Below are 72089 nucleotides of genomic sequence, written 5' to 3'. Positions count from 1 at the left end.
ACTCATGTGGATCCCGGCCCCACCCACCCATTAAAAATCATGAGCGGGTAATTTTTTTCGATTGAATATTTCAGATTAACTGCAATACACCCGTCCTCGGACGGGCTATAGGCTTATTTTATCATAATTTAGAAGCAAAAATTTGACTTACCTTTTGTTTCAAGTGCTGAAGAAATAAATAAAGACACCAAATACACTTTGTTGCTGCGTAGACAATATTGATTTGATTACATTTCAATAAACAACCGTCAAATTTACAGACAATTTGCGTACATATTTTTACATTTCCGATCGACCTGCGGGAGTGTAAAAATCCACCCGCGGGGGGGGGGGGGCATGTCGAGTGACGCCACGCGCATTACACACATTTCTGGGCAATTATAGTAGTAATATGATGTAGTTATTATTCGACAATACAATCTAGGGGCAGAAAGGATTGACGTGACTATGTATGCATGCGGTCCGGGTTAAGCATGCGATACGTGATGATAACGGAATTATGGGAGCTTGTGTTGAAGTGTTGAACCTAAGGATCATTGTGTACAACAATAGCTATCTTATCTATAAAAGTATTTTTTGTCTGTATGTCTGTGCGTATGTTTGTCTGCTTGTAATGCGTTTAACAAATACAATCAACGAAGCTTCCAGATACACATTAGCAATTTTTTTAGTCCTTAGTGAAATCTAAAGTAGGAAAATCAAACGTTTTAGAATGTATGCTGATCGGCGTAATGATACATTAGAGTCGTGAGCACATCTGCGCATGCGCGGAACTCCGACTTGTGGTTGCTCCTAGCAACCCAAAAAACGCTTGCTTAGCGATGGAAGTTTCTTTCACATTAAATAGAGTGGCACTGTGGTGCACAAAAACAGTGGAGCAGCAGCTCAGGGTTGCGATTTGCGCACCAATTTCCGCAAACATGCTGTTTTCGACCGCATTTCGCGGTAGTTTCTGTGACCCTCTTCCGCACAAATTTCCGCAATTTGCGGTGATTCCTGGGAAGACTTCCGCAAATCGTGACTTCGATTCCCGCCTATACCGGTGCCGTACTCGCGCGGTTGGCGCACATATCTCGCGTCTACCCACTTGCCTCTGCCGTAGCTACTCTATACCTCCTGCAAATAAATACACTTTACTGCTAACGATAATAGCTCATAACATCACACACAGATTCAAAAATGAGCAGCACCCCCACCACCAAGAGCAAGCCTATCGTCCTCGAGCGCTGGTTCCTCGGCCGCCTGTGGCTCATGTACGACGAGGAGAAAAGCGCCTTCTTCTGCACCACGTGCTCTGCCACCGGGCCGAGGTCGTGCATATTCCACAAGGACAACAAGGGATATACCCCGGGCGTCTCGGGCAAGTTTTCCCTCGACCGCATCGTCGACCACGGCGACAGCGTCGGCCACCTCAAGGCCGCCGAGACGCTCCGAGCCAAGTCGGCCTTGGAGTTGGCCTTCCAGCGCAGCGGCGAGCAGGAGCAGAAGAGCATGGGCGCGGCGGCCGGCGAGTCGGGCGCCGCCGACTACACGCTCTGGCATTCGCACACGCTGCGGTGCGGCTACTTCATTGCCAAGCACAGTCTGCCCTACTCGATGATGGAGCACATCTGCGGCCTCGTGCAGACCAGCATCAACTCGTATGCGGGCAAGCAGGCCTTCTCCACTGCCAGCGGTACCTACGGCTCATACTGCTCGCGCGACAGCGCAGTCGACATGGTGGAGATCTGCAGCACGTCCATCTTGGAGAAGACCGTGCACGAGATGCGCGAGGCCAAGTTCTTCTCGATCAGCTGCGACGAGAGCACGGACGTGGCATCTAGCAAGAACGCCGTCGTCATGGGCCGCTACGTATACTGCAACGCCATTTGCATCCGCATGCTCGGCGTCGTCTCCCTCTCAAGCGGCAGCGCCAAGGCCGTCTTCGACGCCATCATTGAGCTGCTCGATGGCCGCGGCCTCGACATCGAGGACCTCATCGGCTTCGCGAGCGACGGTGCGTCCGTCATGACGGGCTGCAACACGGGCGTCGCCGCCCGCCTCAAGTTAGTAGTTCCACGTTTGGTTTCGGCACATTGCCCAGCGCACCATGCTGCTCTTGCGGCAGAAGACGCTGAGAGCGAGTACGAGGAGGAGCGCATGCTCGTCGTCGCGGGCATCTACAACTACTTCAAGAGGTCGCTCCCGCGCCAGGAGCTGCTCAGCGCGGCCATGGACAAGCTCGGGGCCCCGCACCTCAAGCTGCTCCTCGGCGGGTTCACGCGCTGGCTCTCGCGCGGGCAGTCATTGCACAACATGCACCGCCTCGCCCAGTCCGTGGCCGAGGTCCTCGCGGACGACACGAGCTCCGTCGCCGCCGCCAAGTACTACAGCTACTTGCGCTGCGTGGCCTACCACGTCTGGATCGCGCTCATGTCGGACGTGAGCGGCATCCTCAACATGCTCAGCACGGCGCTGCAGGCCGACGACATGCACATCGTGAGCGTTGAAGGCATCGTCGCCGCGACCGTCCAGCAGCTGCGCTACACCTTCTTAACCACTTTGACGCTCGACACCGTCTCGACACCGGCGCTCCTCGAGCTCAACGAGCGCCTCGGGGGCAACGTGCAGTCCGAGGACGAGGACGAGGTGGCGGCGACCTTTCGCGCCGGGGGTGAATACGTACAGCGCCTTGTTGCTCATCTCGAAGAGCGCTTCCCAGAAGAGACGCACTCCACGGTACGGGCGCTCGCCATGCTGTACCCAGACGAGATCGCCAAGGCGGCGCACATCCAGACCTTTGGCGTGCACGAGATCGTCGCGCTCGGCAAGACCTACCTGCCGGACGCCTCCTCCTCCGAGCTCGTGACGGAGTACAACCACTACAAGTACTTTGCCATCGGCAGCTTCCGCGGCGTCGGCGCGACGGAGATCCTCAAGGTCGTGTGCAGCAACTCGCACATGCAAAAGTCCCACCCCAAGATCCTCACGCTCATCAAGATCGCTGCGACTTTGGCGCACGGGTCTGTCGACTGCGAGAGGGCCTTCTCTCTGCAAAACAACATCAAGACCGATGAGCGGTCGCTCCTCACGTGCAAGCAGTTGAACGCACTTATGGTTTGCGCCCGCGACGGACCAAAACTCAGCAACTTTGATGCCGAAGACAACATGAAGCGCTGGAAGAATGCGAAGAAGAGAAAGTACATTTGCTCGTAATCACGCTCTGCCTTTGAATAAAGTACATTTGCTCGTAATCACGGCTCTGCATTTGAATAAAGTATATGGTTCTTGTGCGGAAATGCGGAAATCATATATTCATTGCAATCAGTAGCTCAAAGCCCTGCGTGATGTTGGGCCTTGCATATATCCTTTCCAATAGAACGCATTAACGTGTTATTAAAAGCGCACGGTCACAGGAGTAGTCTTTCCACCGTTTGCGGTTGACATTAGCAGAAATGCGGGAAAAATTGAACCCTCCTTCCGCATTTTCCATGCCGAAATCGCAACCCTGCAGCAGCTGTCGCAAACAGCAAACACATAACGAATGCAACTCGGCAGCACGGGCTGAGGAAACTCCTGAACAGCGTGCATGGAGACAATCCAGATACTGCACAGCCAATGCAGCAGCACGTTCTAAGGAAACACTTTTTCATACCATTCCACGTGAACTACTGTTAGCCAAAATAACTGTTCATCGGATGTAGGAATTATCTATATATATAAAAAGGAAATTTGTGATTATGTGTGTCTGTTCAAAATATTTAGCGTATTTCCCGACATGCAACAAACTTGAAATTTGACATTTGGGTACTTTCCAGACTGTACACCATGCTAAAATTATTAAAATAGACTTTTGTATATATTTTTTGGGGGGGCGCAATAATGTATATATTTTGCACGGCAAGTAAGCTGTGACGTCGCATCTGTCATGTGATCCGCGCATGTGAAATCGTAACGCATTGTAGTGTAGTTGTAGTGACAGAGAAAGGTCACTACTGTGTCGGCCCGTACGAAGGCTGGGGGCCCCAAGGGGGTGCCTGGGGGGTCACGTGGTGGAGGGATCCGGACCCTCCCAGAGGTGGGGGAAGTGAGGCGTGTCCTGGGAAGGGAGGCGTGGCCTGATGAGAGCCAGCCACGCTGGGGCGGAGCCAGCCACGCCAAACCAAATATAAGCGTGGTGTGAACGCAGAGCGAGGCTGCTGTTGTACTGTACTCCAAGGTGAAGACATCTTCGGTCGTCAAGTCCCGAGTCGTCGTCCTGGGCCAGGCAGGCCGTTGCCTGCCTGGTCCAGTCTGTGTCGTGTTCCAGAGTGTTAGTGAGTTGAGGAAGGTGGTCACCACCTCATGTAGAGTGTTATATTATTTACCGTTTAATAAATAGTGTTGCCTCCAAGTTGCGTGTGTGTGCACCTAATTCGGTCTTACTACATTTGGTGTAGAAGTGGTCATCGAACTTTCGCTGATTAATTTGAAGAAGCTGTACCCTTCGCTGCCATGGTGTAAAAGCTGGCAGCGAAGTGCAAGACCCAACCGGAGGTGCGGATGGACGGTGTGGGTTGCACCTGGCCTCTCCCTGCGACGACCACGGAGTCTGGGGCCTCGGTGATGTGCCCGGGGGATGGGCGACTGCAGCCTGCATGGGAGGAGGCTGCGAGCCCGGGCTGGTCGCCATCGACGGCGAGTTGGAGCGACGTCGCTCGTCAACTCGACCAGCTGCTGGTGGCAAGGGAGTGGCCGGGTGTTGGTGAGTGGCGAAATTGCAAGATGACGCAGCTGTGGCGTTCGCGCCGTTTCGGCAAGGCCGGCGTTCCTGCATTTCACTGCGGCGGCGTTCCCGCCATTTGCACCATGCCGGGGGTTTCCCGCCACTTCAACGTGGCGGCGTTCCCGCCATTTCAACGTGTGGGCGTTCCCGCACTTCCCACAGCGGCGTTCCCGCCATTTTCACCGCGGCAGTGTTTTCGCGATGGCGGCGTTCCCGCCTTTTGCGCCTTGTGTGCTGCGCCGGCCTGGCGGCGCGCCGCTGCAGCCCTGTGATTACGGGCCTCCCTCCCCACATTGAAGTAAGAAGAGCGGGGGAGGGCATCGGTGGTGAAAGCGAGAGGGGCCCGTGATTGAAGAGAGGGTTTCGACGTTGGAGACACTGCTGGGAGGGACTTTTTCAGTTTGACTCCGGTTTTGTGTTCCTCGCGGACGGTTTTTCCCTCTGTTCTTTTTGCATTTTGGCTTGTGCGAGTGTTATGTGGTGTTATATTGTTATTGTGTATACTGTATGGAGTTTCGCTCGTGATTGTCACGTGTAACTGTCAGAAACTTTGATCGTCATTGTTGCCAATGTACAGACCGTATGGAGCTTTGCTTGGAATTGTTAACAGTGTATGGAATGTTGGCTACTTGCTTGTGATTGTTTACTATGTACGGATTGTCTGGAGTATTGATTGTGTGTGTTGCCATGTGGGGACTGGATGGAGCATTGCGCCAAACGATTTACTGTACGAACTTCGTATACTGCATATACTGTATTAATCAATTCGGCGATTCTTGGGGTTTGTGTATAGTTTTTTTGCTCTCAAAATTCGAATGCCCTGAGTCCCATGGTTAATGTTGAAGGGGATTTAGAAATGACAGGTTCGGTTTGTTTCAAACTCGCTGGTTGGTTCCTGTCCGTTGTTGCACAGATGATGTCTTTTGTGCGGGAATGCTCCTTGTGTTCTATATGGATCGGGGGTGCGTTTCCGTTAATTGCCGTCAAATTGCGTTGCTCTCTCCACTCGGTTGGTACAGCTGCATGCTGCAATGCGAGTCTCGGAGATGATGTGTATGAATACGGGATGTGAGGTGTATTGTTGTGACCATTGAATATTCGGGATCGTCACAAATTGTGCGTACCTGTTCAGCATTGGATCAGTTCGGTGGGGGATCATAATTCAAATTGTATGTGTTGTGATGGTGTTAAATTGCGATGGTGACATGCTGCCAGGAATTTGTAATTGTGCTGCTGGCTGTCACCTATCTTGGGGCGCAGGTCCTGACCAGGATGGCCCAGTGAGTGTTGCGTGTCTAACATGAACGTTGTGGTCCCGTCATGCTGTCTGACAGCTTGACCTGACAGCCCGGAGATCGAGACACTGCGTGGCTTGTCTAGCCAAGTGGGCTGTGCGCTCACATGGCTCAGAGAGTGTGGTCCCATCATGCTGTGTCTGATGGCTTGACCTGACGGCCCGGAGAGTGAGACACTCAGAGGTGCGTTGAAACAGTGGGCTGGAGATTCGTAAGGTTCAGGTGGAGTTGTCCTGTTACGTTGGGACTGTATCCCTCAGTTGTTAGGGTGCATGTTGTGCAATGAGTGAACGATGGGTTGTCTTAGCTCGGTCGGTACAGTTATATGCTGCGATGCGAGTCTTCGAGAGAGACCGGCTCGTCTCAGCTCGGTCGGTACAGCTATATGCTGCGATGCGAGTCTTGGAGAGAGACCGGCTCGTCTCAGCTCGGTCGGTACAGCTATATGCTGCGATGCGAGTCTTGGAGAGAGACTGGGTCGTCTCAGCTCGGTCGGTACAGCTATATGCTGCGATGCGAGTCTTGGAGAGAGACTGGGTTAAAATCCCACCGATATGGCCGACGTGTGCTACTGGTTGTGACGCCACGTCGGAAAGGCGGTGGGGTGGTAACATGGAAATTCCCCCCCCCGATATGGCCGACGCGTGCTACTGGTTGTGACGCCGCGTCGGAAAGGCGGTGGGGTGGTAACATGGAAATTCCCCCCCCCGATATGGCCGACGCGTGCTACTAGTTGTGACGCCACGTCGGAAAGGTGGGGGGGGGTGCTAACGGGTGACTGTCATTGCATGCGTGATTCTAACGGGTGGGGGGGCTGTGCTGGAGCGTAAGTGGGTTAGCCAGTTTTCATGTATAATTGTTGTTAATTCCCCGTTTTCTATGCGGTTCCCTTTTACCCTCGTCGATTCTGTATATATTACGTGATTGTATTTCTTATCGGTCGCCGGTCATTTATTGATGTTGTTGGTTCGGAGGCACACCTTTTCGATGTTTCACAGTTGTGTTACAGCCGGGGACGGCTGTGTGTTTATACAGGGGGGGGTGATGTAGTGACAGAGAAAGGTCACTACTGTGTCGGCCCGTACGAAGGCTGGGGGCCCCAAGGGGGTGCCTGGGGGGTCACGTGGTGGAGGGATCCGGACCCTCCCAGAGGTGGGGGAAGTGAGGCGTGTCCTGGGAAGGGAGGCGTGGCCTGAAGAGAGCCAGCCACGCCGGGGCGGAGCCAGCCACGCCAAACCAAATATAAGCGTGGTGTGAACGCAGAGCGAGGCTGCTGTTGTACTGTACTCCAAGGTGAAGACATCTTCGGTCGTCAAGTCCCGAGTCGTCGTCCTGGGCCAGGCAGGCCGTTGCCTGCCTGGTCCAGTCTGTGTCGTGTTCCAGAGTGTTAGTGAGTTGAGGAAGGTGGTCACCACCTCATGTAGAGTGTTATATTATTTACCGTTTAATAAATAGTGTTGCCTCCAAGTTGCGTGTGTGTGCACCTAATTCGGTCTTACTACATAGTGATTCGCGCGCTGCGCTACGAACCCGGCGACCCGAGTTCGATTCCTGTTCACAGCCACCACCGGTGACGATTATTTGAACTGGTCCTGGGCCTCCCATAGGTCGACTCAGCCTCAAACGAGTAACTGCTGTGATGTGTGAACATCGCCACTGGGGAGACAAATGCGGCCGGGCGTGGTGAATCCAAGTCCCGGGCGAAGCCCGGTAGTAAAGCTAGTACATTATAAGCGTTAATCCGTTACCAAAACGATCGGAAGTTGACTTTTTGACCAGAAAAACATAGTTTATAACATTTAATCGCCCAATGTTAACACATAAAAATGATAAGAACATGTTAAAGGATGAATGTAAATGTAACCGGCTTGCCCTATCCCTCACCTCCTGTGATCATAACAAGGGGACAGGCCGGTTAATTAAAGACAACAATAAAAGACGAATTCAGGAGATGATGAGTGGATACTCTGTGTTGTGTTCTACCCTCCTCTTGAGGATCAGATGCCTCCACCACCGAGGGACACCAGAGGGTTGTGGAGCAGCAACTTTTTATTTCGGAGTGTTCTTCTGAGGAGCATCGTGTATCTGTACAGCATACATTCGAATCTGAATAGCTGCCCTGTACCCTGAATTGATTACTCCACTGGTGGGCGTGGCCTACTTTGCAGTCACGTGACTTTATGGGTCCTTGGTCATCATTAACTATTCATAATTATACGTGTGATTTATTACATTAAGCCCTTACTGGCTACATAAACGAAACCAATTGAGGTCTAAACCCGCTCATAAATGGGACGTTGCTGAATGGATGAGGACGTGGCTCAGCCTCACTTACGAGCACGCAAACATGCTTTGATAATATTTTTTGCATTGTCTTTGAAACGGATTGGTCTACACCAGAAACAGCCTTCCTTCGGGTCTCGTCTCACCAAAGTCAGGCCAGAGAACGCTAAAAGGCTGTTTCTGGTGTAGAAGACTGTCTCTAGTGTAGACGAATCCGTTTCAAAGACAATGCCTATATTATCAGAGAATGTACTATTTGGTTCTTTCGGTAAAGTCACGTAGGTATAAAATAAAATGAATCACAACGTTTCGGTCGCAACACAAGCGTCCATCATCACCTGATTTTGGACGCTTGTGTTGCGCCCGAAACGTCGTAATTAATTTCATTTTATTTTATACTTACGTGACTTTACCGAAAGAACCAAAGAGTATGGATTCTTGCAGTCACGAAAGCTTCAAATCAAGATTAATGCATACTCATACCCAGTGGCGGCTCCTGCAAAATCTCTCAGGGGGGGCAAATGTCTGGATGATTGATGTAAAGGCAACTTCACTTCTTTAATATTAATGAAAAATAAAGTGACTCTTACAATACATCTTGTTTGTTTCTATACTCACTATTAAAACAAACCACTCAAGTTTCTTTTATTAAAGATTCCACTAGGTCGCGACAAATTATATTGTTGGATGAAACGTGCTTACGTATGATGACGCAAGCACGTATGATGACGTAAGCACGTTAGGGCGAGCCCTCCCGGAAGCCATAGAGAATGCATTGCAGCGCCCCCGTTCGAAAAAAAACATCTTTGAATGTAAGTCTATGGGACCACTCGGGGCGATTCTCAGCTGGAGGGAAATCGCCCAAAAAGAGGCGGTACTCCACAGAACGTAGCATGACGCTGATTGGACTATATCCAGAGGCACAGTGACGGCTAGCGTGACTCTGTGGTTGAATGACATTGGTGGTGCGTCGCCCAATCGCCCTAATGAAGAAACCGCCCCTGCTCATACTCTACATATCATAACCTTTGAATAATAACGCAACAACATTCAGTGTGATGGCTGACTGATCCTCTAAAACACACGTCTATGGAATATAAACATTTACCTAATTTAATAGAATCTCCTAATTTCCAGATATCTTGCAAGCCTGGAAGAGTAGGCGTAAATGTGGAGGGATTGTCTAAAAGTCCATCAAGCTGAGCAGGCCCTTCTGTCAAGCAGTGGCTTGAGCAACACATTTGCAGGGCTCCACCTTGGCCCTCTTATTTAAGGCCGTCCAGATTCTCCATATATATCGAGGACGTGGCCGCGTGCACGCAGCAATGTTGAGCCCCCGTTGGCGGCGGTCTTTAACATCGACACGCCGGCCCGGGCACTTCGCTTTGAGCCACGAGGCATTCCATTCGTGTCATGGAAACATGGAGCTCGGGTGCGAAGCACTGGCTGACGTACAAGACGCGACGTAGGAAAGTACCCGCGCCAACAACGCTGGAAACACGTTGAGGTGAGCGGGGGGGCGGGGGGGCTACCTCGAGACGAGGGCAAGCGCTGCATAAACTCAATGTCAAACAGCTCATTACAGTTAACTAAACTACTAAACTATATTGTTTATATTACCAGGTAAGGCCCACTGACCTATGTAACTGTATTTCAGAAGCGACCTGGCTATCACAAATGATACTCAACGGGGAGTGGCTTTGTCAAGTAGAATTTTATAGCAGCCAAACACGCACGCGGATTCTAAATATGGAGGGCAAAAACTGGAGGACCCGAAATATGTTTTTATCAACGCGACCACGGCGAGAATACGCAAACTCTAAATATACAACGGGCGCTGGGCTCAAACCCACCATCTCCTGTTTATCAGGCAAGTGAATTAACATCTCCGCTCAGTCGAGCGGAGGCGGATTGGGGGGGGGGGTCACAACATTTCCAACTTTTTAAACAGGGCTCCCTACATGACTAACAAATGTATTCATTTAAAAGCCACGTATTCATTCTTTTTTTGGGAAAACTTCACCAAAACACATTCACGGGCTGTCACACGCACCTGCTGTCCCCACCTTCGACCGACCACCCACCGTGACGTTGGGCTCGGTTAGTACGTGGGTGTGGGATAGGCTGTACAGAGATCATGGTAAGGTGCTGTGGGGGGACTCTGATTGCTTATCTAAACACGGTCGATCCTGGTGAACTACGTGACCAGCTGATACTGGACATCGACTCGCCCGTGCTGGACATCTGTGCAAAAGAGCTTCATAGCTCATCGGATTCCTCCAGTCTCAAAGGAAAAACAACTATTGTTGCTTCACTGACCACATGTAATTCTTTTTAAATATGATGATGTGTATGAATTCACCAAGAAGAAATAATCATTCAATTATTCAGCCAGGATTATGCACACTCAGACCATATTTAGATACATTCCAAAGCATGCATGTACAAAAAAGGCCCAACTTGAATGCACGTGATATTTTATGTTTTCACAAAGTAGCAATTTCATAAATGAGCTTCACAGCAGCGGTAGCTGTTGAGCGTGGAGCAGGCGCTGGGACTGCACTTGGCCCCACTGGCTTCACTGCCCAGTAGCTAGGCTGCCCACTGGCTAGACTGCCCACTAGCTAGAATGCCCACTGGCTAGACTAGCTCAAGAGCCGGAGGGCTCCAGGTACTGGGCTACAAGATGTGAAGGGGGGGTGGGGACTCATTTAATTTCTTGCACCACAGCCGCATGCCAACCACGCTATGCCCAACGTTTAAAAATTGGTTGATATGACGTTTGGCGGGCGTGCACGTCTGTCATCGTGCGTGCCACCCTGTCAATAATGTTATTGACTCTCACAAGCAGTAATCCGTGTGTTTTTGTGTGTGTCCGTCTGTGTGTGCGTGCTCGCTAATGTCGCAGGAGCCCAAGAGCACCAAGCTGTCTGTGATGAGCAAGATTTGTTTCGGGATTGGTGGCGCCCCTTACCAGATGACCGGCAGCGCCATCGGATTTTTCTTTCAAATATTCCTTCTTGACGTGGCGCAGGTAACGGAGCACGCACGGTGCGGTTCGGCCGCCGTTCACAAAGCAGACATTTACACACACGTGCGCACACATGCGCACAATGCACGCACGCACTGACGAATGCAAAGATCCCCTGTGTAGCCACACCAGGCTGTTTGGGACAAGTGCTGTTAGCGAACACCATCGCGCGCACGCATGCGCGGACATGCACGGTAGCGCTACCAATAACGCGCAACAGGTGCATCGTTAAATGCTCGTTAATGGAGTTGGTCAAACATCCCGATGTAGGATCGCAGAGCTTGGACGATCGTTGGCGTCGCGGTTCTGGCCGCCTTCCCTCTTCGTCTGTGGTTTCCCGCGCCCAATTGCGACAATGTCGGCGTCACAAATTGTACGGGTTCCGATCTGCGATTTGCATGAGCGAGGAAGTATACAAATATCACATTATGTTATTGATGTAAAAAAATCAAAAGTGGCTTTACCCCCCTTCTGGCAGTAATGGAGGAGGCATTGAGATGTTCCAACGCCAAATGGACACCTATCACTACAAGGCATCAAGTCTGCATTAATCGCACATAACTGTGGTAAAGCACGCAAACAAACGTGCTTTGGTAATGTACTCATTGTCCTTGAAGCTGATGGGCCCACACCAGGTGTGTATTTGGTGTTTGAACATCTTCAAAACTCCGTGTCTTACTGTCAGACATTGGGCATCTTGACAGTGGCAAAGAGGGTTCCGTAGACATTCTTATGATTATTATTAATATAAATCCTCCATTCTGTGGTCTTGCCTGAAAATCGTAGAGCTGTAACCAGAAGCGTACTTCCGGAAATACATTCAGGACAATTCTAAAAGGATGTGACTCATGAATGATGGAGGGATTTGCGTAGGTGTGAGCTGGCTTATCCGTATCTACGGGTAGAGCTGTCTCAACACTCAGCAGGGTAAACTGCGCTGACAGGGGGACGATATAATTGAGAGAGGAGAGCGAGACTAATACAAAGACAAAGATCCCCCGTATAGCCTTAAAAGACTGTTGGGGAAAGTGCTGTTAGCGAGCACCTATGAAGGCCGGCACGGCACACCAAGTACAACATTTTTTTTTAACCGCTGATCTAGGGGCATTAAGCACTGCGTCACCGCTCCATGCCCCGGAGGTTTACCGGTGATGTACGTAAAAAAGATCACAAATATCCAGCCGCTGCCCCACCACCTGCCAACCCAAAGATGTATACCTCTGAAGATTTTTGCCACTTTTAAAGTTCATCTCAGCAGAACTGCATTTGTGGTTACATTTCCACATTTGATCTTCCAAATAAACTTATTTAAACAATTTCCATATATTTCTGGTTAATATCAGTTTATTAGGCTAAAGTTACACAGCATCGAATATATTACGCATAGCCGACGCAAATACCAATCTCATGTAAATTTTACAATGAGTAACGCACCCTGAGGCTAATTAGAATGCACAATACGCACAAACCAAGGTGGAAACCATAAGATTACGAAGGAGACTCATTACGAAGGAGACTTCGTTTCTTGGCGCCACGGTGGCGAAATGTTAACTACGTCGCCTGGTATGCAGGAGGACAATGGGTTCACTCCCGACGCTGATGCCTGCTGTATATTTGGAGTTTGCATGTTCTCCCTGTGGTCATGTGGATTTTTCTCAGGGTCCTCCTGTTTTTTCCTCCACATTTAGAGACGTGCGTTTATAATATTTGGCTGCTATACATTTCCACACGATAAGCCACTTTGGTGAGCTTTCATTTGTGGCCAGGTCGCTTCTGAAAAAGAGCTATACAGCTCAGTGGGCCTTACTTGGTAAAACAAAATTTTATTTAAAATAAATGTTTTTTTTATGAAAGAATATTGTATTGTCATCAGTATGAAATAACTATACCAAGTTTGCAGTCCATGCCAAATTGGGAAGTGGGTAACATTTGAGTTACAAGATTTGAGGATACGACAACAGACAGAGTGAGTTAAATAAAAGCATGTCAAAATATTAATTTAAAAGATACGTTTTTTAATTTTTTGCTGATAGAATATAGTATTGTCATCAGTATGACATAACTATACCAAGTTTGCAGTCGATATCACATTGGGAAGTGGGTAAAAATTGAGTTACAAGATTTGAGGATACGACAACAACAGACAGAGTGAGTTAAATATTAAAGCGTGTCAAAAGATTAATTTAAAATGTTTTTTTTTTTGCTGATATAATATAGTATTGTCATCAGTATGACATAAGTATACCAAGTTTTCAGTCGATACCACATTGGGAAGTGGGTAAAAATTGAGTTACAAGATTTGAGGATACGACAACAGACAGAGTGAGTTAATTAAAAGCGTGTAAATAAGTAATATTTAAAATACTTTTTTTTAAACACGCTTTAATGAAATGTACGGTAGGAGTAATGGAAGAACTCCACGACTCCAGGAAGTGGCCCGACGCTTGCCATAACATAAGGGACTGTGGTGATTTACAGCCAACGTGAGTTGAGTGTGGACAATTAGACCCAAGCCGAAATATAAGATGTAAAAAAGATTGCTTAAAAATACATATTTTTATTTTTAATGATAGAATATAGTATTGTCACCAGTATGACATGCAAGTTTTGAGGATACGACAACAACAACAGCGTGAGTTGAATAAAAGCGTGTAAAAAAGCGTGTAAAATAATGTTTTAAAATGTATGTTTTTTTAATTTTTAATTTTATGTCTTCCTTTATTCGATCCATCCATCGCTTCTTCGGACGTCCGTGTGGACGGCGGCCCTCTGGTTCAATACGCATGGCAGTCTTGGCTACTGATGACTCTTCACTTCGCATCACATGGCCGTACCACCGAAGCCTTGCCTCAAGCATCTTGTCCGCAATGGGGGCCACACCAAGTCGCTTCCGAACGTCTTCGTTCATGACACGATCCCATCGAGTGAGTCCGAGGCTCCATCTGAGCATCCTCATCTCCATGGTGTGGAGAGCTTGTTCGTGTACAGTTGTGGCTGGCCAGCACTCGGATCCATAGAGTGCCACCGGTCGGACGATGGTCTTGTAAATTTTTCCCTTCAGCCTATCCGGCATTTTCCGATCACAGAGGACTCCGGTGACTTGCCTCCACTTCATCCATGCCGCATTGACTCGTGACCTCACATCAGTCGTGATGCTATCATCTGAGCTGATGGTGGAGCCCAGGTACTTAAAGTCCGTCACTTTCTTCAGATCTTCTCCGTCAATGCTGATGGTGCCGTCGGTTTGGGGGCCACACTCCATATACTCCGTCTTTTTGATGTTGAATCTCATCCCGTTTTCGTCCAAACGTTCCTTCCACAGGCGCGTTTGTCTTTCCACTTCTCCTCTCTCTTCATCTGAGAGGAGGACGTCATCCGCGTAGAGAATTGACCATGGCAGGGGCGTGTGCAGGTCGGCAGTGATCGTGTCCATGCACAGGATAAACAGGAGTGGTGACAGGGCCGATCCTTGGTGCACTCCAACGCTGATGGGAAATGGCGGTGATATGCCCACTGCACACCTGACTGCACTGGTGACGTTCTTGTATAGGAGTTGCACCCAATGCACGTAGGTTCAGGGACTCCATGGGATCGAAGCGAGTGCCAGATGAGGTCGTGGGGGACCCTGTCAAATGCCTTTTCAAGGTCGAGGAACGACACGTGCACAGCTTTGTTCTTCTCTCTGTGCCTCTCCAGCAGGAACCTGCTTTGTTTGATCAAATCTATGTATATATAAAAAATAACGATTTCGAACCAAAGGGGTACAAGGCTGCAGTAAAGGTTACGAAACACTGCTCTAGCCAATGGTAAAGGTTAAGAACTACTGGTTTATAGGAAGATGGTCGTAATCATGAAAACAATGTAAAGGTTACAATGCTCGCGATTAAATTATCATGCGTCTTGCTTTCATGCCTGTCCCATCGGGTGGAGGATCGCGCCACGTTATGCTACTCTATTGAAATGATAGCCACAGATGCTTGGTTCATGGTAGACCGCAGGTAATTTTTTTACAAATACCTTAAAAAATTATATCTTAACATTTTTTTGGACTGTAACTGTTTATCTTGTTTATTCGGGTTACCCCTTGTGGCATGACGCTGCCATACTTACTCACCACACCCCCATCATAATTGTACCTATTCACCTTGGAATATATACGCTGATAGATTAGGAACATAACATTTTGGACACTCGTGAGTGATCACCGCCGCCGCCGCCAGCCAGCCCTCCCGTGAAGGTCTCCTGGCTTGTGTGCGACGTTGGCATTGTGGTCTGGATTGTAAGACTTCATTAATTCAATTCTCTATTGTGGTCACTTTTTTGTTTGTTTGTTGCCTTTTGTTTTGATGCACTATTTTTCTGTTTTCTGTTTATTATTAACTTACTTGCTAGTTGCTATAAAGGAGGAATGCTTTCCCTCTTGGTATAATTAATGTACAGTGTTGTGTGATTTATTTGTTATGAATGACGCAGTATGAAATATGACGCAGTATGAAATATCGCAAGTAGAGGCGTCTCTGTATTACTACCTATACCGGAGGCACAATAATGCTCGGGGTATGTGGCAGCGTTATATAACACATTGGGGCCCATTCGGCCCCAGTGGGTCCCGAATCAACGGATGAAAACCAGTACAAAAATGTAAAGATTAAATTATATAAAAAAATATATATATAAGAACAATAATACACAGTAGTTCCTCCGTTAACGTTTTGAATCAGTTCCACGAAAACGAATGATAACCGAAATAACTCTTGATCAAATATAGGAATTATACATTAAAATAATTAATCCGTTTACTGCCAAAAACAGAAAAGGTATAATGTTAAACAAAGCCAATCCAAGGTCGAAACCCGCTCATAAATGGGCGGCACTGATTGGCCGAGGGCAAGGCTCAGTCAGACTTATGAGTGCTCTGATTGGCCGATATTAGCGGCACTGCGTGCGCTTATCATAAAAACGTCCCCATCAGTCAACATTTTTTAATGTTCTGGCGAAACCATGGGGTCACTATGGGAGAAGAAACGTTAGCCACAAAAACGCGTTAACCAATATCACTTAACCGACAGACTACTGTTAAAACATATATAGTTATAGTATACGTATTACTGGATATGGATTTAAAAACCATCTATGGCCATTTCAGTAAAAGTGAGTCGGGAGAAAGGAGAGAGGCCCACAGTCGTATCTTGCATACCCACCCCCGTGTTAGAAAAAGGTTGTTGCGCCCCTGAACTATACACTGGCTCGCCTGACAAGGAACCAATGGACACACATAAATACATTCTAAGGAATTATACTGGGGGAGGTAGCTTCCTCAAAGCATTATATCACTGTGATCAGTACCCTCTCAGTGAGAATTACAGACAGCCATTGACTTACGAACGGGTCTCGGGAACGAATTATGTTTGTAAGTCAAAGACTGCCTTTACAAACAGCAGCAGCATCATCACAATACTTATGCCGGTAACTTGGCAGAACCCTTCTGGATAGGAACATTCAAGACTCAGCGAGGCATTCCTGGGTTTAAGAAGTAAAGTAAACATTTTACTGCTACCGTGTGCCGCACCTCCATTGCAAAACTAGTGTTGGAGTAGAAAGTCAAGAGGTCAATCACGCATACCGTACGCCCCTTTTAATTACCTAAATTTTTTGCGTTGTTGTGGGTGCCAAGAGTGCCGAGGGGCAGATTAAAAGTGTCCAAAAAGCACTCGGTGGGGGGAGGGGCCTGCTTAGTTGGACTTATGAACAAATCAACTTAAAAACAGACCACTGTAACCTAACTTGTTTGTAAGTAGAGGAGTCCTTGTACTGTTTTTTTCACAATTTCTAGCTTATTTAATTACATTCCCAAAGGCACATCAAAGCCTAAAGCTCCTCCCACTTTCACGCCCCTCAAGCATCCATCGGGTCAGCCTCAGGTGATCTTTGGTTCTGGCTCACAGATATCCTGGCACCTGATGCAATCTCTGAATGTTCGACGGCTTGTGCACCAGATCTTATTTATTCATGATGTTCTTACAAAAAAATCCGCAGATTACCTGCTGGATCTCCTCTCTGATTCAAAGAACAAATTTGACCTCAGGTCTACACTCATTTACCAGCTTCACATTCCCTATTGCAGTACAAATACTGGAGGAAGGGCCTTTGCTATTGATGCCCCCAGGGTCTGGAATGCTGTTGCCAATAAATTGAAACTTGAGTCACTACCTATGAGATCTTCACTCAAAACTGCTCTAGAGGAGTTGTACACCCCTAGCTGCCAGTGCTATTCAGTGGCCTAAAATAAAATGTTTCGCTCCGGATGATCGCTGCAAAGTATGACCTGTGTTTTGATTTAGTGTTCTGATCTTAAAGGTGCATTGAAAAATTACAATACTCCGATTGATGCTCCTGCTGTTGTGGAGTGACTCATGCAGCCAGCTATGACTGCAGGGTTTTGGTAGTACATGTTGTTTATGTCATTTATTGTGAAAATTCCGTCACAGTTCCTATGATCACTGTTTCATTGCTTTCATGGCTTTATTTTGGTGATTTCGAAAAGTGTATTGGTTTAGCCATGTTTGTTTGTTGTGGTACAGAGTTAGACTGATAGCCTTAATCTAAGTTGTCTTGTTGTTGTTTGACTTGCATCCCACTGGGATTTTTGCACACAGCGTTGGTGTACGGTGTTTTTTCTGCAATATTTTGCTGTCTTTTGTAGGATGTTCTGTTTGCACTCAGTCACATATTCACTTTACGATGGCTCACAGGGCTATACCTAATAAATGAACTTGAACTACATCCTAACATACTCCCTTCCTCCGGAGGTCATCCCAAGACTTGTGTAAACACAGAGCTACTTTATGTTTCTGTAGCAATGTGTTTAAGTGTGAAACGGCATTCCTCCCTCTGGGTGTTCGTGTATCGGCGTGTCCCTTTTATTGAGCCTTTTTTGCCGAGTTCAAGTCCCACTCACAATCAACACGGTGGCGATTGTCTGAACTTGTCCGAATTAATCCACTGGGAAGACAAAGGCTTTCGGGCGTGGCTCTGACTATACACCTTGAATACATATAATTTTTGGTTGTGCAGAATTGACAATTAGAATATATATAAACACATGTTATTGTCCTGAGTGATCCTTAGGTTCATTACTTCAAAATGATCTTCCATAATTACATTATTATCAAGTTTCACATACTTAACTCAAACCGTATGTTATAACGGTGATCATTAATAAACACATGCAAATAAGTCATTTTAAAACCCTCCTGACCCTGCTGTATTGTCATGTAATAATGCATCCTATTATGATATCATGTAGGACCACGATCTTTAAGATTATTCATATGCAGATGGTGGTCAATTTGAACATTTCAACTTTCCAGATACCAGGCTTCGTGAATTTAAACAGTCGTTTAAATGGCAAGGGACATTCTTGTCTTTTTGCCCTGTATTTGTCCTCGGTTGGTCAGTGAGTTTATGGTGTTTGCCACAGATCATCACTTTCGCATACTGTTGTGCTCAGTTATTTGGAGACACTGATGCCATTACAACGTCCGTAAATTTATCTCTCAGAAATATCCCTGGGTCACTCCTGGCTCTCATGCCAATTGGTCCTCGCTCTTATGGTTTTTTTATGCTCAGGATGCACTGAATGCACATATTTGTCTGCAAGTAGCTATGATAATAAAAATAGACAATGTCACAATTAATATTAATGTTTGGCAAATATACAACATTGCCTCTCTCCCTGTGCTTGCGTGGATGTCCTCCGGTTTTTCACCTCCACATTTAGAAACGTGCGTAGACTACTTCGCTACTTCTAGAAGTTTCACCTGATAAGCCACTTCGTTGAGCTATCATTTGTGCTGGCAATGTTGCTTCTGAAAAACAAGCTAATAGCTCCGTGGACCTTTCCTGGAAAAATGTCATAGTTTTTAGTTTAGTTAATATAAAAAACGCAATCTGGTTTGGTGCACGTGAACAACAGAGCCACAGGGCGATGCGAAAAAAATTCCATTTGCCGGATGTCACAGCCACAACTGGAAGATGTGCTCATGAATCTGTCATGCTGGACTCGATAACATTATCGGAGCTGTTACAATATACTACATATAGAATGCACAGCAACAAGTAATGTATGCTGAATGGCAGTTATATCGTCCTTCTGCATTATCTATTACTCAAGCAAAAACGACTACATCATCATATATTCAAATAGCAGTGATTGGTATATGTCGCTGTTATCGCCCCCTCCCCCCATGTGCCAGATTAATGTAACTTTCATGAACATCAATGAACCTGAAGGTCATTATTATCAGGCAAAATATATATTTTGATTAAAAAATAATAATAATCTATCGTCTACCCTTCAAACCGGTTAACCTCACTCTTCATGAGAATGAGGTTTGAGCTTCACAGCCAGATGATAAACAGGGCAACGCAGAGGCTAGGGGATGTTAGCTACCTCGTTTGGTATGCAGAGGTCGTGGGTTCGATCCCTACCCTGACGCCTGCTATATACAGGGGGGTGTTTCAACAAAATACTGACACTTATATGGGACTACCGTTTTTGATGGAAAAATTACGGATAATACACTGTAACATGATAACAAATGTATGTTAATAGCTTCAAAAATTCAAAGATTCTCGACTTGTCTGCCATCATTGTCCACACATTCCTGGAATCTTCCTTAGGTTGTCCCCAGAGCCCGGAATCACATTTATTGCGGTATTGTTGCAAATTCTCAGAAGTGTTAAACATTTTTGAAGCACCCTGTATATTTGGAGTTTGTGTGTCTCTCTCTCTCTCTGAGATTTTAACTACTTTGCCTGATATGCAGGGGGTCATTGGTTCTATTCCGACCACGACGACTACTGTGTATTTGGAATTTGCGTCTCTCTCTCGATGGTCGTGCGGATTTCTTTCCGTGCCCTTTGGTTTACACATCCACATTTAGAATGAACATCACGCGTTCAGAATTATTTGGCTGCTGCTATAAATGTCCACATGATGATGGGCCCGCTTCGTTGAGCTATAATATGTGGTCAGGTCGCTTCTGAAAAAAAGCCACATAGCTCAGTGTGTCTTACCCTGGTGAAATGAAAACAATTTGTATAGTTATATCTATGAGAGGTGGGTTGAGCCAGCACTACGACCGGCCACCTTTGTCTCTCCCAGTTGATACGCTTACACACCCGCACCAGGTAACTAATTTAAGGTTGAGTCGACCTAAGGGGAGAGGCTCAATACCGGTTCGGATAATCGCTATCACCGTTGTTAGTTGCCGTGAGCTGGGAATCGAACTTGGGTCTTGGCCGCTGCATTGTAGCGCAGCGTAACGCTAACCGCTGCACCACCGCTCATCCCCAAGAAAGACAAAGATCCCCTGTATAGCTTGGAACAGGCTGTAGGGGCAAGTGTTGTTTGTAGCGAATAGTGCGCACAAAGGCCGGCACTATGACACACAAAGGGATGGGTGACCAACACCAAGGCCGCACGGCCGCCTTTGTATCCCCAGCGCTCGACCTAGTTACAGCCTGGGCCCCATTGTTTCCACGATGTAGCCTAAGACGACTATGATATATATGTGGCGTTCGGGACTAAACCGCCACATGGAAATATCCTGTCACAGGAGTGTCCCTGAAATCGTTGTTATTTGAATAACACACATACCACCTTTGTCTGCCGGCCCAGTCGCCCTCGGCAAAGATCGCCAGTTGATGGGACTGGCGACTAAAATTGGGCCCAGGAATTTGTGAAATGCACCCAACCTCAAAATGGGGCTGTGGAGTAGCTCGATGTCGAGACTGAGATGTACCGTGCTGGCGTTTGATTTGTTTGCCGTGTCATCTCATTTGGTGCCATTTGCGGCTTGGGTTCGAAAAGAGAAGAGAAATGCGGCCAGCAGTGAGGAAGACTCATTTGGTTGCGGCCGAATTCCACGGTAGACTTTTAATGCCGATCCAGAGGGTGTAAGTAAGTAAATAAAGCACACAACATTCGAGATACTAAAAACGGCAGGATGTAGACATGAATGCACACAATGCTTACGCATAATGTGCACGCGTGATGTGCATACATTATATACGGTGACTCAATCTGAATAACCCAAACAATATTATTTGTCCATTGTAAATGCATGTTTCTAAAATGTGGAGGGAAAAACTGGAGGACCCGGAGAAACAATCACACGACCACGGGCAGAGAGAGAGACACGCAGACACCAAATATACAGCGTGCGTCAGGGTCGGGGAGATGCTGAACGCATAACGCGCAGGATGTTTGCGGCTCACAGCACTTGACGCCCAAACAGTCGTTTACAGGCGATAGGGGGAGGCGGGGGAGGAGGAATCGACGCCTTACGTAATATTCTCTATCACTCCGTTGACAAGGCAAGCTCGGGTTGTTTCGTTATATCGTGGGATACCTTTTTGGCAGTATCATAATGATGACAAAAATGGGAATAGGTTCTTCCCTTTCTGGAAATGAAACAGGAGTTGTGTTAAGATGTTCAAACACCAAATAAAAACCCAGTAATGCAAATGCATCAAGTCTGCATTAACCACACAGTACTTGTGACAAAACATGCAAACAAACATGCTCTGATAATATATGTGCATTGTCTTCGAAACGAATGGGCGTACAGCAGAAACATCCTTCTATATGACCTTGTCTCACCACCAGTGTTCGTTTAGTAACTGCAAGCAAATAAAATAAATCAAGGGACGCTCTGCATGTATGACATAATTTGTTCGCGCTCGCTGGTTACGCTTGGAAACCACATTGTTTACGATCAATGAGTTTAGAAATGTTTTTTATATCGTTCTAGGTTACCATATGGATTGAAAATGCTCGAATTATAATTTGGCAGCTAAGGCCCCACCACTGAACGATGTGGCTCTTTTTCAGACCAGACCTGGTCATCACAAATGATAGCCCAAAGAAGTGGCTTACCATGTGGAAATTTATAGCAGCCAAATACTCTAAATGCATGTTTCTATATGTGGAGGGAAAAAACAGAGAACCTGGAGAAAAATACACGCGACCTCAGGGAGACAGACATGCAAACTCCAAATATACAGCAAGCGTCAGTCGGGATCGAACAGACGACCTTGTGTATTCCAGGTGAGGTAGTTAACATCTCCTAGCCACTGAGGTCTGCACTTCTTTAACGAAGGAGGAAAAGCAAAATCACGTGGTTGACCAGCATATCTCGAAATTGGCATTCAGCTCCTGAACGGATTGCTGCCATACGCAATAATATAATTTATGCACCACACACACACAGCCTGCACTACACACACACAGCCTGCACCACACACACACATAGCCTGAACCACACACACACACACATAGCCTGAACCACGCGCACACACACAGCCTGAACCACGCACACATACACCATCTGACAATAAAGCCACTCGCACACGCAGCCTGCAGCACACACACATAATATTCACGCACCTTTTCCCACACGTAGTCCGTCAAAGTTTTCAAGACATCTGCCGACAGGGTGGGCCGGTAGCGCTTGTACAGGCAGGCATGTTCAGTGCCCTCGAACATGCGCACATACATTGATGCTGCTTTGAGGAGGAGGTGGACTGCGCGGAACTTCTCTGGCTCAAGGTGTCGAGGATGAGGAGGTGGTGTGGAGCTTCCCTGACGGTTCTAGACCAGAGAGCGATACCCGTTTTATAGAGGAGCCAACGACAATCCCTACCCAAATGTGAGTTTGTGTGTGTCTGTGTCAAGGTGTGTATGTATGTGTAGTCAGATGCCTTTTGTGACCTCATGTCACATGCAGGTGCTAGCTTAAGTTGCCCCTCGGCATAGTCATGCTGTTGGGTGTCTTTAAGGTATTTGAGTCAGATCGCGTTATGTGTCGTAACCCTCCACCACCCGACACGGCCAAACAGTAAAACATGTGTCACGTTTTTCAAAGGACAAAATAATTCACTTTTTTAGCCCACCGGTGTGTTGAAGAGAAAATCAACAGCATTTTTAAATTTGAGTACGACGTTTCGCTGATAATTACAATCAGCTTCATCGGGCAAGAATGGTGAAGCTCTCCTGTTTTAAGGGTGATATTGGTTGCGAAAGCCTACGTGTTAAACTTGTTTACTTTTTCATTCGGGTCCCCCCTTATGACTGACTGGGCCCCTGTACGTCGCATAATGCTGCCACACGTACCTGCCACACCCACCATAGTTGCGCCCCGGCACCTCTTCATCCGGAGATATATACGCCGATTGATTAGGGACATAACGTTTTTGGACAATCGTGAGTGATCGGTCTCAACGAGTAGTAACTTTTTGAATCACTCCACCACCACCGTCGCCGCCAGCGTCCCGCCCGTGAAGGTCTCCTGGCCCGGTTGTGAGAATCGACTCACTTCTCAATTGTGATCACTTTTTTGTCGTTTGCGACTATTGTTTTGGTGCTCTATTTTTTATTTGTATTCTTTTTTTCTTCCTGCAAAGTTTTAATTTGCTTGCTAGTTGCTATTAAAGAGGGATGTTTTCCCTCTTGGTACAATTAATGTAAAGTGTTGTGTGATTCATTTGTTATGAATTAAGCGATCTAAAATATTACTACAGGCACTCCTTTACTTACGAACATTTGACTTATAAACTTTCAGAGATACCAACAAACCTGTTTGTATGTCCTGTTGCCTGTTCAAACCGAGAGTCGTAAGTTCAACCGTCCTGCAATAGATGGCTGTGGTCGCATCTACATCTGCAGAACATGAAGAACCAGTGGCATCTACATCTACTGGAGCTTATACAATTTGTAAAGGCATTGTCCGTGTTTAGTGAATATGCCAGACACCATATTCGGAATCAACAGGAGAAAAGTTAGACTTACGAACAAATCGACTCACGAGCAGATCTCTGGAACTAAACTCGTTCGTAAGTAGAGGAGTCCCTGTATTATTACCTAGACCGGGGGCACAACTATGGTTTGGGTATGTGGCAGCATTTTGCCCCGAATCAAGAGATAAACACCATTACAAAGATGTTAAGACTAAATTATAAAAAAAAAAATATGAGAACAATATATACAATAGTCCCTCGGTTAACGTTTTAATACGTACCATGAAAACTAATGATAACCGAATTAACACTTAATCGAATACAGGAATTACACATTAAATAATGAATCCTTTTACTGCCAAAAACAGAAAAGGTATAATGTTAAACAAAGCAAGTCCGAGGTCTCACAGTGACAGTTATTAATAAAACGATTTAAAGTTTACAATACTCACAATTAAGTAATCGTGTGTCTTTGCTTTCATCATGGCCCCATTAGCGATAGGATTTCCTCAAAGGGGCTTGGATCGCACAGCGTTAGTCTGCTCTATTGATACGATAGCCACAAATGCATTAATCGGGCTTGGTCCATGGCAAATTGCAGGTAATTATTTTACAAATACATTTCATAAAATGAGTGGTCTGAGATTTATGGATCAATCATATTCAGTTCAGACAGTGAAGGCTCATGAGAATAAGCCAAGTCTAAAGTATTTCCATCAGACTGTGTGGGCTGTTTGACATGCTGGATGAAACCAAGAGTCAATGATGGCCAAGAATTCCCTGACATGAGGTCTGGATGGTGTATCAACATGAACATTGAAGTCACCAATTATGAGAATCCGTTCAGAACGAGCACACACCGAGAGGAAAGGAATGTGGGAATTAACCTTGGGGGGTGAAACAGCAATATTAGAAATGCTGGGTACAAATTGGCCTCCAATAGAATGCCAGACGCTCAAGTGACTGGAAAGTTGGCAATAGGACAAGTTTAACAATTGCAGAATTCGCATGAAATAAGGCCAGCCCCCCCCCCCTCTACCTGATGACCGTGGATTCTCACACAAAGAGAAACCAGATGGAGTCGCCCCTTTCAGTGAAAAATAGCCAAGAGGCCTTTGCCAGGTCTCAATCAGAGAAAGGAAGTCAAGACAGTGGTATGTAATACGTTTATTCACTGTAAACCCCGTACTTGTGGTCAAACGTAATTAAGTAAGGCTAAATTAGTACAACCAGACATGGGGCCCTTTAACATTGATCGTTGAGCAAGCCCCAATCGGCAATGAATGGAAGAGGTACCAATGGATATGATAGGGCTCTGACAAAAGAGATCCGATGTTATGACCTGATTTGTGAGCTAACTGATGATTTTGCTACAACCAGCACCATGATGAACATAGGGCAATCGCCTGAAAATACCCAGTAAAAGACAGTCAGGACAACTGTGCATCATGATATCGATAAACAGAGCACAAACTCAATTATATATTTCTAGGGTACACAGAAATCTTTACGTCAGACTGCTGTCATCATAAACATAAATCTACCAGCGATTTTTCGATTTAAAGCTTTCGTGACTGCAGGGATTCATCTTCTTGGTTCTTTCGGTAACGTCACGTAGAAGGGAAATAATAAAATAATACAAATAAAACATAATAAAATAATTCTCACAACGTTTCAGCCACAATGCAAGCAGCCGTCCTCAGGTGAAGACCGGGTCTGTCGGGGAGACAGCGTCTGAATGAAACACCACCACGCTTGGAGCGTCTATTTAAGCTGGGTTGGAAGGGGAAAAGCGCCTTGACAAAATAATTTGCATATCAAGAGGAATTTAGCATATTTATGGGAAATGCAGATATGTGATTAGTACTACTTGTGAAATGCGCATCTCCGACCAGGAACACATTGCCAGTGAACTCAAACACGTGCGCCAAGCTCTTAAGGCTAATGGTTACTCCGACTACACAATCCGCAAAGCCATCACTCCAACCATCAAGAAGGATCCTGTTGAGGAGACTTTCAAAACCATCACCTTACCCTACATTGCTGGGGTCACAAAAAAGATCTCCAAAATCCTGATTAAACACAAGATCCAAGTCCGATTCAACACAGTACATAAAATCCGTGATCTGGTCCCGTCTGTAAAAGATGTGGTTCCAGACATACAGTACCCTGGCGTCTACAAACTAAGTTGCCTCTGTGGTAGCAGTTACATTGGAGAAACCAAACGACATGTCTCGGACCGCATCCGTGAACATAAAGCAGACCTGAAACACGGTAGGACAAACACCTCCGCCGTGGCAGATCACTGTTACAATTCAGTGGGCTCACATGACATTGACTTCTCCAAGACAGAGGTTCTTTGCAAGCCATCTGGCTGCCATGAGAGATTCGTTCATGAGGCGATCCACATATACAAACACAGAGACAATTTCAACCGAGAAGATGGATCTTAACTGATTGTGTTCACGTTTATAGTGACGTTCAGACCGCAGTCCACTCACTGGTATTGACTATATATCTTGTATTATCCGCAGGGAATGGATTCTTTGCTTCGCTGCAAGTCTCCTACTACCACTCTCCCATTGACATATTTTGTTGCTTCCTCTTAGTATCTTTCACGCGACGGTCAATGGTATAGTGTATAGCAGATTGTATAATAACAAATAGTATAAAATTGTAATGTTTAATACAATGTATAAGGTAATATATAGTATCGTAATTGTATAGTGAATATACAGCAGTGTGATATACAGTAGGGTGGGTAGAATAATACATAGTGTAATATTATAATGTATAGTCTAAGGTATAGGGTGGTGTATAGTAATACAGTATATAATTTAATGTTGGGTTTGTCTATGGCAGTATATAGTACGGGATAGACCAGTGTGATGTCAGGGAAAAAAGTTTAGCTGGAAGCATATTATATTTTTGCAACATAGAATTGTAATGTATTGCTTACTCTTAGTAGCTCAGCTTATTGGAGAGTATATTTAGTATACTGATGATACTATGTAGTTTATATTTTAGTTTTTTACGTGGTTGTTTAGTTACTGCAGCTACATACTATTAACATTCCTTCATTTTATTCATGCTACCCCTATCCCCTCCCTTTGATGCTGCTAATCCTGCATAATGCACGGGCATAATATGACTTTGAAACCCCCCACCCATCTCCTACGCATTTCACAAGTAGTACTAATCACATATCTGCATTTCCCATAAATATGCTAAATTCCTCTTGATATGCAAATTCTTTTGTCAAGGCGCTCTTCCCCTTCCAACCCAGCTTACATATACGCTCCAAGCGTGGTGGTGTTTCATTCAGACGCTGTCTCCCCGACAGACCTGGAATTCACCTGAGGACGGCTGCTTGCGTTGTGGCCAAAACGTCGTGAGAATGATTTTATCATGTTTAATTTGTATTATTTTATTATTTCCCTTCTTCGTGACTTTACTGAAAGAACCAAGAAGATCTACCAGCGATGTTTGTACACAGATGTGGCAGAAATTAGCACAGGCAAGGGTAAATCGAAAAGATGAAGGGCTACAGCCATAAAAAAACAATGCTGGGGTGCGTCACATGCAGCATGAAATGGACAACTGACACAGACCCAAAGATAGAACACAGATTTGTAAAGTCTGCAGAAATGTCTGTAGCCAACCTGCCAACCGATGGCGTAAATGGCAGCTATGGGGTATAACACCCGTGACTTTGTTAATTGACGGAGCACAGCAATCAAGTGGCCCCGTCCTGACCATTCACCGTAGAAGCAGTCACTGGGGCCAAGAATGCTGTTGAAATGCCGCATGCAGGCCCAGGCAGGCCGGAGAATGATGGCCGCAGCAAGCAGCACAGCTAAAGCAGGCATTGTCACAGCCGTACAAAAACAGGGCCCCAGCTGAACCACTTTGAGGCTCCATCCTGATATGGCCCCTCAAACGCCGGCACAGATGCAGCAGCCAGAGCAGCAGGCCAGCAGTACGATGCCCAAAGCAGCCTGGAGGCCAATGCCTGGGAGGAGACAGCACCAGTGGTGGAGGCAGCAGCTGCACACTTCCAAGAAAAATACATTGCCCCGACCGTGCCAGACGGCTCAAACACAACCAGGCAGGCACAGAATGATGGTCAGCCGAAGTGGTGAGCTGGCAGTCACCACTAGACCTCGGCAAGGTAAGGTAAAAGTATAAATGTAAAAAAACAAGCCGACCTTTACCTTACCTTTTACCTTACCACAATACAATCACTCTACCCTACATTTTACCCTTTAGCAGGTAAGGTTAAAGGTAAAAGGTAAAAAGCAACGAGCCTACCTTTACCCTACCTTTCACCCTTACCCCATACAAATTACCCGATTACAGGGTAATTACTGGGGTACTACTACACATAAAAAGGTTTATAACGGTAAATGCTAGGTGGAGTGCTTTAATCATATAGAATACTCTCGATTCCAATTTTACACGCTTTCTTTGAACTCACTCTGTCTGTTGTTGTTGTCGTTGTTGTTGTCGTTGTTGTTGTCGTCGTATAGGGGTGTCAGGGGAAGGATTCTTACCAATAGGAGGGTTAGTGGGAGGGGTAATGGAGGATATATAAGGGGAGAACGGGCGGAAAGAGGGGGCCTTTGGCGGGAATGAGATTGGGACGGCTGGGGACAGGTGTGGATGGGAGAAAAGGATTAAAAGACGAACCCCCTGCAATCTTGTGTCGGCTCTCCTTTACACTAGTAATGGCAGAACTCCATGACTCCAGGAAGTGGCCCCGAAGCTTGCCATAACGTAAGGGACCGTGGCCAATTACAGCCAATGTCAGTTGAGCATGGACAATTAGACCCAAGCCGAAACATAACATATAAAAAATAATGTTTACAAATATATACATATTTTTATGATAGAATATAGAATTGTCATCAGTATGACATAAGTATACCAAGTTTGCAGTCGATACCACATTGGAAAGTGGGTTACAATTGAGTTACAAGATTTGAGGATACAACAACGTCAACGACAACAACAGACAGAGTGAGTTAAAAGAAAGCGTGTAATTTTTTTTACGTGTGCCAGTGTTGAGGAGTGTGCTATATTGTTAATGTGTGTATAAGGACGCACGGACAGTACTCTTTCCAACAGCCTGTATAGGCTATAAGAGAAATCCCTGTCTATGTGAATAACTTTTTTTTGTAATAAATATACAAGTGTTGATGTGTGCATACAGCTTACGTTAATTCTGGTTGAATGAAAGGATACAGGTGTTAATGTGTGTTTAATGCATAAGCAATCGTTAATGCATATACTTTCCAGTGTAATAGTGTTTTAATGTGTGATTGCAGGTGATAATTTGTAACATGAAACTACATTATGTTTTATAAAGTGTATTGTATTTAATATGTGTAGTGTAATAGCGCCGGCTGATGGACAGCAGCGGCAACTGTGGTGTCCATGGTGTGTTGGCAGAGAGGAGGAACTCGGGTAATGGTCACGAAGAACCCCATCTGGAGGCCCCTGGAACCTGCTAGCGGGTTCGAGAAGGGAGGTGTGGTCAGGGCTGAGCCTGGCTAATCTGGTAGCATAAAAGGAGCCGGGAGCGGGAGCTCGAGGCTGCCGGTTCTGGGAGTGGACTCGACTCGTCGTTGCTGTCGTCTCATCGCTCATCGTCTCCACTAGATATTGTGCTACGAAGGATAGTGGTATCGATCCCGCGATCACTACCCCACGTTCACTCTCGCTGCATATTCCCCCACTGCTACCCAGCACTAAACTTGCACACGCAGTCGCTTTACACAGAAATCTCAGACAAAGCACCACCTATGCGCTGTGCTAACTTTTATTCTCAGCGCAAACCACAATCCCTTGAAGTAAGCTGCCCAGTCGGCACTGTCATGCCGCCGCCACGAAGCCGTTCAGCAGGCGCCCCATCTCCGACCTCGCCACCACCAAGCGACGGAGCCGACCCCGCGTCCCCCTCACCTCACCTCACATGAACACACCCGCACGCATTTCCCCCCCCCCCCCCCCCATAGAGCTCCGAGGGGAGGTCACCTGGCCGACCGGTTTTTATCCGAGAAGCCCTTACCGGGATTAAACTTTCACGGTTTCCGGCGACCAGGGAATTGGACGACCTCCCCCGACGCTACCTTGCACCGCGGCGCTGCGACCGGCCTTAAGATTGCAAGGTCGCAGCGAGGGGCCACTCGGCCACCGCGGGTGAAACGCATCCCACACACCCCACACACACAAGTATCGACGGGGCAGGCAGAGGGAATAAGCATTGTGATGGAGGAGCATCATTAGAAAACACGCAGCGCATCTGAATTGCATAATCAGGCACCCCCGCACAGGGAGCGGAGGGACGACATAACTACGCTTGGGCACGCAGGCACCATTGTTAGGGGAGTTAAAGGATAAGGCTGTTAGTATGAGTAATCGGGAGAGCGCGGTCACGCGGGGAGCCGTGCACAAATTCCCACGGCGCACCTTTGTGACGGACGCCGCCGCATAAACTGCGATAATGGGGGGGCCTGCGTGAGAAAGGGATTGATTGGAATTTGCGCCGCGCAGGTTGAGCATTAATTAGCATATCAAAAGCGGATTGATTGGAATTTGCGCCGCGCAGGTTGAGCATTAAGTAGCATATCAAAAGCGCCCGGAACCGCGGTGCGCGTGCCAGAGGGTCGCGAGCCTATTGTCCAGAGCCGCATTCCCTTTGAGGTAGGGAGGATAAATAGTGGGCGCAAAGGGGAAATCGGGCTCTCTTCTCTCCAGCGCCAGGCGACAGGACGCTCTCCAGTCCAGCGACCCGAACGTCCGTGAGACGCATCGAGGCACGCTGCGAGTACGGGATCAACGAACCGCCGTGGGCATCTAACAGGGAGTAAGAAGGTGAAGTAGGGTATCGTAAGCCGATAAATAGGGAATAGGTCCAGGGGAAGTAGGATAGGCCAGCCTCGTCGACTCATACTGACATAACATTAAATTACCAGGTAGCAGATAATAAATCATCAATAGCGAAGCGTGGTCTCGCGTGATCTTGTCATGCAGCGTGAGCGCGTGGGTGAGCGTGTGTACGCGTGTGGTACTGTGTATGCGTAAGCTCGCGGCGTGCGTAATCGGCGTACCCCAGGTGCGCGATCATAACGTGAGCGGCCAGCGCGGCGCAGAGCGGCGCAAGAGGGGGTATCGCGTGTGGAGCTGTATGTGCGTGTGCGCGCACGTTCACGACGTGTATAATACAGGTGCGCGATCCTAACGTGAGGGGTCAGTGTTGAGTGAGTGCCGCGCAGAGCTGTGTGCGTGAGTGCGCATACGTTCGTTACGTGTCGGATACGGATGCGCATTGGTAACGTGCCGCACAGGGCTATAGACGGGCACACGCTCGCAGTGTGCGAGAGCTGTACGTAGCGGTGTAAAGAGGGGGAGTGTGGCGTTTGATTGATGATGCTGTGCGCACGTATGCTCGCAGCGTGGGAGCGCGGCGCGAGGCTGTAACAGTAGGGGCGTCGCGTTCGAATGCCGGCGAAACCGTAGCGGGTAATAGGGAGGTGGGGTAACGACAACGAAATAGGGGATGCAGGCGGGAGGGACCCCGGGGGCCAACGGCCCTCACAGCACTACTCAGGGGGAGTATCTTGCGAGAAAAGCCTAGCCTACTGCTGTTCATGCGCTCACTCACTCAAGCGTCCTACCACGTCCCTCGTAGCTGTACTCACGGCGTCGCCCAGACGCTGTGAGAAGTGGAGGGAAGATGATAAGAAAGCCTACCCTAACACTGACTCGTAGCGGCAATCGCTGGTTTCACACAGACGCTGCGAGCGGCTGAAGATAGAAGGACAGGGGGGTCTTGACGGCAAAGATGTTGAAGATCAACTGTTCAAATGGCCCCCAGGCTCCCCTTTTTTATCCCCCTGACTTCAAAAGCCCGGGGTCACGTTGTAACGCGCGGCCAATCATGTGCCTGCCTGTGGTTACTGTTCGAGTTTTTCCCTTTTTTTTGCCCTTACATGGATCGCCGCAGCCGGTGCTCCTGCAATCCATTGTCAGCCCTTCCGTACGCAGGATGGCATTACTCACCCTCGTTAATCCGGATTAACACCCGACTGGTGGTGGGGGGGTCGTAGCGCTGCGCTCCACAGACCTCATCGTCTGCCTTTCTCGCTTTTTCCCACCCCGGTTTCTCCCGAAGCCAATTCAGGGGCACCGCGATGTAAATAGTGCTGCGAGGGTCGGCCAATCCCGTGGTAAAGGGAAACCATGGGACTTTCCTCATAGGGAACCTCGGATTAAAACCCGTTCTGACAAGCAATCCCACGGCCTGACACTACGTGTGTGCGCTGCGTTTGTGTATGCAGTGTGGGGGCTGGGGGGGGTCGCGGCACTTGCAAAGTGACTTCGAGGCCATGACACCACACAAGCGCCGACTTTTCCCACTTTCCCACTAGTGGCATCTATATGAGATTATACACACGTTAAAGTCAAATACATTTCGAGGAATTCCCCTTGAGGGAGATGGCGTCCTCGAAGCATTAAACCGCTGCGATCAGTGCACTCTCAGTGGGAATTACGGACAGTCATCAATTTACGAACGGTTCTTGGGAACGAATGATGTTCGTAAGCCGAGGACTGCCCTACACACAGCAGCAACAACATCACACCACTTATAACGATAACTTAGCAGGACCCTCCAGGACAGGAACATTCAAGACTGAGCGAAGCATTCATGGGTTTAAGAATAAAAGTAACAATTTTACCCCTAGAATCTGACACGCCTCCATTGCAAAACTAGCTTCAGGGTAGAGTCAACAGTTCAATCACGCATACCGTACGCCCCTTTATGACCTTTACTTTTATGACCTTTACTTTGATATTTTAAGCGTTGTTGTGGGTGTAAAGAGTGCCGATGGGCAGATCGAAAGATTGATCAGGGGGCGGGGGAGGGCTGCCAAGGCAAAAAAGTAATGAATGCTTAGCGGGTCACTTTGTAGACTTTGCCTGGTCTCTGCGATCAGGATTTTCTATGGTGCATCGAGATGGAGCAATGTTTTGATGGCATCGACGTAGGAAAGTAAATTAACTGCCTAAAATTGGTGTCAAGCCCAAAAGTAAAAAACATTAATATTCTTGCGGTTTATCCATTTCATTGGTCCCCCCCGATGGCTAGGAGATGTTAACTGTCTTGCCAGATATACAGGAAGTCGCAGGTTCGATCTGGACCCTGACATCTGTTGTATATTTGGAGTTTGCGTGTTGTTGTAAAGAATGTGATATGAATAAATAATGAAGTAATACAAAAATTACGTTTATGAAATATATAAAAAAGGCAATTGTTTAATGTTAATGCAGTAAAATGTTAATGTAATTAAATGTGCTTGTATAATTAAGATTATGTGTTGTTCATGCATAATTATTAATAATGTGTGTGTTGGTAAGTATATGATTATTGATGGAGAATAATAATAAATGATTACTATTAACTTTCTTGCGATTAGGGAGCGATTATACATACATTCATCAAAAGTTCCTATTATGATTATTATTACTGGGTATCTCGTTAGCTAAGGGTATGTATTAATCAATAGTGATAACACTGTTTAACAAAAATATTGTTCCTAGGTATTAAGTGTTATTTCCTAATTGCGTGTACCTCGAAAGTACAGCAAATGGCTTTTATTCCCCACAAACTTTGCTTTCGTGACCAGGACAGTGATATTTAGAAATGTACCGATTTTCCAAAACATTCCAGATAGATTCAGTTCCAAGTAAACTTGAAGTAACTTCTATAACATTGTAAAACTTTCCAGTAATATAAATAGTATTATAAATACAGAGGCCTTAAGCACACCAGTTCAGTTTAGTTCCAGCTGCCTAAATGGATACATGTCTGCATTTTTCTGAGATGGCATCAAGAGGCTGCAAGTCAGAGAGCGAGGAAGACGTTGTAGATCCAGATGACAATTTCAGAGGTGGAGCTGAGGAGAGAAACCCATACGACCACAACCAAATAGACCTCAACGACTTGATCAGAGATCTTGGTCTCACCAAGTCCAATGCCGAGCTTTTAACGTCTAGGCTCAAGCAGTGGAACTTGTTGGATAAAGTGTGCAATTCGCAGATCAGAGGAAGCATCACCAACCTTTTTGCAGCTTATTCACAACAGTACCCATGACATACTCATTAATCCATAATAAATTATCATAAAAGCTGAGATTCTTCTTGGCCCACAACCTGTACAAGGTACCGTTAATTGGTGAGTGAGTGGAAAGTTAACGTCCCATGTTCTCCAATCCCACAAGGATGTGTAGAACGACAGGCTTGGTTCACAACTGGCATGCGCTCTCGGCTCTTAGAGTCAGCACACTGCCAGTCAACCATGAGCTGCTGCGCTGCACGCGCGCGTGCAGGTTGTCTGCAGGCCAGACTCTATCTGCAGCTGGAACACGCTGCGGACACGGTGGCCCAGCACGCTGCCTGTCAGCAGTCTTGGGAGTCGCTTGGTACGCGAGCACCCTTGGTTGCTCACCCTTAGAGATCCCCAGCGGTGCAGCAGCCTGCATTTGTCCACACACACTCCCGGCCTCTCCACCTCATACAATGTCAGTCACTGGGCTGGACCATCAACTTTTCCGGACTATAGCTTGGACAATTTTTCATGCACACTCGGGTATTGGTGCCTGACTAAAATTTCCACTTAACTTCTCACACGTCTTAGCTTAGCACGGTATTATTTTAAAATTGCTTCGCAAACCTCTTAACTTATCACAACTCTTACCTTGGTACAGTTCAACTTATCGAAGTTATTGACTCTCTGCAAGTGACTAAAATACGAAGAAAAACTTAAAGAAAACTTTCAGCAATACTTAGAGTCTGCCTTAGCGAGAGTTCAACAATTAGTCAAAACATACTTGGCCGTGTATTGTAGCGCAGCGTAACGCTAACCGCTGCACCACCGCTCACCCCCAACAAAAACAAATATCCCCCATATAGCCTGGAACAGGCTGTAGGGGCAAGTGCTATTAGTAGCGAGTAGCACCGACGAAGGCTGACAATGTGGCACACAAGGGATGGGTGTCCAACACCAAGGCCGCCCGCCCGCCTTTGTCTCCCCAACGCTCAAGTATGCACATCACCCAGAGAACGAAATTAAGGCTGAGTCGACCTATTTGCAGAATGGGGCCCATTGTTTTTAATAAAGGGCTTAGTTAGCCTGTCACATACAAAGGTCGGTAACTGTGAGACAACCTCTTACACCCCTCCTATATTCCATCAAGGCTGAGCTGTGTGTGGTGGTGGAGGTGATGGTGTTGGTGGTGATGATGATGGTGATGATGATGGTGGTGATGTCTATCATAGGGACATCTCCAACGCCGCTATAGTTCTGTTTGCATCTTGCGCCCACCATCACCAATACTAACTGTGCGCGTGCTATCATCTCTCGACTATTACGGAGTCACTCGCAGCAGCTCCCACAACCACCATTTCACAATGTAACCCAAGACGACTTAGATATATAGATATGTGGCGTTCGAGACTAAACTGCCACAGATAAACATCCTGTCACAGGTGTGTCTCTTTAATCGTTGTTATTTAATAAATCACGTGTCGCCCTCGGCAAAGAGACCGCCAGTTGACAGGATTGTCGACTAAACATGGGCCCAGGTATTTGTGAAATACCTCATGTAATATTCTCTACCACTCAATTCACAAGCCATGCGTATATTTATTTATTTATTATTGGGGATCTTTGGTTGAATTAATTTAATAACACGTCAACGCGATTTTACTCTATACTACTTCGGTTATTCGTCTCGAATAACCGGAACGTAACAATGTTCGGTTTAATTTATTTTAACTACCCGGTGGAGCCAAGAAGCTCTTAAATCGGGTTTCATCAACAAAACAACACCACCGCTTCTCCGACAAACGCAACGAGTCACGGTAAAAAAAATAAAGCATAACAGATAAGAAAATAAAAAAATACATAGGCTTTCGCGACCGATTTAATCCATAATATAGGTTTTTGAGTTAGTTCGCGTAAATATATAAATGTGTCGTTAAAACCCTTAAAAGTTGGCTGTGTCGCGTGGTGGCGGGTTTAAAAAAAATAAATAGCAAATCATAATCGCCGGGGAGGAGGACGATGGAAGCGGAGAGTCTGAATCTCATCGCGCGGGAAGTTTGCAGCATTCTGGTGACGGTGGTGGTGGGAGAAGGGCTGCTTGAACACAGAACTACAGCCACGTTGGCGGTGTCCCGAACCGCGAGAGACTCCAATGATCCCACCCCTCCCTCGTTTATCCCTGAACAGACTGTTGGGGGCGGCGCGGTTGCTAGGGAGATGTTAACTACCTCGCCTGGTATACAGGAGGTCGTGGGTTCGATCCCTACCCTGACGCATGCTGTATAATTGGAGTTTGCATCTCTCTCCGTGGTCGTGTATATTTTTCCCCGGGTCCTCAGGGGTTTCCCCCTCCATATTTAGAATGAACATCACGCGTTTAGAATTATTTGGCAACTACTATACATTTCCTCGAGATGATAGGCCAACTTCTTTGAGCTATCATTTGTGGCCAGGTCGCTTCTGAAAGAGAACCACATAGCTCCGTGTGTCTTAGGGTTTTATCTATGGGAGGTGGGTTGAGCCATCACCACGTCCAGCCGCCTTTGTCTTCCCCAGTGGACACGCTTACACACTCGCACCACGTAACTAATTTAAGGTTGAGTCGACCTAGGGCGAAAAGGCCCAGCACCCGTTCGGATCATCGCTACCACCGGTGCTGGTCACAGCTGGGTATCGTAGCGCAGCGTAACGCGAACCGCTGCACCACCGCTCATCCCCAAGAAAGACAAAGATCCCCCGTATTGCATGGAACAGGCTGTAGGGGCAAGTGCTGTTAGTAGCAAAAGGCACCTACGAAGGCCGGCGCTGTAGCACACAAAGGAATGGGTGATCAACATCAAGGCCGCCCGCCCGCCTTTGTCTCACCAACGCTCATGCTTACATACCACACCAAGGGTACTAATTTTAATGCTGAGTCGACCTAGTTGCATCATGGGCCCCATTGTTTTAACAAAGGGATTAGTTAGCCTGTCCCATATAAAAGCCAATAATTGTAAGACAACCACTTACACCCCTACGACACTCCATTAAGGCTGAGCTGCGAGTGGTGGTGGAGGTGATGGTGTTGGTGATGACGGTGGTGATGGTTTTGATGATGATGGTTTTGGTGATGATAGTGGTGGTGGTGATGATGAACTCCCACCGCCGCCTCCTCCATATCCCTCTCCCCAGGTTAATTTTCATCCACACCAACCCACCCACACACAGACCAGACCTTAAACTCTCCATGGAGCTTAACTCCCGCCCTTGTTTAAATAAAAAAACTTCGCAAGCTAACTTCGCTACTCCTCAGTTTTGCGGTGAAAAATCACCCCACCACCCCCACCTCACCCCTCCACCCCCACCTCACCACCCCCACCTCACCCCACCAACCCTACCCGACCCCACCACCCCCATCTCACCCCACCACCTCCAGCACCTCATCGTCTGCCTTTCTCGCTTTTTCCACCCCGGTTTCTCCCGATATCGTGAGTGACTCCTCGCGGCTGGCCCGGTAACCTTTTGCGCCCAAAAACTATTAAGCCAATTCAGGGGCACCGCGATGTAAATTGTCTTGTGAGGGTCGGCCAATCCCCTTGCACTGGGGAAACCGTGGGACTTTCCTCATAGTGACCCTTCGGATTAAAACCCGTTGTGCCAAGAAATCCCACGCCAGGACGATACGTGTATGCGCTGCTTTTGTGTATTCAGTTTGGGGACCGGGGGGGGGGGGGTCGTGGCGCTTGCAAAGTATATAAAACTCCAGCACGGTAAGTCTCAGTCTCGAGATATAGCTACTCCACAGCCCCATTTTGAGGTTGGGTGTAATTCACAAATTTCTGGGCCCATTGTTAGTCACCAGTTTTTCACTGAAAGGGGCGACTCCATCTGGTTTCTATTTGTGTGAGAATCCACGGTCATCAGGTAGAGGGGGGGCTGGCCTTATTTCATGCAAATTCTGCAATTGTTAAACTTGTCCTGTTGCCAACTTTCCAGTCACTTGAGCGTCTGGCATTATATTGGAGGCCAATTTGTACCCAGCATTGCTAATATTGCTGTTTCACCCGCTAAGGTTAATTCCCACATTCCTTTCCTCTTGGTGGTGTGTGCTCGTTCTGAACGGATTATCATAATTAGTGACTTCAATGTTCATGTTGATACACCATCCAGACCTCATGTCAGGGAATTCTTGGCCATCATTGACTCTTGGTTTCATCCAGCATGTCAAACAGCCGACACAGTCTGATGAAAATACTTTAGACTTGTACTAATAGGGGGTTTCCCCTTTTTTCTGGCAACAAAACTGATACATTTTGCAAGGAATCATGCTTACATTAACCATAATACTTGCAGTCAAATGCAAACAAAAAACAATACTCTGATAATTTATGCATTGTCTTTGAAACTGATTGGTCCACACCAGAGACAGCTTTCTTTGGAGCCTTGTCTCATATGGTGTTCGACCAGATGACGCCAAAAGGAGCAGAGTATTGTTTTTTGTTAGCATTTGACTGCAAGTATTATGGTTAATGTAAGCATGATTCCTTGCAAAAGGTATCAGTTTTGTTGCCAGAAAAAGGGGAAAATTAGTATATTTTGGTACTGGCAAAGGAGGTCCCATGATGTAACTTTAGACTTGGTTTATTCTCATGAGCCTTCACTGTCTGAACTGAATGTGATGGATCCAGATATCCCAGACCACTCTTCTCTTTTAAATGTATTTGTAAAAAAAAATACCTGCGATCTGCCATGAACCAAGCCAGATTAATGCATCTGTGGATATTGTATCAATATAGCAGCATAACGTTGTGCGATCCATGCCCCTTTGAGGAAATCCTAGAGCTGATGGGCCATGTTGAAAGAAAAAACACACAATAACTTTTTTGTGAGTATTGTAACCTTTAAATCGTTTTTATTAATAACTGTCACTGTGAGACCTCGGACTTGCTTTGTTTAACATTATACCTTTTCTGTTTTTGGCAGTAAACGGATTCATTATTTTAATATGTAATTCCTATATTCGATTAAGTGTTAATTCGGTTATCATTAGTTTTCGTGGAACGTATTAAAAACGTTGACCGAGAGACTTTTATATATTGTTCTCATATATATTTCAAATAATTTAGTCTTAGCATCTTTGTACTGGTGTTTATCTGTTGATTCGATGCCCCTTGTGGCCGACTGTGGCCCGATGTGTCGCAAAACGCTGACACCCAAACCATAGTTGTGCCCCCCGGTTTAGGTAGTAATACAGGGACTCCTCTACTTGCGAACGAGTTGGGTTCCAGAGGTCTGCTCGATAGTCGATTTGTTCGTAAGTCCAACTTTTCTCCTGTTGATTCCGAATATGGTGTATGGCATAAACATTAAACACGGGGAATGGCTTTACAAATTGGAAATCTCCCGTAGATGTAGATGCCACTGGTTCTTCATCTTCTGCAGATGTAGATGCAACTACAGCCATCTATTGTATGGCAGTTGAACTTACGACTCTCGGTTTGAACAGTGTTGTATATGTAGGCCTTTTTCCAAAATTTTATATTACGAATAATTCTGCCAATAATTTTTTTTTTATAATAAATGAAACAAACACTCTCAATCCTGCTACGTCTCACAAGCCACACCAAGCATCTGGAGGTCGTAAAAAAATTAAATAACAAACTCCGGGGCAAAGGAAGGTTAACGACGAACTGGGAAATCTCCAAATTGTCAAAGAACCGCATGACATGACCTCCCCCGACGTTTTGGACAGTTCACAGACAAATAGCCAGACTCACTGGCATGGACGCAGAGCACAGGGCAAACGGACATTATAACTGATATTTTCTTTTTTAATACGGTAAAAGTTCGAAGCTAGGCTATAATAATAAGTCGACATTATAGACTGCAGTATTCCTTATTTTATTTCTTATTGTATCTTTCTATCTACGTGAATTTACCAAGAGAACCAATGAATATGAATTCCGGCAGTCAAGAGAACTTAAGTGGAAACTTAGTTATATCTCCAACCTCAGGATATCAAAATATAACTCGAGAATACAAAGCACGGATCCCTGGATACAGACAGGGAACAAACGTTAGTAAAACCCTTGAAATACAGGAGGTAACATATAATGGTACATTACAAATCTTGGTTAAACATGAGCCAAATAATAATCACGAGGCATTAGACCTAGAGTAACTCAAAAGAGATACAAGAAAAATAGGTCAAACACACAAGACCAGATAATATGTATTCCATGGAATCGGAGCCTCCCCGGTCGCCTTTGTCTTCCAACAATTTGACACAACACATGGTAGCCATAAAATGCGTATGAAGGGTGTCTCCCGTTAAGATAACAAACACCACGACGAGAGGGGGGAATGCAAACAAAAACATAAACTGTGATGGAAAACATCCAGTCAAATGTCAAAAAGGGGGGGGGGGGGCAACCAGGCGGCTGCGACCAATGAGGAGAACGGTGACAGAGGGCATCTGTTTTTTCTCTCTCTCACAAGAGATGCGCAGAGAGGGGAGAGAATTTCACATATAACCAAAGACACAGATCATGTTGAGAGTACTGCAAGGGGCAGGCTCCGGGGCATGGCCTCGAGATCAACAATGGGTGTTGTGTCTCGCAGAGGTGCTGAGTTCGGCATGGACCAACAGAGTATCGCTGAAAGTTTTATTCTACATTTATCCTAATGTTTTGAGTCGCTTGCAAAGTCAAGGATTGCGATACGTTGTATTGTACTAAGCTATCAGAGTGGTGTAAGAGGTGTGTGAATATTAAACATCACACTTTTATACTATTTATTATTATATATTCTGCTATACACTATACCATTGACCGTCGCGTGAAAGGTACTAAGAGTATAAAAGTGTAATGTTTAATACAATGTATAAGGTAATATATAGTATCGAAATTGTATAGTGAATATACAGCAGTGTGGTATACAGTAGGGTGGGTAGAATAATACATAGTGTAATATTACAATGTATAGTCTATAAGCATATTAGTTGCTGCAGCTCCATACTATTAACATTCCTTCCCTTTATTAATGCTAACCCTACTCCCTCCCTTTGATGCTGATAATCCTGCATAATGCACGTGCATATTATGACTTTGAAACCCCCCGCCCACCTCCTACGCATTCCCCAAGTAATGACTAATCCCATATCTGCATTTCCCATAAATATGCTAAATTCCTCTTGATATGCAAATTATTTTGTCAAGGTGCTCTTCCCCCTCCAACCCAGCTTAAATATACGCTCCAAGCCTGGTGGTGTTTCATTCAGACGCTGTCTTTCCGACAGACCTGTTCTTCACCTGAGGACGGCTGCTTGCGTTGTGGCCGAAACGTCGTGAGAATTATTTTATTATGTTTTATTTGTATTATTTTATTATTTACCTTCTACGTGACTTTACCGACAGAACCAAGAAGATGAATCCCTGCAGTCACGAAAGCTTTAAAACAACAAAATAAGTTTCAATTTGCTGAACGACCGCTCACAGCTTGAAATTGAAACTGCTATTGTTAATAAAATTTGCAGTGAAATTTGCAAATTCGGAAATATGTCGTCTCCATAAAACACAATAAAACCAAGAAGATCCAAAGGAGTTTCTGGTAGAACTTCATTCCGGTTACTGAGCAGCATTTTGCAATCTCCAATTTCTGTGAAAAGTTCGTGGCCATTGATGTTTTGTGTTCAGGTCTTTTAGTCGTAAAAACCTGTAAGCGCTTCTGAACACGATCAATTTTTACAAGAATGACATTCCAGAAATGTAATAAAACTATGAAGTTAAAATTTAATACGCATGTCTGTAACTGTTCTGCATCACTTCTGGTTTGAGGCGTCATAGTTACGTCCTCCGATAATTTCTCTAGCAGCCCTACTAGTTCATCCAGTCCTTCATAGATAGCTTTAACAGCTTCTGATCGTGCACTCCAGCGTGTTTCAGGCCGTTGTAGTTTCCGCCACCAAAAATCAGGCCAGTGACTAAGGCTGGAAGACTGCGCCTGTCTGTTGTTTGGGACGTTCTTCCATGTAAGTTCTTAATAGGCGCGCGTACCAAAATGTAATTACATGACATGTAGGCTGTGTGTGGCGGGATATATAAACTTTTAGGTTGAGGTGTAGATTTGTGCAGTAGTTTCAGGCTGCCGCGCCCGCCGCAATAAGTTATAATGTAACGTTGTAAGCCTCATTTTGGCGCCCCTTTATCTTGGCGCCCGGAGACATATGTACCCCCCTGCCCCCCCTAGCTACGCCTCTGGCACTGCAATCGACCAAGGATGGCGAGGCTTGCCGAGTAGTGATGTGTCACCAAGTACGAGTTCGGCGCTGACAGATGGAGTATCGTTCAAAGTTATTCTACAATGAGTACCAGCTCCCACCCGGCAGCTGCACGATCAAGGAGAGAGCAAGAGAACAAGAGAGAAATAGTGGACGAGCGGCGAGCGCGATCGAGCACCTACAAAGACAAGCGTCGTGCCGACTCAGCTCATCCAGCAGTGAAAGGAGCCTGCAGCTGCCGCCTCAAAGAGAGAGCGAGGAAGCTGTTTGTATGACACGCTAACACTCACACACCTACAACGCTTCACCCGGCGTCTGCTTAACGCAAAGAGTTGAACAAGGAGACAAAACCACAAAGACACACATAACGCAGATATCGGGACTAATAATAAGAAGAAGAATAATAAGAGTGCGTCAACTATTAGCTGATCATGAAGAACATTGCTGCCCATTGAGTTAAGTGGATATGGACGTTTAGAAGTGTTTTAGTCATTATTTTTGTTAATTGCATAACTGTACCAATGAATTCATTGATGAAACTAAACATTTAGAAACATCTATGTTACAAATCTACACACTCACAGGGAGACTATGGTGTTAAAATATCTCTTTTGATCACAGAATCTTGCCCGCGAATTTATTGAAGCCTTAGCAAATTGATAAGCATTTGCTGAAGCAGGCACACTGCCGCACACTATTGTTCCAAGACATTTCGTTAATTGCATAATCTTACCAATTAATTCATTGAGGTCTACTTTTGCCTTTGAGACATTTTTCTTTATTGCCGTTCGTATGAATATCGTCACATTCATTTTTAAGGATTTTTTACTATCGCCGTATATGCTTGCGTTACTCCGAGGAATTAGCTGATTGTTCTGTCACCCAGTTTAATAAACGTAATCATTGAGGGTTAAATGTACGGATCAATGAGGAGAACATCTCCAGGAGTACTGTGTTAACAATTCCAAGCATAAGAGTGCATATTAGAGCGTTATGTTTTTTTGTTTAGAGATTAAAGTTGCTTAACACAGACGTGTCTGAGTGGTGCCTTCCTAAGTTCATGCATAATAATCTCAATCATGAGAACTGTATCCTGCGGTGAGATTTGAATTTTAAGACCTGACATAAAAACACTAAGACATAATCAGTAAATGTTAAAACGAAAATAATTGTATTATCCCGATTGATAATACAACCCTAGACAACGAAGCCGAGTTTAATTTAGCATAATTAGATCACACTTGCACAACTTCATACAACTCATTGTATTATCCCGATTGATAATACGCCACTAGACAACGAGGCTGAGCACAATTATCATAACTGCACATATTAGCATAATCGTACATTCACATAATTACGCTTTTTTTTTTACTTTTTATTTTATTTTTTCAATGTTTCAAGACCCGACATATACAACAACAGGCAACAGGAAATACAAACAGGTTTGTTTGTATCTTTGAAATTTTGTAAGTCAAATGTTTATGAGTAAAGGAGTGCCTGTAGTAATATTTGTTATCGCTTCATTCAAACATCCCTCTTTTATGGCAACTAGAAAGCAAATTAAAACCCTGCAGGAAAAAAATAAGAATAAACACAAAACATGAAGATAAAAATATATAACCAAAACAATAGTCGCAAATGACAAAAACATGATCACAATTGAGAAGTGAGTCGATTCTCACAACCGGGCCAGGAAACCTTCACGGACGGGAGGCTGGCGGCGACGGTGGTGGTGGAGTGGTGCAAAAAGTTACTACTTGTTGAGACCGATCACTCACGATTGTCTAAAAACGTTATGTTCCTAATCAATTGGTGTATATATCCCCGGATGAATGGGTGATGGGGCACACCTATGGGGGGTGTTGCAGGTATGTGTGGCAGTATTATGCGACGTATAGGGGTCCAGTCAGACATAAGGGGGGACCCGAATGAAAACGTAAACAAGTTTAACACGTAGGCTTTCGCGACCAATATCACCCTGAAAACAGATTTCCTTTTGGGGTTAGATCTCATAAATATATAAATATGTCGTTAAACCCGCCACCACCCGACACAGGCAATTAGTAAGGTTTGTCACGTAAACAGAACATGCCAATTCGTTACTTATGCAGCACACCGATGCGTTGGAGAGCAATAACACAACATTTACAATCTGAGTATGACGTTTCACCAGTAATTATAACTAGCTTCATCAGGCGACAGCCAGATTGCAGAGAAGTCCTCCTGTTTCCTTCCTTGAAGCTCACTAAAACCTTCTGATTTCATTCATGCGATCTAACCTTGTATTATGGAAGAAAACAAGTACAAACACTCCTTTACATACACGATAGACGGGTTCCTGGAAAAACGCGCATATCTGAAAATCGCTAATGTCAAAAGCTACTTTCCCATAAAAAATAATGGTAAAGGAGAGGGTCAGGAGATTTCACTCACACTCGCAGACACAATCACCTCTATTATCCTAACCTATATCAACAGGGTGTTGGTAATTACAAGCCCATAGGCTGCACATAAATGTAGCAGCCTCCTAGCATTGTTACTGAGCTAATCTGGCCCATACTTTCTAAAAACTCCAGCCCACGTATCAGTGTCATCAGTCAGTTAGACTTTAAACACACCCAACAGCATGACTATGCCGAGGGGCAACTTAAGCTAGCACCTGTGACATGAGGTCACGAAAGGCATCTGACTATACATACATACACACCTTGACACACACACAGACACAAACTCACATTTGGGTGGGGATTGTCGTTGGATCCTTTATATAAAGGGGTATCGCTCTCTGGTCTAGAACCATCAGGGAAGCTCCACACCACCTCTTCCTCCTCATCCTCGACACCTTGAGCCAGAGAAGTTCCGCGCAGTCCACCTCCTCCTCGAAGCAGCAATGTCTGTGCGTATGTTCGAGGGCACTGAACATGCCTGCCTGTACAAGCGGTACCGGCCCACCCTGTCGGCAGATGTCTTGAAAACTTTGACGGACTACGTGTTGGAAAAGGTACGTGAGTATTATGTGTGTGTGCTACAGGCTGCGTGTGCGAGTTGCTTTATTGTCAGATGGTGTATGTGTGTGTGGTGCATGCTGTAGGTGTTTTGTGCATAAATTATATTCTTGCGTTTGCCAGCAATCCGTTCAGGAGCTGATTGGCAATTTCGAGATATGCTGGTCAACCACGTGGTTTTGCTTTTCCTCCTTCGTTAGAGAAGTGCAGACCTCACCTGGTATACACAAGGTCGTCTTTTCGATCCCGACTCTGACGCTTGCTGCATATTTGGAATTTGCATGTCTGTCTCCCTGAGGTCGCGTGTATTTTTCTCCAGGTCCTCTGTTTTTTTCCTCCACATTTAGAAACATGCATTGGCTGCTTTAAATTTCCACATGGTAAGCCACTTCTTTGAGCTATCATTTGTGATGACCAGGTCGGGTCTGAAAAAGAGCTACATCGCTCAGTGGTGGGGCCTTAGCTGCCAAAATAAAAATCGAACATTTTCAATCCATATGGTAACCTAGAAAGATATTAAAAAAAAACTTTTTAAACTCATTGAGCGTAAACAATGTGGTTTCCAAGCGTAACCAGGGAGCGCGAATAAATTATGTCAAACATGCAGAGCGTCCCTTGATTTATTTTATTATTATTATTACACGCTTTTATTTAACTCACTCTGTTGTTGTCGTATACTCAAATCCTGCAACTCAATTTTAACCCACTTCCCAATGTGGTATCGACTGCAAACTTCGCATAGTTATGTCTTACTGATGACAATCCTATATGCTATCATAAAAAAATAAACAAATTTAAACAATCTTTTTACACGCTTTATATTAACTCACTCTGTCCGTTGTTGTCGTATCCTCAAATCTTGTAAATAAATTTTAAAGTATTTTTTAATATTACTTATTCGCTTGCAGTTACTTAACGAACACTGGTGGTGAGACAAGGCCATATAAAAGGATGTGTCTGCTGTACGCCAATCCGTTTCGAAGACAATGCACATATATTATCAGAGCATGTTTGTTTGCATGTTTTGTCACAAGTACGTGTGGTTAATGCAGACTTGATGCCTTGCAATACTGTGTATCATCTATTTGTTGTTTGGACATCTTAACATAACTGTTTTAGTATTGACAAAAAGGGTTATGAAGCCATGAAACCCATTCTTACATATCTTTTCATCATCACGTGAAATGTATGAGCGTGCTTTTTTTTACACAATCCACCAAAACGGATGCATATCTTTTTCAATGTAAATTTCCATAGGATCAGAATGGACACTTTAGCGAGGCATTCCTCAGGGCAGAGAGGAGAGTCGGAGACGAGCTCAGGGCAGCCCCGTCGGGTTGGGACAGGGAGTTATGTAATAGTTGACGTTTTGGGCAATAGGTCTTCCTCAGGAGGTACAAGAAAGTTGGATCAAAATTTAACATGCAGATGTGTCCATTAAAAAGTTTTTGGGTTAGGTTGCTAAATATAAATCTATTCTGTTCAGGTATGGCAGAAACTGTTATATAAAAGAGCATTTACTGAAAGAAAACGCACACTAACGCAGTCACACCATCACCCACCGCAGAAATCCTCTCTCAACAAGGCACTCAAACATCGGGCTAAGAATGTGTCAAATGGTAAAAGTCTGAGGAGTGAGATAAAACGTGTTAAAGAAGTGCTGCAATTAACGGTTTCAATGATGCACAGGAAAGGGCACTGAATGCCCAAACCAAATGAAATAGAACAAACATTAAAACTGATCAAGCAGTTAAAGGTATGACTGTATTAAAATACCGTACAATCTGGGAAGAACTGATAAACATCTGAGTGAGATTCTAATTATACATATGTATATATATGAATAGCGTGGGGTGCGGTGGTGTAGTGGTTAGCGCGCTGCGCTACCAACCCCGGCGGCCACGGGTTCGATTACCGCTCATGGCTAATAACAGTGACAATTATCTAAACCGGTTCTGGGCCTACCCATAGGTCGACTCATCCTCAAATGAGTTGTACCTAGGGTGCTGTTTGTAGTAAACATCGCCACTTGAGAGACAAAGGAGGCCGGGTGTAGTGTCGGCCACCCAACCCTTCTTGTGCCATGCGAGCCTTCACAGGTGCTGCTTGCTAACAGCACCTGCCCGAACAGTCTTATGAGATGCAAATTGCATCTCTCAATCGCTTACAATAAACATCGCGACACGTTTAGAGGGTATTTGGCTGCTGCTATGAATTTCCACACGACGATGATAGTCCCACTTCGTTGAGCTATCATTTATGATGGCCAGGTCGGTTCTGAAAAAAAGAGTTACATAGCTCTGTTGGCCTTACATGGTAAACTAAAAATAGTTGAATAGTTTAGTTTGTGTACCACTGCTACAAAGCAGCAGCAGCAAACTATGTATTTAAAAAAGTGTTTCACGGAACCAATACCTATCCACAATCCTCTACTTTGGCACTTGCCCTATCTCACTCGGCAAATACGATCCGCCCCCTCCAGCGGTGATGCAGTGATACTCCCCCACCCACCACCTCGCCCGCCAAACGCCTGCGACACTCACACTCTGCTCATCAGCCCGATTTAGAACCCAGAAGTGACAGTTCCCGCGGTTCTCTACAAAAAGAAGCGCGCCAAAACAACCACCACCAGACTCCTGTAATTGTTCATTTGTATACTTGAAATTTAAATTTAACGATAAACTTTATATAAGCCTGAGAGAAGTGAGGTGGGGTTGAGAGGGGTGAGGGGTTGAGAGGGGTGAGGTGGGGTTGAAAGGGGTGAGGTGGGGTTTGAGAGTGGTAAGGTGGGACCGAGAGAGGTGAAACACTTGCGGGGTTGGCCTCACTTCGAACACAGCACTCGCCACAGGAACGGCGACATCAGCTGAGGGCCGGGGGGTGAAATGTTTGACTGAGGAGTTGCGAAGTTGATTTTTTTTAAACGACAGCGGGAAATAAGCTCCGCGGAAAGTTTAAGGTCCGCTTGTGGGTATGTTGGTGTGGGTGTGTTGGTGTGGGTGTGTTGGTGTGGGTGTGTTGGTATTGGTGAGTTGGTGTGGGTGTGTTTGGTGTGGGTGTGTTGGTGTGGGTTTGTTAATGTGGGTGTGTTGGTGTGGGTGTGTTGGTGTGGGTGTGTTGGTGTGTGGGTGAGAATTATCATTTGGAGAGGGAGATAAAGGAATCGGCGGTGGGAGTTCATTACCACCACCATCATCACCACCACCATCATCACCACCATCACCAAAGCCATCATCACCAAAACCAATACCACCACCAACATAATTACCACCATCATCACCACGACCATCACCACCACGACCATCACCACCACCACACGCAGCTCAGCCTTGATGGAGTGGAGTAGGGGTGTAAGTGGTTGTCCACAGTTACCGACCTTTATATGTGACAGAATAACTAAGCCCTTTATTGAAGACAATGGGGCCCACGCAGCATTGTAAATAGTACCCTGGGTGTGTAAACATGATCGGTGGAGATACAAAGGCGGCCAGGCGGCCTTGGTGTAGGTCACCTTCATGTGCCATGAAGGGATGGTGCTACTCGCTACTAACAGCACTTGCCCCTACAGCCTGTTCCATGCTATACGTGGGATCTTTGTCTTTCTTGGGGATGAGTGGCGGTGCAGCGGTTAGCGTTACGCTGCGCTACGATACAGCGGCCAAGACCCGAGTTCGATTCCCGGCTTACGGCAACCAACACCAGTGGTAGCGATTATCCGAACCGGTCTTGGGCCTCTCCCCTTAGGTCGACTCAGCCTTAAATTAGTTACCTGGTATGAGTGTGTAACCATCTCCACTGGGAGAGACAAAGGTGGCCGGTCGTAGTGCTGGCTCGACGCACCTCCCATAGATATAACCATAAAACTTTTTTTTATTTCACCAGGTAAGACATACTGAGCTATGTAGCTTTTTTTTAGAAGCGACCTGGCCACAAATGATAGCTCAACGAAGTGGGCCTATAATCATTTGGACATTTATAGCAGCGGCCAAATAACTCTGACCGCGTGATGTTCATTCTAAATGTGGAGGATAAAGCCCTGAGGACACGGATAAAAATCCACACGACCACCGAGAGAGAGACGCAAACTCCAAATACACAGTAGTCGTCGAGGTCGGAATCGAACCAACGGCCTCCTGCATACCAGGCGAGGTAGTTAACATCTCCTAGCCACGGTAATTATGAGAGAGACAGACAAACTCCAAATATGCAGGAAGATTCCAGGCACGTGTGGACAATGATGGCGAACTTGCCGAGACTCTATGCCTTTTTGAAGCTATTAACATACATTTATTATCATGTTATAGTGTATTATCCGTGATTTTTCCATTAAAAACTATAGTCCCATATAAATGTTTTGTTGAAGCACACCCCTGGATATAGCAGGCGTCAGGGTCGGGATCGAACCACGCCTCCTGCATACCAAACAATGTAGATATCATCCCCTAGCCTCTGCGGTGCCCTGTTTATCATCTGGCTGTGAAGGTCAAGCCTCATTCTTATGAAGAGTGAGGTTAACCGGTTTGAAGGGTAGACGATAGATGATTATTATTTTTTAATCAAAATATATATTTTGCCTGATTATAATGACCTTCAGGTTCAATGATGGTCATGAAAGTGACATTAATCTGGCACATGGGGGGGGGGCGATAACAGCGACATATACCAATCACTGCTATTTGAATATATGATGATGTAGTCGTTTTTGCTTGAGTAATAGATAATGCAGAAGGACGATATAACTGCCATTCAGCATACATTACTTGTTGCTGTGCATTGTATATGTAGTATAACAGCTCCGATAATGTTATCGAGTCCAGCATGACAGATTCATGCGCACATCTCCCAGTTGTGCCTGTGACGTCCGGATTAAGATGCGAGTGTAAAATGGACAGCAAATGGAATTTTTTTCGCATCGCTCGGTGGCTCTGTTGTTCACATGAACCAAACCAGATTGCGTTTTTTTATGTTAACTAAACTAAAAACTATTACATTTTTCCAGGAAAGGTCCACGGAGCTATTAGCTTGTTTTTCAGAAGATACATTTCCAGCACAAATGATAGCTCAACGAAGTGGCTTATCACGTGTAAACTTATAGCAGTAGCTAAATACTCTACGTACATGTTTCTAAATGTGGAGGGGAAAAACCAGAGGACCCGGAGTAACAATCCACGCAAGCACAGGGAGAGAGGCAATGTTGTATATTTGCCAAACATTAATATTAATTGTGACTATCTATTTTTTTTTATATCATAGCTCCTTGCAGACAAATATGTGCATTCAGTGCATCCTGAGTGGAAATTAAACATCCATAAGAGCCAGAACCAATTGGCATTTGAGCCAGGAGTGACCCAGGGACATTTCTGAGAGATAAATGTATGGACGTTGCAATGGTATCAGCGTCTCCACATAACTGAGCAGAACAGTATGCGAAAGGGACGATCTGTGGTAAAACACCATAAACTCACTGACCAACCGAGGACAAATACAGGGCAAAAAGACAAGAATGTCCCTTGCCATTTAAACGACTGTTTAAATTCACGAAGCCTGGTGTCTGGAAAGTTGAAATGTTCAAATTGACAACCACCTGCATATGAATAATCTTAAAGATCGTGGTGCTATATGGTAATATCATTTAGGATGTATTGTTACATGACAATACAGCAGAGTCAGGAGGGTTTGAAAATGACTAATTTGCATGTGTTTATTAATGATCACCGTTATAACATACTGTCTAAGTTAAGCATGTGAAACTTGATAATAACGGAATCATGGAAGATCATTTTGAAGTATTGAACCTAAGGATCACTCAGGACAATAACATGTGTTTATATATATTCTAATTGTCAATTCTGCGCAATCAAAAATTATATGTATTCAAGGTGTATAGCCAGAGCCACGCCCGAAAGCCTTTGTCTTCCCAGTGGGTTAATTCGGAACAGTTCAGACAACCGCCACTGTGTTGATTGTGAGTGGGACTTGAACTCGGCAAAAAAGGCTCATAAAAAGGGACACGGACACCCAAAGGGAGGAATGCCGTTTCACACTTAAACACATGGCTACAGAAGCATAAAGTAGCTCTGTGCTTACACAAGTCTTGGGATGACCTCCGGAGGAAAGGAGTATGTTAGGATGTATTACATCAGGTAGCAGAATATCTGCGAGCCAGAACCAAAGATGACCTGAGGCTGACCCCGATGGATGCTTGAGGGGCGTGAAAGTGGGAGGAGCTTTATGCTCTTGATGTGCCTTTGGGAATTTAATTAAATAATTATATATGCTCGAAATTCTTAAAAACAGTATAGGAACTCCTCTACTTACAAACAAGTTAGGTTCCAGTGGTCTGTTTGTAAGTTGATTTATTCATAAGTCCAACTGAGCAGGCACCCCCCCCCCACCGAGTGCTTTTTGGCCACTTTTAATCTGCCCCTCGGTACTCTTGGCACCCACAACAACGCAAAAAAATAGAGGTAATTAAAAGGGGCGTACGGTATGCGTGATTGACCTCTTGACTTTCTACTCCAACACTAGTTTTGCAATGGAGGTGCGGCACACGGTAGCGGTAAAATTGTTACTTTGCTTGTTAAACCCAGGAATGCCTCGCTGAGTCTTGAATGTTCCTATCCAGAAGGGTTCTGCCAAGTTACCGGCATAAGTATTGCAATGATGCTGCTGCTGTTTGTAAAGGCAGTCCTTGACTTACAAACATAATTCGTTCCCGAGACCCGTTCGTAAGTAAATGGCTGTCTGTAATTCCCACTGAAAGGGCACTGATCGCAGTGATGTAATGCTACCTCCGCCGGTGTTATTCCTTAGAATGTATTTATGTTTGTCCACTGGTTCCTTGCCAGGCGAGCCAGTGTATAGTTCAGGGGTGCAACAACCTTTTTCAACACAGGGGTGGGTATGCAAGATACGACTGTGGGCCTCTCTCCTTTCTCCCGACTCACTTGTACTAAAATGGCCACAGATGGTTTTTAATCCATATCCAGTAATACGTAGACTATAACTACATATGTATAAACAGTAGTCCCTTGGTTAAGTGATATTAGTTAACGCGTTTATGCGGCTAACGTTTCTTCTCCCATAGTGACCCCATGGTTTCGCCAGAACGTAAAAAATGTTGACTGATGGGGACGTTTTTATGTTATGCGCACGCAGTGGCGCTAATTTCGGCCAATCAAAGCACTCATATGTCTGACTGAGCTAGCCCTCAGCCAATCAGTGACGCCCATTTGTGCTCTAAATTCAATAAGATTCTGCAATGCGAGGACTTTAACATTCATGTAAATTCCCCATCTATCACTCCAGTAAGAGATGTGTTAGCCATCTTAGACTTATTTATTTTTCACAATATGTGCAGGGCCCTACTCACTCAGGTAGCCACACCTTGGACTTAGTTTACTACATTGTATTCTCAACTTAAAACCTTTCTATTGCTGATATAAGCCCTTCCGATCGCTCTGAATAATATTTGAGTTACTCCCCCCCACCCCATCTGGTTCCCTTAACATAATATTGCATCGCAGTGTAAAGTCTATCACCTCTACTTTTATCACCCAGTCTATTTCCCTTTCTCCCATAACTAAGCTTAGTTCGCTTTTGGTGAATGAGGCAGACTTGTCCTTTAACTCCATTCACAAAACACTGGATTCCCTGGCCCTCTTAAAACCAGACGCATTTCAGCCATCAAATTCTCACCTTGGTGCTCCCCACAAATGCGCGTACTAAAAACTGTAGTTATCAAATCTGAACGTGTCTAGATGAAATCATATTTAACCATACATTATCAAATATTTAAAGCCTCACTTCACACTTACAAGGATGCAATCTCCCTCACAAAGTCTTTCTTCCTCACCAACCAATTTGCTTCCAAGAAATAAACCCAAAAATTGTATTTACAACCACAAAAGCTCTTAAATCAACCTAAACCACTTGACCAGCCACTCTGATGTGCTCTGAAATTCACTACAGCATTTCCTCCTCGAAAAAAATTATCCACCCGGTCTCAATTACTCCCCAATCATCCATATACTTTTGAGTACCCATCTCCAAGTTTTTACAGTACAGTATTAGCTGGGTTCTCTGAAATTGCAGTCTCTGAACTGACTTAATTAATTAACACATTTCATCTGATCACTTGTCCTCTGTATCCTTTTCCTGCCCATGTCCTTAGATATAATTTATTTTCTCTATTTCTATTCGTCCAACATTGCTCTGTATCTTAACATGTCACTAATAACTGGGATTGTCCCATCTACATTTAAGACGGCTTCAGTAACACTGCTTCTCAAGAAACGGGATCTAGATTCAGCCGTCCTTAGTAACTTACACCCAATCCCAAATCTCATTTTCAGATCGAAGATTCTTGAGTTTCACAGTTTAATTTACACCTGCTGTCAATGAATCTACTTGATCCATTTAAGTCTGATTTTAGATCTAGCTATAGCACTGAGGCAGCCGTAGTATGGGTAATGAATGATCTCCTAATTGCTGCTGATAAAGGTTCTCCAAATACTCTCCTCCTCCTTGGCCTAATCGCGGCCTTTGACACGATTGATCATAATATATTGCTCGACCGATTGAAAGTCTTGACGGGGATCTCGGGCACTTCGTTGAAATGGTTCTACTCCTATCTCTTAAACCACAACCAATGTGTTATGATGGGCACCTCTAAATCTACAACTAACACAGTAGAGCTTTATTACGACACCAAGGGTTCAACTATCACTGTCACGCAGATGACACTCAGATATACCTACAGTTGGGATTGGATGTTGTATCTACTGTTTCACTATTAGCACAGACAATTCCTCATGGTAAAGCCTTGATGGCTCAGATTCCATGATATTAATGATGATAAAGCACAGCGTATTTTAATTTGTACACCCCATCTATCCAATCCAATCTCTCATGTCAATAGCAACATGAGGAACCTCTTTTTTGCACTTGAGAAACATCTCGGCACCGTCACATCCTTAACACTACAGACACTGAAAGACTGATCCACGTATTTATTTTCTCACGCATTGACTACTGTAATGCCCTGCTTTTTTGAACCCCGAGCAAACTTCTAAATAGGCTGCAGAATGTTGAAAATGCGGCCGCCAGGGTGCTTACTACTACACCCTTGAAGGATCACATCACACCTGTGCTTCTATCCGTTACTGGCTTCCTGTACATACCCGTATTGATTTTAAAATTATCTTACTGATATTCAAGGACTTAAATGGACTTGCTCCTCCCTACATTATTGACCTCGTTCAGCCATTTGATCCATCACGATCATTAAGATCTTCAGATTGTACATTGCTCTGTATCCCACGGTCTTGGCGTCACACTTGAGGTGATCGTGCCTTTTGAAATTGCGGCACCTAAACTCTGGAACTCCTTTCCCTTCGAGGTTAGGACGTCGGAGACACTGCAAATCTTCAAATGTCTTTCTCTCTTTAGTTACTTTCAAACGTCTATATCACTTCCGTACTTGGTTGTTAACTATTTTCTGCCTTTGCATGAATAGCTCCCTGAGCATGATGATTGAAACTCTGCAACGTAAGGAAGGACACACTGCTACATCCTTCAACTGCCCAGTGGGCCTTACCTGGCGTTGATCAATTGCCTGGAATTGATATGGTGCTTGATGTCACAGCGTTTCGAGCCCGTCAAACTACTCCCTTACATAGCCGCCGGCAGATCGCAGATTGTTCTACATTCTGCACGTCAATGAGTCGGCTCGTGACTCCCGTGGTCTGTGGCGCATTGTGAAGGGTTCTGCTGCACTCCAACCATCAATCAACTAGGAAATCTGGACTGTGCACAGTATTTGGGACGTTCTTCGCAAATAACATAGTAACGATCAAGAGGGCAGTTTCTAAGTTGAATGCAACAACATTCTCCTGGTCTGCCATCTGAGTTTGATCAACCTGGAACCAATGGAAACTCGACACTGGCAACAACGTCGGTGGCAGAGGTGTTGATGTTTATCGCATGCCTACCAAAAAGTTGTCTTGAGAGCCATAGTGACCCTGCAAACTGTGGCCCGATTTCAAACTCGAGTGATTTCAAAGTCATAGAGTCCCTTTGTCTCAAGCAGTTACTTGAGAGAACACGATGGGACTGAGAAGAAAGCGGCGGCACATGTGCGAAATGCTAGTGGTACAGGATGTTTGATCATAAGTCAGCAACATTATTGCGAAACAACGTACATCGAGACGACGTATATTGGGGACCCCCTGTACCATGGACGTCTCATTGATCATATACTGTGGAGGAGGTGTCGCATCCTTTCAATCGATTGAGATTAGACGATTTATTTAATTTTTACATTATGAAGTTCGTAACAGAGAGCCTTTTGACGTGCATTGAGTTATAGTCTACTTTGAAAGACCACAGATGATCCTTTAGCTCTGTCACATCCCAGTTTTCCTACTCCCTCTCTCGCACTCTGGAAACCATACCCAGGTTACATGCTCGGAAGTCCATCTGAAAATAATTGTAGAAAGGCTTGGGGAGCGAACAGGCTACATTGCTAAGCCGCCTAATTCTATCTGTGTGTGTGTGTAGACGGGGACAAAGCCCACCCGCGCTGTGGACGTTGGCTGTGGGAGTGGCCAGGGCACAGAGCTTCTGGATTCTTTGAGCACAAAAGTGTTGGGGATCGATGTGAGCCCATCGCAGATTGAAGAGGCGATGCGCGCCAAACATCCCGACAACATCACCTACATGTAGGTTCACAACCACACGCGCAGAGATAAAGGACTCTCTGGCCTTCCATGGGCATGCATTCAAACATCCACACTAAGTGTGTATATAGGATTGAGTGAGTCAAGAGAGATTAGAGGCTGATTTGGTGGGCAATGTTTGTGTATTATATCATGCCATATAAACTAACAAAAACTAAACGAATATTTTTTATTTTACTGGGTAACGCCCACTGAGCTGTGTAGCCTTTTTCAGAAGTGACCTGGCCACAAATGATAGATCAGCGAAGTGGCTTATCACGTGGACATGTATAACAGCCGAACACTTTAAACGCACAGTTATAAAATGTGCAGAGAAAAACCGGAGAACCCAGAAAAGAATCCACACGACCACAGGGAGAACTTGCAAACTCAAAATATACAGGTGTCCGGGTCGAGATCGAACCCACGACCTCCTGTGTACCAGGTAAGGTGGCTAACATGTCCTAGCTACCGCGGGGTCGTAATATTGTGGTGGCATCCACTTGCCCTGCCACCAAGTAAAGGATCAGTAAAAATACATGTACGTCTGAACCATCGATGTTTCTTTTTTATATCCGTGTATTGCAACCCTCTAACTTTAGAACAATGCAATTGTTTCAATGTTGTGGTCTATTTTTACACCACCAAAGAACATGCTTGTCACGTGCGGGGACATTAAACTAACTGGGAGAATCAGTAACAAGGCAAAGTAGCTTTAATTCCATGTGGAGTGGGTTCCCCGGAGGCACACACTTGAACTCGGGTGACTAGACCACAACGGGGTAACTACATAACCGGATCAGTCAGTAACACACTGCTTGACCCACGATGCCGAGCGTAAAAGCCGAAGACCAAGACCTGAGGATCGAAGAGATGTAGCACCGACGGGTTCCATTCCACAGACAGTTTCCATCGGCTCTCGGGACCTCCCTTTTATGACCCTGAGCATGGCCTGGCTCCGCCCTCGGCCACGCCCCCTTCTAGATCCTACTAGAAGGTTCTGGGCCATACATCACGTGTCCCTCTCACCACCCTTTGACCCCCCTCACTATCCTGTCCTGATCACGTGCCCTCTCGGGTTCATCCAGACTATCACGTCCTCAACTGCCCTCAACCTGACTGTCACCAGAACCATGCCCCCTAGGGCCCCCTTCCATGCCATACATACTCTGGTGCCAGAGAGGCTATAACACGCACAGTTGCACTCTTCTCTCAGTAGATGGCGCTAAACGTCGTAGTGACTCAATATACGTCATTACACATGTATTGGTTACAGATTGGACACCCAAGGAGATGGCAGTTTTTCAGTATGGTTGTAACATCGATGGTCCTACTGCTACTATGTGAGCATGCTATGCAAATGCAGCGAGCCAGGAGACTATGGCACAACGTCTCCGGCTGCGAAGTCCGAGTTCGATTCCTACTCACGACCACCAACAAGGGCGACAATTATCTGGACTGGTCCTGGGCATCCCCTCGATCGACTTGGCCTCAAATTAGTTCCTTGGTGCGGTGTGTAGTAACCATCGCCACTGGGGAAACAAAGTCGGCCGGGGCCGTTATGCTGACCACCCCACCCCCTCGTGCGCCACAGTGCCAGGCCTTCAAAAGCAACACTGCTCGATACTAACAGCACTCGTCCCCAACAGTCTATTACAGGTTAAGCAGGACATCTTTGTCTCTTGTTTATGTCGCTTCGTGTAACAATGAACAAGCCACGATGCACATTCGGTTGTTTTTTTCGTCCCCCCCGACCCCATCGTAGGGTGGGGCCAGCTGAGAGCCTTCCCGTAGAGGATGGCTCCGTGTCGCTGCTGACCGCCTTCGTGTCAGCGCATTGGTTCGACCTGCCAGCCTTCATGCACGAAGTCGAGCGTGTGCTGCAGCCGCGTGGCTGCCTCGTGATTTACTCCTACATGTACCCAGTTGACATCGAGTGTGGAGTTTTCTCGGAGAAACTCACACAGATCCTGTGGAAGGTGATAACATGCAACTTCAATATCAGGTTCATGGTTCTTTGGGTAAAGTCACGTAGATAGAAAATAAAAATCAAATACAATAAAAAATAAATCAAAATAAAAAATATAAGCTAAAAACCACGTTATTTTAAATTTTAATGAAATTTTATTTCATATTTTATATCTTCTACGTGACTTTACCGAAAGAACCATCAATATGAATTCCTGCAGTCACGAAGGTTTTAAGTAAAAACTCAATATCAGGGTTTTGTGCTTCCTTTTGCTTGACTTTAATTTTGTAATCTTGATTTGAGGTTATCATGAATGCAGGAATTATTACCAATTCATTTTTATTCTTATATTACTTAGTTTTTATTTTCCATCTACGTGACTTTATTTTTGTATCCGCTTCAACCTTTCACGCTCATTACACACACAAAGTGCACGCCACAAAAGAACCACAATACCTCGCCGATCTCAAGGAGCATAAACCATCATCATGCCAACTCCGCTCATCCTCAGCAGCAGCTGCTTTTGGCTGACCATCGCACAAAGACAGTCAATCTAAAGAGATATTCCTCGCTTGAAGCCTTAAATGGAGTAAGATGACGTCATCACTGTGAGGCAATCAGATGCGGAGAGCTAGAGGGGTGGTTTCATTGTAATCATAACGTAATGGATTATGTTTGTATGGAACAGGTGGGTTAGTCACCGTTAATCATATTCATTGGATCGTTCGGTCAAGCCACGTAGATAAATCCCTACTACCATCACCACTACTACCATCACTACTACTTTCATCACCACTACTTCCATCACTACTACCATCACCACTACTACCAACACCACTACTACCATCATCAATTACCCTTGGGCTATACCCATCTCAAACCTATATAACATCCTGCTTCAAAAGCTCTCCCGCTACATTTTTTTAATGCCTCAGCAGCTCTCCCGCTATATTTTTTTCACCTGATGACGATTGCTTGTGTTGCCATCGAAACGTCGTGATATTTCGATTTTTTTTTCTATCTACATGGCTTTAACGAAAGATCCAAAGAATATGAATTCCTGCAGTCACGAAAGCTTTAAGTCAAGATTTCACCATTAATTAGTAATACGATGCCTTGTCACGGCATACAACTGGAAGGTGTATTACTTAATAATATTCTTCCCAGCAGCACTAAGGCTGCAGCTGTGAGAACGGTGAAAATTATTTTTATTTCTCTCAGTGTCAATAGATTTTCTAATATAATTAGTCTTGGCCAGTAATAATTAGTTTTACACAACACATGAACGTTTCAAAAATAACGTGAATGTCCTTGTTGGCAAGCATGTTCTGCAACTGCCGACAGTTGTTTGTGAGTATTCAATATGTATTTGCTGTTATGTTATTCTTATGCGAATATCTAATCCCGTCTGATGTCAGAGTTGTCGCTTGGTAAGGCTGGTTCTAGTTGTATTTAGTGGCGACACGTCACAGTAACGGAACTGTAATTGTTGTTGTGGATTTACACTCCAACACACAACTGGTTTAGTGCTGAACTAGTAACTAAATGGCTACATTTTGTTTTACCTGACACACCTTGCAGATGGGCTGAGTCGGGGTGGTGGCGGCAGGTTTAACGACACAGTTATATTTACACGATCGAACCCAAAACACTTCTTACGGATAATATTGGTCGCTAAAGACTACTACTGTGTTAAATTGAATGTGGTGATTATCACCCACCAATGATTTGTGCCTTGCGACATTTACATGGACAAGCCCTGGCCTGATTACAGTGGGGAGAAGCTCATAACATAACAATACTTATCATACTAAGGCCACAATGTTAACTTAATGAGCTGGTTTCACGCAATGTGGTGATGTTACATAACAGACGAGGAATGGTGGCAGCACCGATTCAAGACACATTCGCACGTTTTACTCTCATCATTTGCAGAAAACCCCACCGAAGGATCGTAACCTTATCTTGGAGGTGGGGTTTGTGTGTTCCAATGACGCTCAGAGCTATGTCGCCTGGAGTCTTGTCCTTCTGGTAGGGTCTCCCTTAGTGAACAGGTCTGTGGGAGGTGACAGAAAAATAACGATTTAAAAGCCCCTCATGAATAATTAAACAATACAAAATCGGAGAACCTCCCCCGGACAATGGATACTCTGGGTGTGGTGTTTGCCGGTAAGTGCCTGGTAGCTGGTTGACCCACGTAACCCAGTCGGGCCCAACCTGACATAGCTACGTGGTGCTGTCCTGTGGGCCCACCATCTGCAGGACGAAGGGTGTAGGGCAGGTGCAATGCCAGTATGGCAGGGAGAGGAATGGTCTCAGACAGATTGAATCTTGGTGATGGAGACTAGCTATTGGGACATGTAATGTCGCACCACTTGGGGGAAGGAGCCAGAGCTGGTGGAGGAGGTGGAAAGGTACCGACTAGACGTAGTCAGTCTCATCTCCACACACAATTTTGGCACTGGAACCAAACTTCTCGATTGGGGTGGTCTCTCTCCTATTTCGAAGTAACCCTGGGTGAGAGCCCCGTGCGTGTGTCATAGTGAAGCACGAGCTGAGTTCTCGAACAAAGCTCTTGAATTAAAGGTCAATCTACATTCCCACCCTCACATATGGTCAGGAGCTTTGGGTAATGACCAAACGGATGAGATCGCGGGTACAAGAGGCCGAAATTAGGTTTCTCCGCAGGATTTCCGGACTCACTCTCCGAGATTGGGTGAGAAGCTCGGTAATCCAGGAGAGCCTCAGAGTCGAGCTGCTGCTCTGCTAGATTGAGAGGGAGCTATTTGAGATAGGGCCGGCACAGGATATACTGGCGGCAATATGTCGCTCAGCTGGCCTGGGAATGCCTGGGAAATTCCCAGGAAGAACTAGAGTTATTTGCCAAGGAAAGGGAGGTCTGGACAGCCATACTCAACATGCTGCTACCATGACCCTCACCAGGACTGAGAAACGAACGAATGAACATTTACAGAAAACTATTAAACCGATGTCTACCTTATTATGGTTTTTCCACTGTTAGAAAAAGAAAACATTTCACCGGATCTGAGTGGGATCTGGAAAAAAAAGATTGGCGTCGCAAGCCAATGCCATGACCATTTGAAATGGCGAAAAAACCCACGGCAATTTGTATTGCCCATTACCGGAATATGTTAAAGAACCCCCTGGGCCTAACGCGTTCAATGTAATGGTTTATTGTGGATTGCTGTTGTTGTTAGGTAACCGAAGATATTCGCCCGTACGAGAGTCACAAGATGAACCACGTGCGTGAAGATTATACTGCCATGTATGAGGCCATTCCATTTGCGGACAAGAAGAGGTTTGAATATTTTTAACGGCCAACACCACAACATTCTAAAAACGAAGCAGCCTGGAAGGCAATGCTGTTAAAGGTGCCTGGCTCTTTAAGTCTGGGGCGAATTGAACTAAACCATACAAGTCTAAGACACAACTCTTTGGTTCGTAATGCTTAGTTCCCCCCACCCCCATTCTCATCCCCCATTTCATTATCAGTGTCTTGCCATGAGGCAAAGTATAAATACAGTACCCTCGATTATCCACGTGCAGTTTATCCGAATTTTTTGATTAACCACGCACCTGAGATTATGAATAATAACTCATGAATTTTCCCTTAAGCCCAAATGAATAAACATTGTCATTCATTGTTATTCTTGGAAATGTTCATCACAAGTCACTTGCTTATACTTAATAAATATGTTTCTCCGGTTCATGTGAAATCCACGTGATCACGTCTACGGTACAATAGTTAAACTAATATTCTTGGTTCTTTTGGTAAAGTCAAGGAAATAGAAAAAAAAAATCAATTTTAAACAAATAAAAAAGGAAAAATAATACAATTATATGTAAATTTAAAATTTGAAGTAAAAATAAATTGAAAATAATAAAAGCAAAAAACCCACGATGTTTCGATCAGGCGCCTGATGAAGACCGCTTGTGTTGCGATCGAAATGTCGTGGGTTTTTTGTTTTTATTATTTTCAATTTATATATATTTTTATTTTTAAAAAGATAATTTATTTTATATTTATTATTTATATTTTATTGTAAAAAATGTTAGATTTTTAGTTTTCTATTTACGTGACTTTGCCGAAAGAACCAAGAATATGAATTATAGCAGTCACGAAAGTTTTAAGTAAAAATTTTGATAAACTAACTTTACAAAAGTGGGCTGAGTTTAATGTTAATTAGGCGTGGCTCTTTATTTCCACTTAGTGAACCAATTCTTCTGCTGCACGGGAGCCGGAAAGTGTTATCACTGCGCACGCACATCGATATGGGCGATCGTTAGTATTAGTTCTAAATCGATTTTTTTATTAGTTCGTTTAGCTCGTAAAAAAACACAATTTCTTTAAGTTTTTTAGCATATAAATTTTTTATTTTTGGATTATCCGCGCTTTTTACTTATCCGTGGCCGTCGTCCCCTCATTAGAGTGGATAATCGAGGGTCGTACTTTGTGGATTTGAAATTATTGCAGAGCAGTGCAAACTACCTCTGTGTTAGAGAATAACCCACAGAAGTAGATATTACAGAGCTACTTCCTGATATTCCTTCATGTGACATCCGGTCCACACAGTAAGGGCAGCATGTTACCACCCGCACTGCCACTGGGTGTAATGTGCACAGCATAACATTAAAAGCAATATAATACCGGAAACAGGAAGTCTTCTTCACAATTCTGATAATGGCTTGATGAAGCTGGTTGTTGTTGTAATCACCAGCAAACCGTCAAACTCAAATTGTGAATGTTGCAGTGGGTAAACTCTCTAACACACAATGGGTTAGTGCTGAACTAGTAACTAATTGACATGTTTTGTGCACGTTACAAACCCTTACTAAATGGTTGTGTCGGGTGGACTTTGGATGAACGCCACATTCATATTTACACGATCTAATCAAAAAAAGTATTTATCATGAATTCCATGAATGTCTGCTCTATGTCTGGCATGCACAAATATCACATGGCCTAACCCAAACAAACAAATGTGGTGTTAAATATTGACTTGAAGCTTTAATGACTGCAGGAATTAATATTATTTGGGTCTTTCGGTAAAGTCACGTAGAGGAGGTTAAAATAAGAAAAAAACCTAAAATTTACGACGTTTCGATCGCAACACAAGCGTTCGTCATCAGGAAGAGGGGGTTAGCTTCTAAAAGTAAACTGTTTAGAAAGGTTTTGATTTAAAGCTTTCATGACTGCAGAGATTCATATTCTTGGTTATTTCGGTAAAGTCACGTAGAAGGGAGATAATAAAATAATATAAATATAAAACAATAAAAATTCTCACGACGTTTCGACTTTGAGAATTTGAGAAATTTCTGGCTGTGGATTTCACACCTGATGATGATTGCTTGTGTTGCAGTCGAAACGTCGTGAGAATTGTTATTGTTTCATATTTATATTATTTTATTATTTCCCTTCTACGTGACTTTACCGAAAGAACCAAGAATATGTTTATAAAGGTTTGAAATGGACGTAGCCCAAATGTCAGCAGCCAATGTTAATGTAAGTGGTGGGCAGCGACAGTGGTAGGGGTTTCCACCAATCAAAGGGCTGCAAAGTAAAAATTTACATGATAATGTAAGATCGTTGAGCGGCCTCCACGGCGGGCGCCCTGAGGTGACATTTGGGCTACGCCCATTTCAAACCTTTATAAACAGTTTACCTTTAGAGGCTAACCCCCTCTTCCTGATGACGAACGCTTGTGTTGCAATCGAAACGTCATAGTTTTTTGTTATTTTCTTTGAACCTATCTATGTGACTTTACCGAATGACCCAAAGAACATAAATGTGGTGTTAGTTTGTTGAATTTTGTTGATATCAATTCATTAAATTCAATTCTAGATTTGAAGTTTTCGTGACTGCAAGGGTCCATACTCTTTTGTCATTAAATTCAAGTTTAGTAAAGCACGCCAGTTGTGTTCGATAGCAGAAGTTGCGTGTTATTACGTAGGTTTTGTTGGTTAACTTTACAATTTAGGTTTTAAGCAATGCAATAGAAAGCCGGTTCTACTGGTGCTGACAGGCGAGTAAATTTTTTCTTTAAGGAGAGTTAATAATATCGACATTCCGGGTTTCTTTAAATCATCGGCAGGCTGGAGAGCATCAGGATAATTGGACTCGTCAAGCTGCCAGAATTAATGGGGTTTATCAGCAGCTTCGCCGAATACCAGGCGCTGAAAGCTGAAGATCCTCTTGCTGCACAGGCCTTGATGGAGGACACCGAGAAAAGGTAAGCTCCAGTAATAATAGTTTTTCATCGATTATATTGGCACGCGATTATCCGGCTTCTTCCAACATTATCCAGCGATCCCAGGCCGATCCGACAAAACAGACAAAACCACTCCAAAGGCTGTAACCCAGGCTGGCAATCGTGGTTGTGTTGAAACCAGAGCTTAGGACTGTGTACATCATCCCATTTAGTCTCCGAGATTGGAGTGGTAAATACGTTACGGTAAATACAGTAACTTTTTTACAATAGGATGTTTATTTTTGTCAGCTTATGTTAATTTTTGCCAATTTCACATAGTAAGAACATTTAAAACACTAAAAAACATATCCAAATTAATTAAGACATGTTCTTCAAGAACGCTATTTTAAATAATGATTTAGTGATTATCTGGATTTTTTTTACAATACGACACCTCCTTCTCCCCGAAGCTGCCAGATAGTTGATGATCGACTGTAAAACTGATCTTTATTTATAGAGCACCGTTTATACCATAAGGTTCAAGGCCACTTTGACCACACATCATCATCGTTTTCGTCGTCACAAGCCATGGGCAGATGGCCCGAGACTCTACTCGAATGAGAAGGATGCGTGGATTGTAATGGGGAGGCTTCCCTGGTTCGTTCGTTTTCTTCAGTGGCTCGTGAACTGTAATTGGGCTACCCATATTCATGTAGGTATTCATTTAAGTGTGAATGCACACATACGCAATTCAAGCACTTTATCATATTGTTTTGTAATATCTGTGAAAAATGATCTACACCCGATTGTACACAACTGAGTCGCGTAGATGTGGACGTCTCTGAAACCGGTTGCTGCTCATGTGCAGACGCATAAGCAACCCTAAAGCGTCGATCTGCTCAGCAATTTGCAGCCACGTGTTTCATCGCATGCTTCACGTTGTGCTAACTGTAATTGGGTGTTACAATCCTGACGTGAGGGGGAGGGTGGAACTTAAAGGGGGCGGGACTCTATTGTAAAGTGGCGTAGCCAGACGCGCTTTAGCCACGCCTAGACACAACGTGCTTGTCACACAATTCCTCGCTCAGACGTGGACAAAGCAGCTGCAAGCGATTGATGAGAGCGATTTGGATTTTGTGGTCCGGCTTCACAGACGTATCACTGATCCATACACCAATGAGTATTGGTCAAATGGTCTACTCGTTGCATTTCAGAGTAAAAGAGACTCTAGGTGACGCGGCAGGCACTGCTGAAATGAAGATCGTGGTGAAGACCGTTCTGCTGCTGGCCTGCAACAACTCTCAGAGCTCATAATGCCACTGCTGTGACCGAGCGTTCGAAGCCACCTGTTTGTAGCAAACAATACAGGGACTCCTCTACTTAGGAACTTTTGACTTACGAACTTTCATAGATTCGACGAACGAACCGTGTTTAGTGTACATGCCGTACAACATGTTTGGAATCGACAGGAGTAAAGTTGGACTTATAAACAAATCAATTTACAAACATAACTCTGGAACCTCACTCGTTCGTAAGTGGAAAAGTCACTGTGGTGTCGTTTCAAATAAAGCAACAGCAGGGATTGCAGATGTGATTGTCTGTGTCATTTACTTATACTTTTGGAGTCGTCAGGAATGCATTTTCACGCATTTCAAGGTATAACTCGATTCTAACGTTTAGTAATTTATGAGATCCATCGAACAAAAATGAGTCACCACATCGCGCGGCTCTTTAAGATGCACTTCTGCGGTCACCTGGAATGCTCTTCCTTCCGATATTAGAAAGCCACTGGAGCTATTTACTTTTAAATAATCTGCATTGACAAACTCATTTATTTGGAGTGATTGTTTTGTTTAGTTTGTTTCCCTTCCCCCACACCTTCAATTTAGCATAGTTGGCTACGTACAGTGCAAAAGAAGTTCAACAAACATACAAATGTGGTCATGGGATAGGTCTTGCCATTGTGCCTCGTTATTCCCATTAAATCACAAGAATCAAAATATGTATTTATACTGGAGGAGGAATCCGATAGGCTGTGAAGGTATTTTTCACTAATGTCCAGTAGGGGCATGGGGTCAGACAGATACAACAAACAATATCCACACACACGATAGGAGTGCAAAATATAAGACAGGTAAACCAAACACTTTTATACAAATAAGCGTACACAAATGTGTATCTTACCAGCTAAAGTCCACTGAGCTATTAGCTTTTTTTTAGAAGCGACGTGTCCACATGACAGCTCAACGAAGTAACTTATCATTGTGTGGAAATTTACAGCAGAAAAATACTATGAATTCATCTTTCTTAATGTGTGTCAGGAGACACACAAACTCCACATATACAGCTGGCGTCAGGGTGGGGATCAATCCCACGAACTCCTGCATACCAGGCGAGGAAGATAACATCATACCACCGTGGCGCCCCTTGAATAAACACGTAAGAATGTCATAAAGTATAGAAGTTCGAATTGGATTGGTAGATAAATTCCAACACAAGACCTCAAAATCAAGTCAGTAGTGACTGCACGCAAGCTTATCTTCAGAGCGTATCAACCAATCTCCAAGCGGGTGTGAGTCACAGACAATGGCTAAACCCATTGCCATGCAAATTAAGGTGGTGAGAATGGCAGAGGACGAGGTCTTGACCTTTATGACGAACAACGACCTTTCTCCTTCGAACGGCATTTAAAAGGACTTTTTGTTCAATGCGGTTTCATACAACTGCGCAATCAATTGATTGGTGAGCTGCTAGATCAGTGGTTTTTAAACTGGGGTGCGAGATGCCCTTTCTGGGGGTGCAAGACATGCCAGATTTTTTAGAAGGTACATTTCCAAAACACAAATTAAGCACGGGGCAGATAAGTGCAACTGCTTTGTTTCATCAAACCTATGTATTTATTAACATACATTCTTTTTACGAATGAGAACCAAATGGATGCAAGTATGCAGTAAAGGTTAAGAAGCACTGCACTAGATGGCATCAGGAGTTGGTTGATACGTCTATAGTGGCAGGGTTCTTTATTAAATTTTAGAGTGGGCTTGTGATAGCAGCACGATGATGATAGGGGCGTTCTCACTGTTTGTGTCTTGTCAGGGGCCATACTAAAAGCCACCAGGGGCCGCCAGAGGCCCGTGGTGGCCTTGCAATGAAGAAGACTGAACTTCAATATACACTAAACTACTATATACTACACTATATGCTATTCATTACGACATACTACTATATACTACTATACACTACGATAGACTACCCTACTATATACTGGATCCGCAGCTTTCTTGTACCAAAATATAAGCTACGCCTTAACTTGTGGGAGCAATAAGTCTGACGCGTGTTTGAGGTGTCTTGAATCAAACTATTTTTTTTATTTCTTAGTTGCACAAAAATTAGCGATTTCTAAAGTTATATCTTCGCCTGTTCAGGTACTGTATCACGTTGTTGCACGGTCAAAGACTGTCCACTCGCTCCCCTCCCGGGACACCAGAGGGTTGTGGAATAGCAACTCTTTATTTCCAAGTGTTCTTCTGAGGAGTATCGTGTATCTGTACAGCATTCATTTGAATCTGAATAGCTGCCCTGTATCCTGAATTGATTACTCCACTGGTGGGCGTGGCCTACTTTGCAGTCACGTGAGTTTATGGGTCCATGGTCATCATTAACTATTCGTAATTATTATTAGTGTGATTCATTACATTAAGCCCATACCGGCTACATAAACAAAGCCAATTGAGGTCTAAACCGCTCATAAATGGTAGGGACGTTGCTGATTGGATGAGGACCTGGCTCAGCCCCACTTACGAGCACGCACATTGGCCGAAATTGGCGCCACCACGTGCACACAACGCAAACATGATACCGTTAGTCAACATTTGTGCCGTTCTTTCGAAACCATGAGTGTCACTATGGGAGGCGAAACGTTAACTGCAAAGACCCTAAACCGATGTCACTGTAAACCGAGGGACTATCTATGTGTTTAGAATATATTTACAGTAGATCATCGCATGAAAAAATTATAATAGGTTTAATCCTTTCTGGCAAGCAAACAGGTGTCTGCATGAACCACAGGTACTTGTGGTGAACATGCAAAAAAAACATGCTTTGATAATAATATATGCATTGTCTTTGAAACGGATTGGTCTATGTTGTATATGCCGAATTTACGCTAATGTATGTAAGTATGCGCATACATTATGCTAATTAGGAAGGTGGTCATATGAAGTAAATGCATGTCATTATGATAATACATGATGTTATGATAATTAGGCTCTGCATAGTTGTCTAGGGTTGTATTATCAATCGGGATAATACACTTATTATTCTCACTTTAACATTTACTGATTGTGTCTTAGTGTTTTTATGTCAGGTCTCCAAATTCAAATCTCAACGCAGGATACAGTTCTTATAAATAAGATCATTATGCATGAACTCAAGAAGGAACCACTCAGACTCTTCTGTGTTAAGCAATTTTAATTTTTAAACAAAAACACAACTCTAATATACGAATTCCTATGCTTGGAATTGTCACAGTACTCCTGGAGATGTTCTCCTCATTGATCCGTACATTTAACCCTCAATGATTACGTTGTTAACTGGGTAACAGAACATTCGATTAATTCCTCAGAGTAACACGAACCTATACGGCGATAGGAAAAAGTCCTTAAACATGCATGCGGCAATATTCATACGAACGGCAATAAAGAAACATGTCCCGAAGGCAAAAGTATACGTCCAATGAATTCATCGGTAAGATTATGCATTTCACTAAATGTCTTGGAACAATGGTGTGCGGCAGTGTGCCTTCAGCAGATGCTTATCAATTGGCTAAGGCTTCAATAAATTCGCTGGGAAGATTCTGTGATTAAAATAAAGATTTTAACACAATATTCTCCCTGTGCGCATGTAGTTCTGTAACGTAGGTTTCAAACGTTTAGTTTACATCAATTAATTCATTGGTAAAATGTATGCAATTAAAACGATAAATAACGACTAATATACTTCTAAACGACCGTATCCACGTAACTCAATGGGCAGCAATGTTCTTCGTTATCAGCTAATAGTTGACGCACCCTTATCATTAGTCTTCTTCTTATTATTCCGGGTATGTGTTTCATGTGTGTGTGGTGGTTGTCTCCTTGATCCTTATTATTAGTCCGGGTATGTGTTTTATGTGTGTGTGGTGGTTTTGTCTCCTTGATCAATTCTTTGCATCAGGCAGACGCCGGGCAATGCGTTGTAGTGTGTGAGTTTGGGCATGTCATACGAACAGCTTCCTCGTTCTCTCTCTCTCTTTTTGAGGCAGCAGCAGTTGTTGTCCACTGCTGGATGAAGAGAGTCGGCACAACGCTCGCCGTCAGCGGTGCATGATGATTCCGTCGTCAGATAGCGCCAGCAGCTCGTCCGCTGGCCGCCGTTGCTCACTCTTGTCTTGGTTCCCAGCTGGTGCTGGTCGGTGTGTGGGGTCGAACCTACGTTGCTCTCCCTGGCGCTCTCCTCTTTTTCACGGGCGGTTGGTCAGGCTCTTTCCTCTGCTGGATGAGCTGAGTTGTCACGACGTATGTCTTTGAAGGTGCTCGTAGCGCTCGCCACTTGTCCGCTGGCAGCTGACACCCTTGCTCGGTGGTGCTGGTGGCGCTGCTGGCGCTGCTGCGTGCTCTCTCCTGCTCCATGCTCTCTGGCGGTGTACGATTGTGCGTGCAGCTGGTTCTCTGTGATGCTGGCTTGGTCGATGCTTGGCGCTTTCCGCCCTTTCTCAAGGTTGATTGCTTGACGTTGCTCGTCAGTTCAACTCGAGCTGCAGCTGCCCGTGGGAGCTGGCACTCACTCTCAAAACTTGTAAATTGTATTCGCACACCTCTTAAACCACTGTGAAAGCTTAGTACAATACAACTTATCGCATTACTTGACTTTGCAAGCGACTCAAAACATCAGGATAAATGTAGAATAAAACTTTCAGCGATGCTCTGTCGGTCCATGCCGAACTCAGCACCAAGCATCACCTCGCCCCTCTTCTCTGCGATACACCACACCCATTGTTGATCTCGAGGCCATGCCCCAGAGTCTGCTCGCTGGCAGTAATCTTCTGTAGCTGGCGGTTGACTCGTGGCTTCTGCTGATGCAGCTCGTTGATGATGTGCCAGTCACGGGGGCAGGTTCCCGGAGCCTACCGATCGCAGCACTCTATTGTGTGTGTCGTGTCTCTATTTTTATATGAAATTCTCTCCCCTCGGCTCGCCTTCTCACAAAGGACTGGAACTTTCTTTGATTTCGCTCTCAGCCTGTGGGAACAGCTGTTCGTCCGGCCTGTGTGTGTGTGTGTGTTCTAATTTTATTGAAGTAATATAAGTTTCATCAAGGCCTGGTTCCTGTCGCCTTCCTCAAGCTATCCCGCCATCAATGGACATATTTGTTACTTGGTTTATGTTTCCCAAGATTTGAGATTTCGCATTGTTATTACCACGTATATTCCGAGGATTTTATTGACCTTTGTTGTCTGTCTGTATCTAGGGATTTGTGTTGTTTTACTCGAGTTATATTTTGATGTCCTGAGTTTAGAGACCTAACTCAGTTTTCACTTAAGCTTTCTTGACTGCTGGAATTCATATTCTTTGGTTTTTGGTAAAGTCACGTAGATAGCAAGATACAACAAGAAACAATATGCAAGGTGAATGAGAGTAAAATAAGGTAATTAACAAATCAAGGCCACCAATGTGACTGCAGTCTGGTTTTTAATCTGGGTGAGTGTGTTGGGAGTCTATGATGCCCACTTATTCTGGTCGCTATCTTTTTTTGGACTTTTCCGTTAACTAAAATAACCTAAAAAAAACTTGTCTGTTCGGTTTTCGCCGCCCGGGAAGTTGGTGACGCCTGTTGTTATTGTACGTGCTTTGAAGCCGTGTCGAGATTTCCCCAGAATCTCATTAGCAATCCCCCCCCCCCCCACTTTCTCTTTTGTTTATGGGGTTTTTTAAATGGCTTATCTCCGGCTGCCTGGTCGGTGTGAGTGGCAGCTGCTGTGTGATGGGTGGGGTGTGCCGCACCCTTTGATGTCCCATGCTCGCCCCGATCAATTATAAAAAAAAAATTGGCAGAATTATTCTTAATGTGAACTTTTTGGAAAAAGACTTGTATATACAACATCTACACCAGGAAAAGCCTTTTTTAGGGTCTATTCTCACCAATGTCAGACCAGCGAACGATAAAAGGCTCTCTGGTGTAGAAGGCTGTCTCTGGTGTAGACCAATCTGTTTCAAAGACAAAATATATATTTTTATGCCTGTTCGTATGGTTAATGCCGACATGATTCCTAGCAAAATGTTTCTATTTGTTGTTTGAACATCTAACTGCCTGTTTTATTGCCAGAAAGGCCAAAACCTAATCTTATTTTTTCATACTTTTATACTGGCACAAAATGACTCATGTTGTAGCTGCTCACCCCGAGCTATAAATGCCCTGATAGTGCATTGTCATTGTAATGTTCGCCTTTCGGTGTTCTCTGGTCTTACACTGGTGAGAATAGGCACTAAAGAAGCTGTGTCTGGTGTAGACCAATACGTTTTAAAGACAATGCATATATTATCAATAATGTTTTTGTTTACATGTTTACCATAAGCACGTGTGGTTAATGCAGACATAAGCATTGCTACAGTGGACATAAAAATCTGGC

General features: G+C 44.8%; 1 protein-coding gene across 1 annotated transcript; it reads left to right on the top strand.

The window, feature by feature from the left end:
- The first annotated feature begins 45313 nt into the window (after positions 1–45313).
- LOC144953079 (putative methyltransferase DDB_G0268948) lies at positions 45314–65965 on the top strand. Its single transcript, XM_078883596.1, has 6 exons — positions 45314–45523; positions 56088–56248; positions 58011–58224; positions 61433–61533; positions 64328–64465; positions 65638–65965. Exons 1-6 carry the CDS (start codon positions 45413–45415, stop codon positions 65735–65737), a joined length of 825 nt encoding a protein of 274 aa, XP_078739722.1. The 5' UTR covers positions 45314–45412; the 3' UTR covers positions 65738–65965.
- Positions 65966–72089: the final 6124 nt, after the last annotated feature.

This window comes from Lampetra fluviatilis, chromosome 72 (assembly GCF_964198595.1).
Source record: "Lampetra fluviatilis chromosome 72, kcLamFluv1.1, whole genome shotgun sequence".
Taxonomy (NCBI): Eukaryota; Metazoa; Chordata; class Hyperoartia; order Petromyzontiformes; family Petromyzontidae; genus Lampetra; species Lampetra fluviatilis.
This window is presented reverse-complemented; position numbering and strand designations above follow the sequence as displayed.

Coding starts and splice junctions, on each gene's coding strand:
- LOC144953079 (XM_078883596.1), top strand. CDS start 45,413: ATGTCTGTGCGTATGTTCGAGGGCACTGAACATGCCTGCCTGTACAAG. Junction 61,534..64,327: donor CCATTTGCGGACAAGAAGAG/GTTTGAATATTT, acceptor AATCATCGGCAG/GCTGGAGAGCATCAGGATAA. Junction 64,466..65,637: donor ATGGAGGACACCGAGAAAAG/GTAAGCTCCAGT, acceptor GTTGCATTTCAG/AGTAAAAGAGACTCTAGGTG.